Source organism: Lepidochelys olivacea (assembly GCF_965140295.1).
Source record: "Lepidochelys olivacea isolate rLepOli2 genome assembly, chromosome: 2".
In the NCBI taxonomy this organism is placed as follows: domain Eukaryota; kingdom Metazoa; phylum Chordata; order Testudines; family Cheloniidae; genus Lepidochelys; species Lepidochelys olivacea.
In genome coordinates this window covers 137,658,716-137,730,462 of record NC_140412.1, presented here as the reverse complement: position 1 = coordinate 137,730,462, position 71,747 = coordinate 137,658,716, and positions in this window count along the sequence as shown.

Sequence of the window (71,747 nt, the reverse complement as noted above, 5' to 3'; positions counted from 1 at the left end):
AAAATAGGCACCTGAGCCCCAGCAGGAGCCACAGGGGGAGTAAGCCCTGAGCCTGGGCAGCCAGAGCCCTGGCAGGAGAGAATTGGAGGGTGGAAGCCTCAAGCCCGGCACCCAAGTCCCTGCTGCAGCTGCGGAGCAGCAGCCCTGAGCCTGAGTGCCTCAAGTTCTGGCTCCAGCCGCGGGGGCTGAAGCCTCAAGTGGCCACTGCAGCTGCCGGGCAGAAGCCCTGAACCCAGGTGCCCAGATCCCTGGCAGGAGTGTGTGTGTGTAGGGGGAAGGCAGAAGCCCCAAGCCCGGGCACCTGGCTGGAGTTTTCGGGAGCTCAAGACATGAGTCTGGGTGCCCCAAACCCTGGCTGCAGCCTCAGGGGCCAGAAGCCCTGAGCCTGGGCACCCAGAGCCCTGGCCGGAACAGGGGCGGGTGGGGGCAGAATCCCCAAGCCTGGGCAGAAGCTGCCAGGGCCAAAGCCCTGAGCCCAACTCCGGGGCTGCTGCAGCACAGATCTGAGGGTGTACCAACCTCAGTAATGCGCTGCGTCTACAGGTGAGTCTGATAGCCCCACCGAGAGCAATTGTGCAGGGGAAAAGCTTGTCCTGTCCCCAGCCCAGCGGACTAGCGGGATGCTCCAAGCCGGCACGGGAAGATGGGATTTCACAGGGCAGGGCTAATTTCACTGTCCTTTATAATTGGTAGGGGCCTAGCTATAGAAGTAGCTTGAGAGATGACTTTATTTCGGTATAGAACTCCTTTCATGGAGAGAAAATAATGAGTACCAAATTGCTCTTCAGTCTAGCCAAGAAAGGCACAACAAGAAGCAACGGCTGTCAGCTGAAGCCAGAGAAATTCAAATTAGAAGTGAGGCAAGAATTTTTGACAGTGACGGAGACAAACCAATGGAACAAATTACCAAGGGAAGAGGTGGAGTCTCTGTTTCCTGATGGCCTCACATCACAACTGGTTGTCTTTCTGGAGGGTGGGTTTCAGTGAAACACAAGGAATTGAGCTTAATATGGGGTAAGTGTCTGAAATTTCATGACTTTTGAAATAGAGGCTGGATGAGGAGATCTAATGGCCTACAAATCTATGAAAAACTCAGTGCGGGATGAGGTACAGACTCTGCTGTTTTACTGGAAAGCCTGCTTGTTCCCCAGAATCAAGAGTGAGCAAGTGGGGTGATCGGGGGAGCAGCTCAAACATCCAACCTGGCTGTCCAGGGGCAGACATCAGCCCTGCAAAGGAGAGGTGGGTGTGGCAGTGACTTCACAAGGGCCTGTGGCAGGAATTCAGCCTATTGGGCAGAGTTGGTGAGGAGGCTGTGACCTCACAGAGCTCCCTTGACATCAGACATGCAGTACAGGGGTGCAGGTCAGGGGGAACCTCGGAGACCCCTGTAGCCTTGCTGAAGCAATCCTCCTTCTCACGGTCTCTCCTTGAGGACCAAGAGAGGATTTGTGTTCACGCACCTGAGTGCTAAGAAGGAGCTTCTTTGGGAGTTTTCACCTTCCTGTGTTGATTTTGGAGAAAGCAGACATCTCCTGGGTAGAAGGTAAGATTCTCAGTGAGAATTGGAACTTCTTCAGTCTTCTCCATGCATTGCCAGCCGAGCTCTAGGCTCGGAAAACAAAAGGTAAATGGGCAGAAAAATGTCCCGCCTAGGATTCTTCCCCTTAGTAACGGGCTACCTAATAGGTCTCAAAATCTAATTGTAAAGGAGGAATCGTTCTCAGGCAAGTATCTTTCTAGTAGGATCCTGCAGGGATTGGTTCTTGGCGCTAATGCTATTTAACATTTTGATCAGTGATTTGGAAGCAAATATACAATCATCATTGGTAAAATCTTGGTTATGAAGCATTTCTGGAGATTTAATCTAAATCCGCTATGCTATAGTTTGAACCCATTGCCTCTTGTCCTGCCCTCTGTGGCAAGAGAACAATTTTTCTCTATTTTCCTTATGAAACCCTTTCAAGTATTTCAAGATTGCTATCATTTCCCTCTTTTCCAATCTAAACATACCCAATTCATCCAGCCTTTGCTCATATGGCTTACATTCCACAACTTTGATCATTTTTGTCACTCGCCTCTGGATCCTTTCCAGTTTCTCTACATCCTTTTCACACAGCAGTGACCAAAATTGGACACAGTACTCCAGCTGAGCCCTAACCAGCGCTGAGTAGAGCAGTACCATCATCTCCTATGACTTGCATGGTATACCTCTCTTTATGCAACCCATATTGCGTTTGCTTTTTTGCATTTGCTGTGCAGAGAGCCTGAAAATGGTTTTGCACCTCTATCTGCATTGGGGGTACATAGGTTCTCCTCTTTCTTCTTCTGGAGGTCACATGCTGCCAATATTCTCCCCCGTTCTGCACTGCACTCTTCGATTCTTCAGCATATTGTGCTTCAAGAACCAAACAGACTTCTATCTAGAAAATCTTCATGTTCTCTGATGCAGCGCAGGGTTGATACTTGCCTCCCTAGTCTTTTAACCTTCTCTTCCAATAGAGTGAACACACACACACATTGGAAGAGTACAATGCCTACAGGAAAGGGAAACTGATATTTACAGAAGAGAAAAACAACAGGGGCAAAGATAGGGGAAGCAGTAAAACAGGGTTACATTCAACACAAGGCCCTACAGGCCCAGTGGTACCACACTCTGAAAGGGCTGACACCGAGCAATGTGTCTGCACACAGAGTTCAGGAGTCCTGGGCAAAGTTCCTGTCCAGTGGTGAGTCTTGGGTGCTCCTGGTCGTCTTTGGCGCCAGTAAAGTTTCCCCAACAAACCCCTCCAGTGTCGTCTTCTGCTGCTCTCTGCAAAGCCACACAGAGCGACATGCGACAACCTCCCCACTTAACTAGCTAACAGCCTCCCTCCTGATTCCCAATGCAAAGTCACAAGCCCCAGTACTCACGGCCCCATACAGCTCTGGGCAGCACTGATACTTGATCCAGCTCCGATTTGTCCTTCTCATGCGAATCCACCCTAGCGCAGTGCTCCTCCTGGCTCCTGTCCTGGGGTGTCCCTGATCCCCAGCTCTGTCCCTCCCAGGCTTCAGGCAGGTTCTCCGCTACTTCAATCTGTGAGGGCCTGCTTGCTGCAGCCCTTCTGTCTGGACCTCCAGACACACACCCTATCGCTTTCTCCCCCATCTCTCTGCTCCCCTGCCCTCCCAACAGGACTTCCTCCCGATGGAACAATCAGCAAACCCTCCCCCACCCGCATCCCCCGAAAAGATCCACAGAGCTGGATCCAGAGGTTGGGTCCAATTGGTGCAGTCTGATAAGTGTCCACCAGGGGGACTCAGTCTGTGACAATAACCACATATGTTAGAGCCAGCTGGGTAACAAAAAATCCTTCCTCGCTGGGGATGTGGAGCTAAGCGAAATGGAGAAGAAGGAAAAGCATCCAGTAAGATGCTTCCTGAATTTTAGACCAGAGAGGCAAGGAACACAATGGACCAGGGCCTGGTCTGGGAACCAGAACAAATACATTGTTCTCATCCAGGCTTTTCCATTCAATCACTGTGTGACCACAAGCAAGTCACTTCATTTCCCTGTGCCATACAGTCTCCCCAATTTTAAATGAAGATCATCAAGGTGGGTTTCTCATACCAGTTTAGAAGGTGGGAAACTCAGATGCATAGAACTGCAGCCTGTTGACACGCTAGATGTGAAGAGTGTTTGTTAACAGGGGACCCCCATGCGTGGTTCATAACCCCATAGTTGAAACTGCTGCTAAGCGTGTTTTTGAAACCATATGAGAGTAGGGCTGGATGCCCTTTTCCTGTACTACAGGGGGGAGTGGGTGTGTGGTGCCTGGGAGACGGCGGGGGGTGAACAGACTCTCAGCCACTAACTGTCTTCAGCATTTACACCAACCGTCTGGAAGTCAATATCGCATCACAGCCGGTTACGTCTGCAGGGGGCACAAAGATTGGTGTCGTGGTAAATAATGATGAGGACAAGTCAGCGCATTCAAACAACACATCTGAATACAGCAAATGCCCAGTCCTAATCTAGGAGTGAGGGAGATTAATGAGTGGAAGAAATTGCCTAGGGAAGAGGTGGATTCTCTGTTTCCTGATGGCCTCACATCACACTTGGCTGCCTTTTTGGAAGGCGTGTTTTAGTGAAACACAAGCTATTGGGCTTAATATGGGGGTAAGGGTGTGAAATTTCATGGTTTGTGAAATAGAGGCCTCATTAGGAGATCTAATGGCCTAAAAGAAAATCTATGAATCTATGAAAAACTCAGTGTGGGGTGAGGAACAGACTCTGGGTAGCCTATTTGCTGCCCAGAATCAATAATGAGCATGTGGGGTGATGTGGGGAGCAGCTCAAACATCCTACTGGGCTGTCCAGGGGCAGACATCAGCCCTGCAAGGGAGAGGTGGGTGTGGCAGTGACTTCACAAGGGCCTTTGGCAGGAACTCAGCCTATTGGGCAGAGGTGGTGAGGAGGCTGTGACCTCACAGAGCTCCCTTGACATCAGCCAGGCAGGACAGGGATGCAGGGCAGGGGGAACCTGGGAGACCCCTGTAGCCTTGCTGCAGCAAGCCTCCTTCTCGCAGTCTCTCCCAGAGGACTAAGAGAGGATTTGTGTTCACGCACCTGAGTGCTAAGGAGGAGCTTCTTTGGAAGTGTTTCTCCTTTCGGTGTTGATTTTGCAGAAAGCAGATATCCCCTTTGTAGAAGGTAAGATTCTCAGTTAGGTTGGAACCAATTCAGCCTGATCCATATGTTGCCAGCCGAGTTCTAGGTTCGGAAAACACAAGTAAAGTTGTCAGAAAAATGTCCCAACTCGGACTCCGCCCCTTAGTAACGGGCTACCTAATAGGTCTCAAAATGTAATTTTAAATAAGGAATCATTATCGAGCGGGTGTCTTTCTCGTAGGGTCCTGCAGGGATTGGTTCTTGGATGTATACGACTTAAACTTTTGATCAGTGACTTGGAAGCAAATATACAATCATCACTGTAAAATCTGCCGATGACAGAAAGATCGGGGGAGTGGTAAATAATGAAGAGGACATGTCACTCATATGGAGCCATCTTGATTGCTTAGTTACCGGAGCACAAGCAAATAACATATATTTTAATATGTCCAAATGTAAAGTTTCCCTTTAGGAACAAAAAATATAGGCTATATGTACAAGAGGGGGACTCTATCATGGGAAATAGTGACCCTGAAAAAGACTTGGGGTCATGGTGGATGATCAACTGACCATGAGCTCCCACTGAGACACTTTGGCCAAAAGGGCAAATGTGACCCTGGGACCCATCCATAGCGGAATCTCCGGTAGAAGTAGAGAGGTTCTGTATCTCTGTACCGGCCACTGGTGCGACCACTACTGGAATATAGTGTCCAGTTCTGGTGTCCACAATTTGAGACAGATGCTGATTAATTTGAGAGGGTTCAGAGAAGAGCCACAAGAAAGATTAAAGGATTAGAAAACATGCCTTATAAAGATAGGTTCAAGGAGCTCAATCTATTTAGCTTAACAAAGAGAGGGTTAAAAGATGAGCATAAGGGAACAACTATTTGCTAATGGGCTCTTCATTTGAGCAGACAAAGGTATAACAAGATCCAATGGCTGCGCGTTGAAGCTAGACAAATTCAGACTGGAAATAAGGCAAACATTTTTAACAGTCAGGATTCGAAGTCATTCACCCAGGGTTGTAATGGATCCTCCACAACTAGCATTTTTAAAATCAAGACTAGCTGTTTTTCTACAATATGCGCTCTAATTCAAACAGGAATTATTTTGAGGGAAGTTCTATGGTCCATGTTATACAGACTAGATGGTCAGAGTGGATCTTTCTGACCTTGAAATCTATGATTCACTGAGGCGTTTGGAATTTGTCCATTTTTTGCTTCTCTTTTCCTCCCTTCCTCATGTCTTTTCTTTTCTCTTCTCTTGTTCCATTTCTCTCTGCTGCTCTTCTTCCTGAGGCAGGTGGGGCTGTTCTCCAGCTGTCATTGTAGGAGGCCCTCACAAAGAGGTGGGGTGGAAGAGTGCACTGACAGAGATCTCCACCAGAGTGATCTCCTGTCCTGACTAGTGCTGTCTTCTGGCCACCTGTTGAGAATGCTCAGCCTCCAGTCCCTGAGAGTCTCCATGCTGAGTGGGTGAGCTGGGGGTTATTACGGAGTTAAAAGGGAGGAGATTCAAGTCATTGTTGGCTGAGAGCAGTGACGTCTAAAGCACAATTCAATGGCATTTCTTTGTAAGTCTGTAGTGCGGTAATTTTTGAAGACTACGTCGTATTGATTCCAAAATTTCAGGGAATTTCTAGGCATTGGTGGAAAGAACCTTGTTGATTTTATTTCAGAGTAGCAGCCGTGTTAGTCTGTATCCGCAAAAAGAAAAGGAGGACTTGTGACACCTTAGAGACTAACCCATTTATTTGAGCGTGAGCTTTCGTGAGCTAGAGCTCACTTGAAGTCACTTGATTTTCTTTTTGTTGATTTTAGTGACAACTGGAAACCACTGCCACCAGGAAAGCTTGATCTCCACACTGTGCCCATTTAGTTGGTGCTGCAGACAGAGGCACATTGTGACATCAGAGTTAACTTAGCCAGTCAATGCTAATCCTGTGCAGATGATTTGCATCATTAAACCCCATTGGTTAAAAGGAATCAGCAAATGATCCTGCAGGTTTCAATAGGAGAGATGACCAAGGCAGAGGCCGTAGGGTTAGGATTTAAGGTCAGGGTTTTTGGAGTGAGTGAGTGGTGGGTGACTGAATTACCTTGGATGTCACAATGTTACTGCTCAGGCTACTCTGCCTGCAGAGCCCCATGGGCAGTGACTGACTGTCAAGGGGAAGATTTTGTTGATCTGAAACTTATAAACCAAGAAGAGCAGAAGAGGAATGGCTTAGACGATTTGACAATAAAATGTAGGTTTTACAGCATTATCCAGTGCAATTGTTACTGGTTCAGAGGTAGAAACTGGCCCTACATAAACAAACAAGTGTCCAACCCTCTAGTTAGTCTCTTTTAAGACTGAGTCAATAATTCATAACAAATTATTGATATGATGACTTTTGCTGCCTTCTCTCCTTCAATGGCATATGAGCAGTTTATGATTCTCATGAATGTAGTAGTTCTCCTAAAATCAAGATGAATAAAAATCAATGCTTGTTTCAAAACCAAGAAACCCAAAAAGGGATTTTTTAAAAGTTAAATTGGATTATTTTTATTTAAATTAAAAACAGGTTTATTTTTGGAAAAACAAATCTATTGGAGATTAAATTTGAAATTATGACAACCCATGTTAATGCCTAAACTTGCGATAGCTTAGTAAAGTCATTTAAATTAAGTAATAAATATTGACAAGTCCATGGTTGCTGCCAAGTTTTAGTGGTAATCAAACCACTGAACTCATGGCAGTCTTTGGCTGGAACCAGAGTTATTGAAATGGTAAACCAGCTTTTGACAGCAGTAGCTTCTTCTGCAGGCACAGAAAGAATATTTTTTTTAATTTAAGTTGATTCAGCTAGTTCAGTTCAATAACCATTTCATTCAAATTTCAGAAACTGACTGGGAGTGGAAAAAGAAGGAAAGCTTGTTTTCCTCTTCCAGTCTATAAATAAATACTAGACGTGGGGGGGTCAGACCTATTAGTTCTAAAATCTGAGAGACACGATGACCAAATACAATCAGTTCATTTCACTAACTGCAGATACTTCCTTAAATCAGTTAGTTTTAAATGAAAAATATGTTTCGGTAAATTTTTTTGTTCTTATGTATCCAGCACATTTAAGGTAGTTTTGTTCAATTAATAAACCAATTGAAAATGCTGTTTTTGTGCATTTTTAAGTGCATTTGAATTTTCATCGAAATAGTGCGTGGACAAATCATGAGTAAAAAGTCCATCATAGTCTTGGAAATAAATGCATCGTTTGCCATTTTCCAACATAATTAAAATGTAAAAATTAGACACAAGAAATGTAAATTAAGCCACATGACTGCTTATATAAATGTACAAAGATATACTTTACCATCATGGTTAGCAAAAGAAAAAGCACCAAATTTAGTGTAAAGACTATATTTAGTTGCAAATCAACTTTTTTTAAAAAAAGAAAAGGAGTACTTGTGGCACCTTAGAGACTAACCAATTTATTTGAGCATGAGCTTTCATGAGCTACAGCTCACTTCATCGGATGCATACCGTGGAAACTGCAGTAGACATTATATACACACGGAGACCATGAAACAATACCCCCTCCCACCCCACTGTCCTGCTGGTAATAGCTAATCTAAAGTGATCATCAAGTTGGGCCATTTCCAGCACAAATCCAGGTTTTCTCACCCTCCGCCCCCCCCCCGCACACACAAACTCACTCTCCTGCTGGTAATAGCCCATCCAAAGTGACCACTCTCTTCACAATGTGTATGATAATCAAGGTGGGCCATTTCCTGCACAAATCCAGGTTCTCTCATCCCCTCACCCGCCTCCAAAAACCACACACACAAACTCAATCTCCTGCTGGTAATAGCTTATCCAAAGTGACCACTCTCCCTACAATGTGCATGATAATCAAGGTGGGCCATTTCCAGCGTAAATCCAGGTTTTCTCACTGCCCCCCACCCCTATACACACACAAACTCACTCTCCTGCTGGTAATAGCTCATCCAAAGTGACCACTCTCCCTACAATGTGCATGGTAATCAAGGTGGGTCATTTTCAGCACAGATCCAGGCTTTCTCACCCACCCCGCCCCCCGGGAACACACACACACACACACATAAACTCACTCTCCTGCTGGCAATAGCTCATCCAAACTGACCACTCTCCAAGTTTAAATCCAAGTTTAACCAGAACGTCTGGGGGGGGGGAGGTAGGAAAAAGCAAGGGGAAATAGGCTACCTTGCATAATGACTTAGCCACTCCTAGTCTCTATTTAAGCTTAAATTAATAGTATCCAATTTGCAAATGAATTCCAATTCAGCAGTTCCTCGCTGAAGTCTGGATTTGAAGTTTTTTTGTTTTAAGATAGCGACTTTCATGTTGGTGATTGCGTGACCAGAGAGATTGAAGTGTTCTCCGAGTGGTTTATGAAAGTTATAATTCTTGACATCTGATTCGTGTCCATTTATTCTTTTACGTAAAGACTGTCCAGTTTGACCAATGTAAATGGCAGAGGGGCATTGCTGGCACATAATGGCATATATCACATTGGTGGATGTGCAGGTGAACGAGCCTCTGATAGTGTGGCTGATGTTATTAGGCCCTGTGATGGTGTCCCCTGAATAGATATGTGGGCACAGTTGGCAACGGGCTTTGTTGCAAGGATAGGTTCCTGGGCTCGTGGTTCTGTTGTGTGGTATGTGGTTGTTGGTGAGTATTTGCTTCATGTTGCAGGGCTGTCTGTAGGCAAGGACTGGCCTGTCTCCCAAGATTTGTGAGAGTGTTGGGTCATCCTTCAGGATAGGTTGTAGATCCTTAATAATGCTTGGAGGGGTTTCAGTTGGGGGCTGAAGGTGACGGCTAGTGGCGTTCTGTTATTTTCTTTCTTAGGCCTGTCCTGTAGTAGGTGACTTCTGGGAACTCTTCTGGCTCTATCAATCTGTTTCGTCACTTCCGCAGGTGGGTATTGTAGTTGTAAGAAAGCTTGATAGAGATCTTGTAGGTGTTTGTCTCTGTCTGAGGGGTTGGAGCAAATGCGGTTGTATCGCAGAGCTTGGCTGTAGACGATGGATCGTGTGGTGTGGTCAGGGTGAAAGCTGGAGGCATGCAGGTAGGAATAGGGGTCAGTAGGTTTCCGGTATAGGGTGGTGTTTATGTGACCATTGTTTATTAGCACTGTAGTGTCCAGGAAGTGGATCTCTTGCGTGGACTGGACCAGGCTGAGGTTGATGGTGGGATGGAAATTGTTGAAATCATGGTGGAATTCCTCAAGGGCTTCTTTTCCATGGGTCCAAATGATGAAGATGTCATCAATATAGCGCAAGTAGAGTAGGGGCTTTAGGGGATGAGAGCTGAGGAAGTGTTCTAAATCAGCCATAAAAATGTTGGCATACTGTGGGGCCATGCGGGTACCCATAGCAGTGCCGCTGATCTGAAGGTATACATTGTCCCCAAATGTAAAATAGTTATGGGTAAGGACAAAGTCACAAAGTTCAGCCACCAGGTTAGCAGTGACATTATCGGGGATAGTGTTCTTGACGGCTTGTAGTCCATCTTTGTGTGGAATGTTGGTGTAGAGGGCTTCTACATCCATAGTGGCCAGGATGGTGTTATCAGGAAGATCACCGATGGATTGAAGTTTCCTCAGGAAGTCAGTGGTGTCTCGAAGGTAGCTGGGAGTGCTGGTAGTGTAGGGCCTGAGGAGGGAGTCTACATAGCCAGACAATCCTGCTGTCAGGGTGACAATACCTGAGATGATGGGGCGCCCAGGATTTCCAGGTTTATGGATCTTGGGTAGTAGATAGAATATCCCAGGTCGGGGTTCCAGGGGTGTGTCTGTGCGGATTTGATCTTGTGCTTTTTCAGGAAGTTTCTTGAGCAAATGCTGTAGTTTCTTTTGGTAACTCTCAGTGGGATCATAGGGTAATGGCTTGTAGAAAGTGGTGTTGGAGAGCTGCCGAGCAGCCTCTTGTTCATATTCCGATCTATTCATGATGACAACAGCACCTCCTTTGTCAGCCTTTTTGATTTTGATGTCAGAGTTGTTTCTGAGGCTGTGGATGGCATTGTGTTCCGTACGGCTCAGGTTATGGGGTAAGTGATGCTGCTTTTCCACAATTTCAGCCCGTGCACATTGGCGGAAGCACTCTATATAGAAGTCCAGTCTGCTGTTTCGACCTTCAGGAGAGTGGTCACTTTGGATGGGCTATTACCAGCAGGAGAGTGAGTTTGTGTGGGGGGGGGGGCGGAGGGTGAGAAAACCTGGATTTGTGCTGGAAATGGCCCAACTTGATGATCACTTTAGATAAGCTATTATCAGCAGGACAGTGGGGTAGGAGGGGGTATTGTTTCATGATCTCTGTGTGTATATGATGTCTACTGCAGTTTCCACAGTATGCATCCGATGAAGTGAGCTGTAGCTCACGAAAGCTCATGCTCAAATAAATTGGTTAGTCTCTCAGGTGCCACAAGTACTCCTTTTCTTTTTGCAAAGACAGACTAACACGGCTGTTACTCTGAAACCAACATTTTTTAATGATTCTCAACAAATGAGAATCAACCTATCATGAGGAAAATAACTAAAAAGTACAAATGCAAAACATGATTAAAATCAATGATTTAAATCAATCCACCCAGATGTCTACTTCTGGGATTCTGAATTTAGGAGACCAGACTGAGACCCTCATTGACTAGACACAGACAGGAACCCAGTAACAAATTCCAGTCCTGCTAGCGTCCAAGCCTCTAAATCTGAGGAACAACTGAAGGCAGCAGGAGACTGAGGGGTGCTGAGAATTTCAAAACCCAAAGATGTGATATTGGCTCTGGATGGGGGAGAAGCAGGAAATCATCAGGGATTCTTGATAAATCACCCGTTGTCCTTTGGAGCTGAAAAGTGTCTAACACTCATGACCTACTCAAATCGCACTACTGCTAGGAGTTAGAGAAGTGTCTCTATCCCGAACAGACATGGTGAAACTGAGGTAAAGAGCAATGCTGTGGCCGAGCCAGAAAGAGAAGCATAAGAAAAAAACATTCATCAAAAATGTTTTGCATTTAAAACTACCCGATTTCTTAAAGAAAGGAAATATTAGCTGTAGTTAGTGAACTGAATTGATACATTCTGGTCACCATGTTCTTCCAGATTTTTCAATGGGTAGATCTCATGCCCTCACACCTAGTGTTTATTCCTAGATTGAAGGAAGCAAACAAGTTTGCCTTCTTTGTCAACTCCCAGTGTTCTTTTCAAATTCAATTAACTAGTCATTGAACTGAGCTAGATGAATAAACTGAAAGGAAGAAACTATTCCTTCTGCACTTTCACAGGAAGGGCTACTGCTGTCTAAAGCTGTTCTAGCACTTCCACGAACTCTGGTTCCTTGTGCTTCAGTCGTTTGACTCTCCTTAAAACTTGGCAGTAAACGTGTACTACTGAAGATGGATTTCTTTCTATTCTCTTGAAATTATTTTAAGAGATGATAACAAATTTAGGCCTTAACATAGATTGTCAAATTCAAATTGAATTTGAAGCAGGCTTATTTTTAACGAAAAAACCCGTGGTGAATTTAATTTGAAAAACCCGGTTCATATTTTAAAAACCCTCTATTGTTAATCTACCTGGCGAGGGACGGAAAAACCTCCTAGCTCAATTCCCACCCCAAGAAGGGATGATCCTCAATCCAAGGTCTAGGGCTGGGCTCCTCACTCTGTACAGGATTGAACTGAAAGCCCAGATCAACATTTTTTAAAAAAAGAAAAGGAGGACTTGTGGCACCTTAGAGACTAACCAATTTATTTGAGCATGAGCTTTCGTGAGCTACAGCTCACTTCATCGGATGCATACCGTGGAAACTGCAGCAGACTTTATATACACACAGAGAATATGAAACAATACCTCCTCCCACCCCACTGTCCTGCTGGTAATAGCTAATCTAAAGTGATCATCAAGTGGGGCCATTTCCAGCACAAATCCAGGTTTTCTCACCCTCCGCCCCCCCCCGCCCCACAAATTCACTCTCCTGCTGGTGATAGTGATACTCTGAAACCAGTCTAATGAGTGTCCACCAGGGGGACTCAGTCTGTGACTTGAATTTAGAACAAAGAGGCAAGGAATACAAGAGATCAGGGCCCAGTCTGTGAACCAGAAGAAATACATTGTTCTCGTCCAGGCTTTTCCATTGAATCACTGTGTGACCACAAGCAAGTCACTTCACTTCCCTGTGCCATAGAGTCTCCCAAATTTTAAATGGAGATAATCAAGGTGGGTTTCTCATACCAGTTTAGAAGGTGGGAAACTCAGATGCATAGAACTGCAGCCTGTTGACACTCTAGATGTGAAGTGTGTTTGTTAACAGGGGACCCCCATGCGTGGTTCGTAACCCCATAGTTGAAACTGCTGCCAAGCGTGTTTTTGAAACCATATGAAAGGAGGGCTGGATGCCGTTTTCCTGTACTACAGGAGGGAGTGGGTGTGTGGTGCCTGGGGGATGGCGGGGGGTGAACAGACTCTCAGCCACTAACTGTCTTCAGCATTTACACCAACCATCTGGAAGTCAATATCACATCACAGCCGGTAACATCTGCAGGTGGCACAAAGATTGCTGTCACGGTCAATAATGATGAAGATAAGACAGCCCATTCAAACAACACATCTGAATACAGCAAATGCCCAGTCCTAATCTAGGAGTAAGGGAGATTAACCAGTGGAACAAATTATCAAGGGAAGCAGTGGACTCTGTTTTTCTTGACGGCCTCACATCACAGATGGATGTCTTTCTGGAATGTGTGTTCTAGTAAAACACAGTATTGGTTTTGATATGGGGGTAAGAGTGTGGAATTTCATGGTGTGTGAAATAGAGGCCTCATTAGGACATCTAATGGCCTCACAATCTATGAAAAACTCAGTGTGGGGTGAGGAACAGACTCTGCTGTTTTACTGGGAAGCCTATTTGCTCCCCAAAATCAATAGTGAGCAAGTGGGGTGATCTGGGGAGCAGCTCAAACATCCTACCAGGCTGTCCAGGGGCAGACATCAGCCCTGCAAGGGAGAGGTAGGTGTGGCAGTGACTTCACAAGGGCCTTTGGCAGGAACTCAGGCTATTGGGCAAAGGAGAGTGAGGAGGCTGTGACCTCACAGAGCTCCCTTAATATCAGACATGCAGTACAGGGCTTCAGGGCAGGGGAAACTTCGGAGACCCCTGTAGCCTGCTGCAACAAGACTCCTCCTTGCGGTCTCTCCTTGAGGACCAAGAGAGGATTTGTGGACACGCACCTAAGTGTGAAGGAGGAGCTTCTTTGGCCATGTTCTCCTTTCTGTGTTGATATATGTACAAGAGGGGGACTCTGTCCCGGGGGGACTCTATCATGGGAAATAGTAACCCTGAAAAAGACTTGGGGTCATGGTGGATAATCAACTGATCATGAGCTCCCACTGAGACACTTTGGCCAAAAGGGCAAATGTGACCCTGGAACCCAATCTCTCTGCTGGTCTTCGTCCTGAGGCAGGTGGGGCTGTTCTCCAGCTGTCATTGTAGGAGGCCCTCACAAAGACATGGGGCTGGAATCGTGCGCTGATGGAGATCTCCACCAGACTGATTTCCTGTCCTGACTAGTGCTGTCTTTTGGCCACCTGTTGAGAATGCTCAGCCTCCAGTCCCTGAGAGTCTCCATGCTGATTAGGTGAGCTGGGGGTTATTACTGAGTTAAAAGGGAGTTAAAGTCATTGTTGGCTGAGTGCAGTGAGGCCTAATGCTGAATTCGATGGCATTTCTTTGTCTGTCTGTAATGCGATAATTTTTGAAGACTATGTCCAATTGATTCCAAGATTTCAGGAAATTTCTAGGCAGGCATCAGTGGGAAGAACCTTGTTGATTCTGGTGACAACTAGAAAAAGAAACCACCAGCAAAGCTTGGTTTCTGCACTGTGCCCATTTAATTGGTGCTGCCGGTAGAGGTGCACTGTGACATCAGATTTAACTGAGCCAGTCAATGCCAATTCTGTGCAGGTGATTTTCATAATTCAACCCCATTGGTTAAAAGGAGTCAGCAAATGATTCCGCAGGTTTCAATGGGAGAGATGACCAAGACAGGTAGCAGGTTTAGGGTTTATGCTCAGGGTTATTGGAATGAAATGAGTGATGCGTGGCTGAGTTACCCCTGATGTCACAATGTAGCCTGCTCAGGCTACTCTGCCTGCAGCGCCACACGGGCAGTGACTGTCAAGGGGAGGATTTTGTTGATCTGAAACTTAGAAAACAAGAAGAGGAGAAGAGGAATGGCTTACATGATTTGACAATAAAATATAGGTTTTACAGCATTATCCAGTGTAATTGGTACTGGTTCAGCAGTGGGAACTGGGCCTACATAACAAAAAAAGCGTTCAACTCTCTTTTAAGAATGAGTAAATAATTCATAACAAATTGGTGATATGATGAATTTTGCTGCCTTCCGTTCTTTAATGCAATATGAGCAGTTTCTGATTCTCGTGAATGTAGTAGTTCTCCTACAATCTAGGTGATTAAAATGAATGGTTGTTTCAAAACCAAGAACCCCCTGTAGGTGTCTAACTCTCATGACCTACTCAAATCGCACTACTGCTAGGAGTTAGAGAAGTGTCTCTATCCCAAACAGAGGTGGTGAAACTGAGGTAAAGAGCAAGAGGTGTTTACACAGCAATGCTGTGGCCGAGCCAGAAAGAGAAGCATAAGAAAAAAACATTCATCAAAAATGTTTTGAATTTAAAACGACCCGATTTCTTAAAGAAAGGAAATATTAGCTGTAGTTAGTGAACTGAATTGATACATTCTGGTCACCATGTTCTTCCAGATTTTCCAATGGGTAGATCTCATCCCCTCACACCTAGTGTTTATTCCTAGATTGAAGGAAGGAAACAAGTTTGCCTTCTTTGTCAACTCCCAGTGTTCTTTTCAAATTCAATTAACTAGTCATTGAACTGAATTAGATGAATAAACTGAAAGGAAGAAACTATTCCTTCTGCACTTTCACAGGAAGGGCTACTGCTGTCTAAAGCTGTTCTCGCACTTCCATGAACTCTGGTTCCGGATGCTTCAGTCATTTGACTCTCCTTAAAACTTGGCAGTAAACGTGTACTACTGAAGATGGATTTCTTTCTATTCTCTTGAAATTATTTTAAGAGATGATAACAAATTTAGGCCTTAACATAGATTGCCAAATTCAAATTGAATTTGAAGCAGACTTATTTTTAACGAAAAAACCCATGGTGAGTTTAATTTGAAAAACCCGGTTCATATTTTAAAAACCCTCTATTGTTAATCCACCTGGCGAGGGACGCAAAAGCCTCCTTGCTCAATTCCCACCCCAAGAAGGGCTGATCCTCAATCCAAGGTCTAGGGCTGGGCTCTTCACTCCGTACAGGATTGAACTGAAAGCCCAGATCTAAACTCTAGGAATTTGGATCTGACCGATGAGGGTCCAGTGCTGCATAGCACTTACAGAACGACTTTTCCTGGGTAAATCTCAGCACTTTACAATAGTGAGTAAGTATTAGATCCTCATTTTACTGCTGGGGACTGAAACACAGAGAGGGGGAATTGCTTGCCCGAGGTCCCATAAGTCAATAGGAAAATGGCCACTGAAAGCCAGGAGTCCTGACCCCCAATTCCCTGCCTCAGTCTCTCCAGCCGGTCACACTCCCTCTCAGAGCCAGCGAGACTGGGAACAGGGTCCTGCTTGCAATTACCAGCTCTGGAAAAGAACGTTCCTCTAGTGGTTAGTGTAGGGGCCTGACACAGGGCTCCTGGGCTCCATCCCTGGCTCTGTCACTGACTCCCAGTGTGACCCTGAGGCAGTGGCTTCCCCTGCCCAGGCCACAGTTTTCTATCAGTGGGGTTGGAGTCCCTCCCCTACAGCCTTTGGCTTGTCAGGCTTCAGGAATGTGTGTGAGGTGCTAGGAGACCTTGAGATGGGAGGCGTCCTGCCCGCAGTATGTCAGAGTTCTGGACCCCGGCTGCTAGCCTGAGTTTAACCATCCCTTGGCAATAAAACATGATTTTGTTTTCACAGCCACTGTTGGTCTCCCTGCTGGCAGGGCATTGTGCAGCTCCCTTTTTAGCCCACCTTGGTGCAGGAGAGCGAGGAAGAGGGCCGGGAACAGACCAACTCTGAGCATCTGCCACCCAGCACTGCGCCATCTAGATCTAGTGAGTGGCAGGTAGCATTTCCTCAGAGGCTTTCCCGTTCTGCTTGGGGAGAGGCAGAAATGGTGGGAGGAGGAGGGGGGATCTCCTCCCAGTGAGTCTAGATTGGCTAACACAGCCCCCTGCAGCCCTTCGCTCTGGGCCTGGGCAGCGTGTTTCTTGCAGGGTGTTCTCTAGAGCCATCTCCAGCCCAGCAATAGGGCTCCCAGCCCTTCCCTTGTAGGAGTCTCTGGGGGGTCAGACCCCGGCAGCTGCTGAACACCCACTTTCCCACTGAACTCAGTGGGAACTGAGGGGGACTCATACCTCATATGATTGGGACCTTGTGAAGTTTAGCTGGGGACAAGTTCTCAAGGCAAACTCAGACTCCTTCCCGGGTTCTGGTCTTTCTCTAGCCAGAGAGGGCGTGTAGCCTGGGTGGGAGGAGGGAGCTGCTTGTCCAAACAGACTGAAAACTCCACTGCTCTGAACGGATGAGACTCCCCCTGTGTCACAGTGCCTCAGTAGGGAGAGGGAGCTTTGGAAACAGCCTGTGCTGTGAGCTGCTGCCAGCAGGTGTAGATTGCAGTCCCTGTGCCCCGGGGTGGGGCGTGCAGTGAGGGGGAGTTGCCTCAGTGGAGGAGAGGTGGGGGCGGAGCAGACAGGCCCGTTAGTAAGAGGCTGCTTTGACCCCAGACTCACGGCTGCTCCCCACTCGGTTCCAGGATGAAGAGGCTGAAGCAGATGCTGGGAAGAAGGCTCCAGATCCAGTGGGAAGCAGCTACCGGCTTCCCCAAGAGGAGAGTGGCCCCTCTGTCCCCGTTGTCGGGGAAGCAGCTTGTGGCCAGGCCAAGTGGTGGACGTGCCTGGCGTTCTGGAGGAGGAAAACACCAGCTCCCAGAGCAGGCCCTGAGGCACCTTCGGGGCCAAAATGGAGGTGGTCCAGGGTGCGGCTCTGCAGGACGGAGCCAGGACAGGGTGGGAGCCAGGCAAGGCAGCTCTGGGGCTTCCTCTCCAGGAAGCAGAGGAGCCAGGAGCCCAGTGCCAGGGCCCAGCAGGAGCCATGCCCCTGCCTGGCCACTAAAGAGTCCCCACCCTGCCTAGGACAGGAGATGGGGCAACCCCTGCTCTAGCACCAGCAGCTCCACCTACTCCCAAGGGGCCAGCAGCACCTCCGAGGAGTGTGAGAGCCTTGAGGCTGGAGGCTCCCACAGTACTGGTGAGGGGAGACCCAAGGGAAAGGGAGAGTGACTGGGGCGGGGCAAGCTAGTAACACCGTGTGCCCATTGGTTCAGAAAGGCGTCAGGTCTCAGCCACGTGAGCCCTGCTGACACTAGTGGGAGTGGCACAGCCATGCCCGGTGCAGGGCATTCTTGGCGGAGTCGGGGGCACTCCAGCCTCCCGGACCTCTGATGATTTTGTGGGGGTGGCCTGACTGCCATGGGGCCCTGAAGCTGATGGGGCTGAGGGCATCTCTGGGAGGGGCAGGGTGAGGCCCTTTCTGCCCTGGGGTTCCTTACAGAGGAGGGGGGCACATTAAGCCTTCTCTCTCCACTGCACCCCGTCCTTCCCCTCGGCAGCAGCAGCAGTCACCCTCTGTCCTCCTCTGCCTGGTGCAGGGAGCCCCAGTGTCCGGCTGGAGGTTGAGGAGGAAGAGGAGGACGTGTCCCCAGAGGAAGCTGCCATCAGGGTAATCCAGCAGCATCGCCAGGGCAGAGATGAGGTACAATCGAGTCTATCCTGCCCCCGCCAGCCCTTCCGGGGGGGCCCTGTCCCAGAGAAGCCATAACCCCCATTATCTGTGACCCCGAAAAGAGGGTGTTTGTCCCATGCAGGCCAGGGTCTCCTCTCCCCACAGCCATTGTCCCAGTTAGAAGCCCTGCCTTGCAGGAGGACACTGTGATTTTGGGCTTTTCCTGTCCAACCCAAAGGAGGACCTGGGCCCTGGAGCCGGTTTGGGTGGAGTGGGGAGCTCCCTACCTAACAGGCTCTCTCTCTCCCCCAATGCCACTCCTCATCTGTGCAGGAGAGGGCCAAGCAGCTCCGCTTCCTGCACGCTATCCCCACTCTGTGCTTCCCTGCACAAAAGCAGGGGCAGGACACCCTGCAGCCGCACTGCTCCAAAGCGTCCCTTGTGGAGAGCATTGCAGTGAATGAGACCCCATGGGGAGGGAGCTAGACATGAGACTAAGAGAGGCCTCCTCTGGGCCAGTTCTGGGAGATGGTGGGGCTGGAGGGGGCAGCAGAGGACAGGGATTCTTGGGGCTGAGGATTGGGGAGCAGGGGAAGGGGAAATTCTGTCACAGACACAGAGCTGGCAGTGGGGAATTGTAGGGCCGGAGGGGCGGCTGAGGGGAGGAAAGAATTGGGTGGTCCCAGCTGGAGAGGGAGGGAGTAAGTTTGAAAGGTGGAAGGAATGTGGGGGCCCAGCTGGATTGGCTGCTTTTGTCTTCTTTGGGTCTCCCAAGAACTGATTGAAGAAGTACCCCTGGAGTCTGAGCGAAGCTCCATCCTCTCGAGCTCTATGGCTGCAGTTTGCCACCTCAGGTACCAGGACCCTCCAGTCCAGCAGCCCTAACCCAGGAGTCACAGATCCTCCCACTCCCCCTCCAGTTGTGGCTGTTCACATCCTCCGGCCAAGGAGGCGGGAGCGTTCACTCTTTCCAGGCTGGGTGGTTCATTTCACTCCAGTAACGTTACAGTGGCCTTAGGGAGAAGATCATCGGGGCGGGGGACATATAATAGGGGCAGCAGGGTCCAGGGTGAGATCAGGGGAACGGGCCCTGTATCAGCCCTGCCAGTGTCTGGCTCTGTGACTTCAGCCTGGTCACTGGTCTCCTTGGCACCTCCATTTCCGTTTTTGCTGGCCGGTGCCTATTTCCCTCACGTTTCATGTCCATGGTGATGCCACTCTGGTGCTGCAAAGTCGAATCGAGGCTCCTCTTTGCTGCCAGCAAACTGGACCTGGAGCTGGAATCAGGCCTCCTGCGAGCTGTCCTGTGCAGTGTTTTTTACCATGCGCCCAGGGAAGGACACTGTTCCCTTCCGGGTAGGTCACCATCCTACTTCTCTGTTGTAGGAGCGGTCCTGTGGTCCCTACTCCCTTAGTTTGGTGGAGCTGCTGAAAATAGGGGAGGGGTGAGAAGAGCTGGGAACAGGCCCGGGGGTTAACAAAATGGCAGAGAGCACCCCTTCCCTCCAGAGGGGATAGTGTTACCCGCCCTTGGCAGATCCTCTCCCTCCTTCCTCATTCTGTGCTTTGCTGCCGGACTCTGTCCGGGCTCCTCGCTCCCATCCATTGCAGTTTGGCTGTTCCATACCCTGCTAGGTCCCTGGCCCTCTGCAGAGAACTGCTAAGGGCAAGGATTGAAGAGCCAGCTGGCATCCTGCCATGAACTCTTGCAAAGTGTCCCTGGGGTGATTTGAATGGGAGAGGCCAGGATGTGTCTTTGGGGTCTTGCCAGGGCTCCCCAGAGAACCCTTCTAATCATCCCCTGACCAGCGTAGCCCCAGATCCCATAACGGACATGTGTTCCCTCATCTTGCAGGCTCTGCCCAAGGCCTATACAGACAGCATGGATGTCATGCTGAGCAGCCTGCTGACAGAAACCCCCACCATGGACAAGCTGGAGCACCTCTTGGAGGTGAGCACAATGGCAGGGTCTGGGGGGAATTTCCCCTTAACCCCGTGGGAGGGCTGCAAAGGAGAGACTGGAAGAGCCACATTTCCATTGTGTCCTCCCAGCTGGGACCCAGGAGGCCAGACTTTGCCAGAGCTGTCTGTGCAGTGCAATGTTGGGACTCTTCTGCCTTTCGGGGGATAAAGGGAAAGATCTGGGACTGTAAGCCAGAGCTCTGCATAGTTCTGTTAAGCACTAACAGTGGGCACCAGACCTGGCTGAAAGTCCTGTGAGAGACTGAAAGTCCTGTGAGATCCAGGACATGGGCCTCTAAGAAAAGTCACTGGCTCCTTTCTAGGAAGACCCTGAGTACAGGAGGATCCTCAGGGAATCAGCTCTTCTGATATGGACACTGCAGTTCCCAAAGGGATTGTCCTCACGGCCACTCCCTCCATCCCACCAAGGCCTTTGCATCTGGGGAGGGGCCAGGGCATGTGCCTTGATCCTGATGTGCTGTTCATGGATCAGGTACAGAGAGGATGGACCAGCCCCAGGCCTAACATTTTCCCCATCTAGAGAGACAATGACAGCCTGTGCCCAGCAGGACCTGGGCAGCGTCCTGGTTGCAAGAAGTCCCTCTTAAAGTTCTGCGATCAGCCAGTCAGCTCTTCCACCCTGAGCACAAGGTCTCAGCCCCATGGGGAGGACGACAAGCTCATTTGTAGAGCACGTGCACCTGCCTCCTGACCCTCACCTGCCTCCTTCTCCCACAGCATGTCAATTTCTGGATGCACTCCAGAGAGAAGCAAGAGAGAGCCAGGGCCATACGGAGTAGCACTGCCCTGCGGCAATTTACTGCTTGCCTCCCTGGATTTGATGTAAGTGACCTGTGACCCCGGCATCCTGCAGAGGCAGGGCTGACTCTGACAGGCTGTGGGATTTGCAGCTGCAGGGGTTCTAAATTTTGATGGCTCCTGTGTGGAGCCAGAGTCAGAACTGAGATTCAACCATGCTTGAGTCACGTCCCTCATCTCCTGGCTAAGTTTTTCCCCCTGGGTCTGTAAGGGACTGTGCTCCAGAGCCCACTGGCTGGCAGATTCATGCTTGGCCTCAGGGCCCTTGTCATTCTGGAGCAGCTGAGGAGCGAATCCTCATAGAGGGCCCTTTCCCTGGTCCCTTTATTCCAAGCTCCCCTGGGGGAAGAGAGAATGAGATCTCTAGCTGTAGCTCCTCTCCCCCAGCCCCTCCTACAGATGGAGTGGGAGGAGAGAGACTCCTGGCCCAGGGCAGATGGAGAGCTGAAGGTAGAATGTTGATGGATTCCCCTCTCCTCCTCCTTCCATCAGAGCTCATCTGACTTCCCCAAGGTGGGCTACCTTGTGGCACAGCTGGGTCTGTATATCACTGACCCACCAGATGACATCAGCCGGCAAACCAAGGGTGGGATTTGCTGGCTCTACCAGCTACCGCTGCAGAAGAGTGGTAAGAAACCCAACTGGGCAATGGCACCTTATAGAAATGAATCCTCAGAGACTACCTGCAGATGGACATTGGGACTCCTATAGAACTAAGGCCTCTCCTTGTAGACCAACCGGAACTGGGCAGAGGGACCCCAATAGAAACAAGGTCCCTCATTTGGGACTCATTTTGCTGGGCAATGGGAGCCTATAGAAAGAAGCCCCCTCCTCTGAGATGGACCCCAGCGTAGATGCTGATTATTTCTCTCCCTGCTCCCTGAATCAGGGGGATGAGCGTGAAAGTGCCAGGGAAATTGGCTGTTTTATCTCCGAGCCCAGCTCTGTCCCCCACCCCAGGGAAATCAGCCCATCCATGGGGCTGCCAGCTGGTGAGGGGACAGGAATGGAGCTACTGGGACACATGGAGGGAAAGAGCCCATAGGGAAGTCAGGGGCAGGAGCAGGGACGACAGGGGACGCACCCAAAACTCGTAGGATGTCACCAGTTGGTTACCTAGGGCCAGATCTTGACTACAGTGGGAGTGGGGGGTTCTCAGCATCAGATGCCGTCATTTTCAGGCACCCACTCCCAGAACACAATGACCGTAAGGGTCACCTGATTTCTGTGACGAATGGGACAAATCCCCCTCCAGGTACTAAACCACCTGGTGGGGACCCTGCGATTTCATGGGGGCATGGATGCTGCGAAGCCCCAGCCAGTGAGCACCCAGCAATGGGAACAGAAGGAGACAGACACTGAAACCAGAATGGCAAACCTCACAAACCTGCGTGTCTTTCTCCCCAAGGGCTGAACATCAGAGATGCCAAGGAGCTGTGGTGCCGGGAGGGGCTCGAGAACACCAAGCGCCTTGGTTTCAGGAATATGGCCAAGGTGGGGGAGGTAAGGACTCTCAGCTGGTGCATTGCAGCAGCTCAAATGTGGAGCTGTGTCTCCCGGCAGTGGCTGTGTCCTGGATACAGGGCCAGAGTCTACTCCTTATTTCCAGCTGGCAGTGTTCAGCTGCAAGAGGCTGAGGATCCTGGGTTGGAGCTTTGCTACCGGCCATGGTTTGTGTGTGTTACATGGATCCATTGATAGGTGGCATAACAGGAAACCTCTAGGACCTTGAGTTTATGGCGGATGGTGTCTCGAGGGATCCGGCTTCGCTCAGCGACTCCCTGGCTGACACCTGAGTATCCGAGATGGGAGCCACTGGGTCAGTGAGTTGGGAAGGATACACCCAGCTATTGCGTGACCAGATCCTTGTTGGATCCCTGCACCCTGTGGAAGAACAAGAAGGGTGTGGAGTTTGCTTAGCACCATCATGAGTCAGGAAGCAGTATCTGCGCCTGCCCTGGGACTTGGGTCAGAGACACTGAGCTCCTACCCTGGGCTGAATTACTTCACCATACGTAAGGCTCATGGAAATGTCAGTGGGGTGGGGAGTGGGGAACGGAGGCAGTTCTGAAAGGCCCGTACCTCTAGCATGTGAGCTCCAGGAGATATCGCTGCTGGACGCAGTAGAGGGTCCTGTGTGGTCTTTGTGAGCTACGTTCCAGAGCGCGCCAGGCTCATGCACATGGACGCATTCCCAGCAGGTCCTGGCACCTGCGTTGAATCCTGCTCCAGAAAGAGCTATGAGAGGCCTCGGTGCCTGCAACCTCTCACTGAAGGGGGTTCCCTGGGCCATGGGACCCCAAAGGTCCTCGTGGGGTATTAGCTGGCTTGGCTGCAGCAGGACTCCGACTCTCCGCATGAGCCACTAGCTGGATTTGGAGCCTGGTTCTGGGCAATTGCCAATGGCTCTCGTGCTGTTGGTTTTAGGTCTTCGGAGGGATCTTCTCAGAAGGGCAGAGAAGATCCTTCCTGCAGGTGGCTCTGCTGGCCATCCACGACCCCCGGCTACATGTCAGCCAGGCTGGGCTGGTCCTAGCTTTCTCCATCATGGGGGAAGGTGGACAGCTGATAGGGGACGAGGTAACCAGAGCAGGATTAATCTAGCTTTTGGGAGGGACCCAGGGCCTTTCACCTCCAGTCCACAGAAGGTCACTGCCATCCCATCCCCATTTGCTGACCTGGGAGGAAGGAGACGAATGAGTCACGGCAGGTGCCATTGTTAGGCGCCAGCTTGTCCCCTGAGCAGATCAAAGCAGTTCAGACCCAGCTCTCCAGCAAGGCTATTTCATAACAGGCATCACATCAACAGGACAAGCTGCCATTGCTCATGCTAGTGCCCCTTATGACCTCTATGAGCCTTTCTTCCCCTCAGGGTCTCAGGCCAGTTCCTAGTGATCTAATGTCTACGTCATCTGAACCACCATCCAGAGCTGCCCCATCACTGGCAGCCTTGGAGCCCAGGGATTGAAAGTGCCATGAAGACTAACCAGGCTGGGCTGGGGCACATGGGCCGGGGAAAGTTTGCCCTGCTGCTGGCCAGGCTGGATCTCCTCTGGGAGAACTGGAGGATTCAGTCATCAGAAGCCACCCATGTGGCCCTTCACCAGAGCTACCGTCCACGGCTTCACCGTAAGGACCAGGGGTCACTTGGGGAAAGAAGTCAACTTCCTCTCACCCAACTTCCCTGCTGCCAGAAGCCTTCCAAACCCATAGCTGGAGGGGTAGGGGCTGGTTGCGAGGATGCTGGGGAGCTGAGCTCGTTCCCCAGATGGGTTTGGAGGTAGAACAGCTCTAATGCGGGAACTGAGAGGAATGGGGAAGAAGTTCATTCTGCAATTGCGGGAGTGGGATTGGAGGTCACTAGAGAGGAGACAAGACTTCATCTCGGGGGCTGGGTGGGAGAATCCATCCCTCAGATGTGGCGAGGAGCTGGGTGGAAATTTAGCTGGCTCCAGGTGCCGTTATTACCCTTTGTTGCCGGGAGTGTCTGAATCTCTGACTAATCCTTGTTCCCTTGCAGGAGGAGGATATTACAGACAAAGTGATGGCCCACCTATTTTACATCCTGTGTTTGTGCCAGGTGCCCAAGGCACTGCCTGCGCTTTGCCCCATGGGACACCCTTAAAGGGCCCCCACCTCACATGCCCAGCAGCTCACACTCCCTGCTGCAGATACTGGTCTGTCTCACTATACATGGGGAGAGGGGCTAGTGGGAGTGGAGATAGAGGTGACAGCACTGAGTGAAACCCTCTCCCTTCTGGGTGGGGGGGGCTTCCCTCTGCTGCCAAATCCCCTTTGTCTGGGGCATGAGGTTCTCCCCACCCTCTTTTTCTTGGCCTTGGCCTCTCTGCCATCGCCCCTTCTCCCTGCCCAGCCTGATGCAGAAGGGCCTGCATGTTAGGCCCATGTCCGCCAGTGGAGCTCTGAAAGCTCTGCATTAGAGCAGGGGGAATGGCCTAGTGTCACATCTGAAACAATTCCCGACCCGGGGCTGCTGTGGCAGGGCCCCTCAGTCCCTCCTCCATGCCAAGGGGCCACAGGAGGAATCTGCTCTCAGGGAGCCAAACCTAGAACGCCACCTTCCTCTCACCACACGCCCTCCCCGACCCATGCCCAGAAGCCTTTATGAAGCATCAGACTTTCAGCACCATAGGACTGGCCCAGCCCAGGACAACTACAAATGAGAACATCGGTAGAACCATGGTTTATCATCAATAACCACTGCAGTCTGGGAGTGGTGGCCTGATGTGGAACCCCTCCCCTGTGCTCACTGCTCAGAGGTTCCCCTGGCCCGTGTCACCTTTGAGCTCGTGAATGTCCGATCCGTCCTGCACCGGGAGCCCAATCCACCCACATTGTATCTGAACTCTTCCCAGCCAGGAATGAAACTCCCCCCAAGCACCCTGGGAAGTGAAGGATCCTCCCCATCTAAGAGGTGGGAACAAAGACACAGAGGAAGGGCTGTGGTGCCTGGTCTCACAATCCTGGGTGTAGATCTGGGAACTGGACTGGGTCCCAGGCTAGTGCCTTCCCCCGAGGGGCAGCTTCACTTTCTGCCTTTTATTCTTCCCTCCTGCTAGGGCATCTCTGAGTGTGAAATGAACAGGAGCAAGGGATGGTGAGGAGGCTGTGACACCTAGCCTTGGTGGGAGCTCTCCTTGGCCTGGATCCCAGCCCAAGGACAGAGACATATTTGTCATCCTGCTGTCCTTTTATTCCTCGGAAGAGAGTCCCCAGATGAGGATGCGTGGGACTTGAACCCAGGTGTCTAGGGCTCCGGGTGGGCAGTGCCTGGGAGTACCCTCAAGTCATCTGGACAACAAGGCAGAGCTTGCCCTGCTGCTGAGACAGTCCCCATGTTATTCCTGGTTTCTGCCTGCATGCACCACCCTGCCCTACCCTCCAGTTCCCGGCTATTGACTGTCTTGACCCTCGGCTCCAGTCTCTTGCTGCTGACTTCGGCGTGACCCTTGGCTCTCGACGTTGGCTACCAACTCTGGCTCAGCATTATCCTTGTCGTATTCTAGCCTTGCTCCAGCCCCACAACTGACTCACTCCAGCCTTGCCTCCTCCTCTTGATCCTCCCGAAGCCCTCGGACTCTGACTACCCGGCTTCAACCTTCCGCCTGAATCTGGACTCTGGCTTGATATCGACTTGGCTTAACTTTGGACTCTGATCACCCGTCTTCGACCCTTGGCCTGCACTTGGACTCTGGCTCCAGTTCTGATTCTGGTTTGTCTACAGACTCTGATTACATCATCATTTCCGGCGTGTTCCTGGATCTTGATTCTAGCACCACTCTTAGCCTAGGTGCAATCTTATGTTAGCTGTGACCTCAGCTCCAACCACTAGACCTAATTATCAGATGCAACATGTGACATGAGGTGGTGCGACTGTTTGCAGAAAAGCAGGCTTTCCAGAAGTAAGTGGCCTGTACGTAAATGGGGATACCAGATGTGACTCAAGGCCTTGCTACCTGACCTGGCCCTGTGCTGCCCCTGCCGGAATGGCTCAATGGAGGTGACTGAAAATGTAGGGGTTTCCTTAACCAGCCTCTGCCCCTGGACCTACTCCACCATTCTTGGCTCTGACACCCGACATTCCTGATAAATACCAGGATTATGTGGACATCTTCGAAAGAAAGGAGGACACATTACCTCTGCACCAAGACTATGACTGCCCTATTGACCTAAACCTTGCCCGAAAGTTGCCTTTGGCTGTATTTATGCAATGTCCGAACCAGAACTAGTGGCTCTCCCTGCGTGAAATCATGAAAACGGATCCAAAGGGTTTATTTACTATTAAGCATTTCCCACAGAGGCCCTGGCCCTCTTTGGAAAGAAGAAAGGAGGGACTCTATGCCTCTCTGTAGAATACCAGCCCCTGAACAAAGTGAAAGTATCCCCTATCACATGAAACCTGTACGGGCATTCATCAGAGTAGACTTCCAAGGACTTACAATCTAACACTCATTTGGGCGGTGGACAAATGGAAGAGAGATTTCAATACATTTTATAGACGCTGGAGCATTCATCATAGAAGTTGACACATCTAATATATCAATCAGGGCCATGCTCTCTGAGGCATGGCTCCCAGCACCTGCTGCACCCCTGTGCATACCACTCCTGGAGGCTCACCCCACATACAAAAACTACAGGAGTCCCTTGATAATTAGTAGGTTCTGATTAAATCCTTATTTGAAGATTGGTGTGAGAAGCTGAAGGGGCCTCGATACCCAGCACAAGGTTGTACACAAAAGCCTCCAGTATCTGCGCAAAGCCAAAGCACTGAATCAGGGACAATTCAGCTAGACCATATTCTTTTCCGGCTTCAATTTCAAGATTACTTAACTGCCCAACTGGAACTAAGAATGACCTTATCCCCTAATGGAGAATATAACCAAGAAGGGAGAAAGCTAGTCAGGAACAGCCCTTCCTCCTCAAGCCCCGCAACGTGTTTAATGTTGCCATACCTCAATCATGCTTATTAAATCAGCTTCCTAGGATGACCTGCTGCCCAGGGAATGAGAAACAACATTCCATGTGGGACCCAATAACATTTACTGAGGACTGCCTGTATGTTCTGCCAGGATGTCCCCCGTTGAAGGTCCTACATCTGAAACAGGACACCTCCCAACAGGGCACTTTGGGTGCTTCAAAATCTCCTGCCTAACCTCCTGCTTCGTTTGGTGGTGGTGCCGGATGTGGGCTGAAATTCAGACATGTTGACTAGTGACTTCTGAGCTCTTACCAAGGCACCACACACCAAAATTCTTGGCATCTCATGCCTCTGGAGACCCTGCCCCGGCCATGGGCAGCCATTGCCAGGGATTTCATTGTAGAACTCCCTGAATCAAATGGCCACATGGTGGAACTGACTATCATAGAACAACTAACCAAGATGGCACGCTTCATCCCCCTGTGACTGTGTACCTTCAGCTGAAAGGACAGATCAGCTCCAAATTTGCCAAAGACACCTTTTCTTTTTTTTTTTTTTTTGGCTAACTATAGATTTCCCCCTGATTTCATTCTACACAGCAACGGCCTCTCCGAAATTCCTGGCTAGCAATCTGGTTCAATGAATCTATCACATTCAAGAAGAACTAAGGGGGCATTCAAGGACACTAGGAAGGTCTTCAAATAATATGGGGACTGCCGATGACAGGAGGGGCCAGTCTTCTCAGTAGGGAAACCATTTACTGAAAGGAGGTACCAAGGGTCTGGCACTGACCAAATCCATAAGCCCCATCTGTGGCAGCAGTTCCTACCCCATCCCCCTTCCTTGGTCTTCTGATCCCATCTCCTCTCCTGCTTGTAGGGAGCAAAATCTGGGTCTCTCCCCTCACTCTGGCACAATCTGTGCACAGACTGCCTGAGCCCCATGCAGATAATGGGACTGTCCTCCCCTTACCTCCTGTGTGTTTGTGGAAGAAACTATTATCTCTATTTTACAGACAGGGAATGAAGGTGATGGACCTCTCTAAGGTCACACCTACAAACATGGGGTGGATCTGGGAACGGGACTGGGTTCTACTCTAGTGCCCTCCCCACAGGGCAGCTTCACTTTCTGCCCTTCATTCTCCCCTCCCTTCCCTGAACGGTAAATGAGCAGGGGCTTCCTCCCTTCTCTGTCTTCCAGGCTTTGGGATCTGTCCATGCCTCCTACATCAACGCAGCCTGCAGCTGGCCCTGCTTGGGGAGCAATGACCTCATCCTGTCAAACTGAGAGGAGCTGGCTCTCAGTGATGCTTAGACGGAAAACCACACCCCCCTCACAGAGGTAGGAACTACTCACTCATCTGGGTGATTGCAGCTCTTGGGACAAAGATCCAGTTCCTGGTACGCAGCCTAGCTGAGAGCAGCCCTTATCCCTGGATCCCAGCCCTGGAACTTAGACATTGTTCTCATTGTACTGTGTTGATTTTATTCCTAGGAAAAGCATCGCCAAAGGAGGTGTAAGGATCCTGGACTCTATTGCTTGCAAGAAGCTTCAGCCAACTTCACAGGTAGAAGTCATTGTCTTTCATACAATTACACCAGGGCCCTTTATGGTCTCCAACTCTGTTCACTCCAGCAGGACAGAGACAAGCCTTAACTCCCAGAGTCCTGATTTCCTGCCTTTCCAGGGGCTGAGGGCTTGTATTGTCCCCACCCGGTCATCAGATACTTTTCCTATGGGAATCTGATGAGAGCAGAGAAGGAATCTCCTCTTCTCTTAGAACCAGTCTATTCAGTAAATCCACCCACACTGACCTCATTTTAGCTGCTTTGTTTAGCTGAGATTAGCAGTATCTTCTGAAAACCCTTAGTGTGTGGGGTGAGGTGGATCAGGGGAGACTGGAGCTCCAGCAGGTTCCCCTGAAGAACACCACCCTGTCTTTCTGTGGTCAGGCTGGGATGCGCTGTCTATCATGGAGGTGAAGACCGGATGGGAGCTACTGGATTGGCCTTGATATGCTGTGTCCTTGTACAGATGAAGGACCGACATCACAGAGATGGCAAGAAGCAAAAGATGTACCACAGATGGCTGGGAATGGGCTGAACAACCTACAATGATAGGTAAGCAAAACCCTGGCCACATACGGACACCACAGGCATTGGTGTGGATTGAACCAGGGTCCATCAGCACAAGCCCCTCTCACTCAAGCTAAAGGGGTCACTCTAGGAGTGTAGGAGAGGTACCGGGTGAGTCTGATGGAATGAATAGAAAGGGGAGCCTGAGCGGAAGTTGCTGGGCCCTTCCGAGTAGCAGCAGGATGCTGCAGGAAGAAGGGTCTGTAAGGTGGGAGTGGGAGGGGAGGAGCAGATGACTGAGGTAGAGATATTTTTACACAGGGAGATGTTTGCATAGGGAGCTTTGGAGGTAAGAAGGAGAAGTCCAAACTGGACATGGAAAAAGGGCAGCCAGAGCCAGACTTGGGAAAGTGGGGAAGACAGCACCAGGAGAGGAAGATCATCTCAGCAGCTGCAGTTTGGATGGCTGGCAGGTGGGAGGGAAATTCACCAGAACATGATTCACCGGAACGGCCAGGGCGAGGTGCCTGACTAGCGGTGAGTGGAGAGTCCCATTACAGAGCATGCTGCAAAGCCAGCAATCCCGTGCCACTGCAGATGCAGAGTCGTTGTCTTTCTCCCCCTACACTGCCAATGGAGGGAAGCGTCTGACCCTGTGAATTTCTCCCTGGCTACAGATAACCCATCCTTGCTCTCAGTGAAATGCTATGGTGTACTGTACACAGCATGCATGACACTCAACCTCGGAATGCTGTTAGCACTGTTGTGGGGTGATGGCCAAATATCATTGATGAGCATTGCTCTCTTAGGCCCCTTTCACAGTGTATTGAGCCTGTGATGAGCCAACCTTCCCTCCCCCATCCCCGCAGGGCTTGGCTCACAGAAACTCTCAGGGAATGGGTTCCTCCACCACAAGCCGGGGAGTGGAGCTAAGCTGCTCCAGGGTTGTACTGCAGCCTCAGGGCTATAGTGACATGTTCCAGTGAGAGAGGGGCTGTACCAGTGGGGAGGCTGCATCTCCGAAGTGGGGGATAATCTCACGGTTTGGAGACTAGTGACGCAGCTGGGAGGACATTCCTCTAACAGTACAAAGGGAGGGTTCTAAGCTGTCAAATGGGGTTCTAACTCAGGGTGTTGGGAAGATATTGACTAGAGGTGGGAAAGAAATGTGAAGAGAAGAAACTGAATTCTTTATGCACCATTGCTCGGAGACTGGGTAAGAAGCAGGAGGAACTAAACGTTCTCATTGATAACTACATTTGATAGAATTGGTATTATTGAAACCTGGGGGCATGACTTGCGTGACTGGACTGTTAAAGTCACCTGCTGCAGTGGCCGCCTTGTGTCTGGCATTTCCCAACTTTTGAGTGCTTGACTTTGCAACCGGAATGATTTTCGTGTTGCTTCTCTCTGTGAGGGTGATCAATATGCAGAACTTAGAACTTTAGCAAGATTCTGGATTGTTGGCTGTGCTACAAGCACTGCTTATATCAACTGTCCCTATATGCTGAGTCTTCAACCCTGCTGGGTCTGAGAGCAAGTCTCCCCTTCCTTCTTCAGACCCGCAATCGTCCAATCAACACTGAAGAAAGCAACCTTTTCTCATATAAATGGATAGCTACAAGTATTTTCTATTTTTAAAGAAGGCACTACCCCAACTCGACACACGTGTGGTTACGGTCCTTAATGCACTACTGGAAGGTGCTCAGACACTGTGGTGATTAGCATGGTATAAAAACCTACACAGGCTAGCGGCCATCAAGGAAGAAAGCCAAAGTTTCTCTTCTTCCTGGCCCCTTGTTCTTTTTAGGAGGCCATTTCCAGCCCTACCTGGCTGAAGTTTTGTTCCCCTGGTGTATCAAACTCATCTGTAGGAGCCTCTAACTCTCTGCCACCACTTCCTCAGGTGCCTTTCTTTAAGCCCAGTTGGGCAGCAGGTTCAGTCACAGTGGCACTGGGCACAGCTTCTTTTTAAAGGGGCCAGTCACCCCGTGCTTGTCATTATAAGAGCTTAGTCCTGCATATAGCTAAATGTAGGGTAGTGGCCAGATATAGGGCATGTTGCTCCTTGAAGTAAATGAAGCAAATGTGCAGCCTTTTCAATACCAGTAATAGTCTCTCATGCTCAATAAGAAGATCCCTTCCCTCCATTGAAGAACAATGTCTGATTTATTGATCTAATGGCCGCTACCCAAAAGGTGTTTCAGCCAGATGCCCATTTCTGAGTTGAAGTGCTTCTGGCGTGCACTCAGAAGCACCAAGAGAGAGAAAAGGAATATTTGTAAATGTTTAAGAACAGCTCCCAGGTGGGAGCATAAGAGAAATAAGGGACAGACAGTGTCCTCCTGCCTTCATCCACCAATTACCCTGCCCCTCCTGCTTTATATAAACTCATCGTTAGTTCCTTTTCAAGGGGATTTCTAGCCTTTTGGTTGTAGTTCCAGTGGTTCTGGGTTCTTTCTTCTTTGTTATTTTTTGATCTTTAGAGAGAAATTTCTCTCCTGTTTTTGTGGTTGTGTCATTTTAGCGCCCTCGTGGCCAACATAGAGTCTGCTCTGCAGGTAGCTCTGGCCAAGAAAAGGCACGTGCAGGAATGCATCAGGGAAAGCCCCTTCCCCCCCAGAGACACCTGTCCCCAGTGTGAACCAGAAGAGTACAATGAATACAGGAAAGGGAAATATTTATTTACAGAGGGATGAAAGGAGAAAAACAACAGGGGAAAAGCTAGGGGGAACGGTCAAAAACAGGGTTACATTCAACACCAGGCCCCACAGGCCCAGTGGTAGCACAGTCTGAAAGGGCTGACACCGAGTAATGTGTCTACACACAGAGTTCAGGAGTCTTGAGCAAAGGTCCAGTCCAGTGGTGAGTTTTGGGTGCTCCAGGTTGTGTTCAGTGCCAGTAAAGTTTCCCCAACGAACCTCTCTGGTGCCCTCTTCTGTCACTCTCTGCAAAGCCACACAGAGTGACAGCCTCCCCATGTAACAAGCTAACAGCTTCCCTCTTATTTAGTGTGATCATATTTCCCTATGCTGAATACGGGACACCTGGTAAACTTACTCGTATTCAAGCAAGTTCAGCTGCAATCAATCAGAACGATGCAGTACAAATGTTAACATTAACATCAAGTTGACTGAGCCCCTGTTAAAAAGAAACACTGAGTTGTTGGATTCCTTTTATTTCCCTTCTTATCTTTTAGACTTTAGGGTTCACATGGAGAGAGGTGACACACACACAGTCCCGTGCACCTCTCTGACACAGGGCTTGAGAGGTTGACCGAGAGGCTTGACCCTCCCTGCCTGGCGCTCTCCACTCTCCATGCCTGGCTGGGCCCTGGGCTGAACCCGCCTCTCCTGGTACCTGGTACCACATCTTCCAAAGACAACCTGTGTGTGTGTGTGGGGGGTGGCAATCAAGTTCACATGGCCCCCCACCCCAGATTTCTGCCAGGGTTCACACCAGAATGTGGCCAGCAACAGCCTTTCCGCACTGTGCAGGAGGGAAGGGATGGGAGCTGCTTCCAGCCACAGCGGGGCTGGGGGGGTGGGGAGGGGTGACCTGGCCCATGTCTTTGCAGAGCTCATCTCTTCCCCCTCTCCCCCTGCCCGTGGCTGGAAGCACCTTGCTCCTTCCTGCCCACACAGTGTTGAAAGGCAGCTAACACCTCTAGGCTGCTGCTGGCCACGGATAAACCCAGCTTCCTCCTGTCCCCTGGCTACAGCGCAAGCAGGAAGGGGTTAAGCCCTACGGATGCATTGTGCCCAGGGAACCTGACTGCAGGGGCTTGAGTGAACCTGGCCAGTGAGGTGGCTCAGCAGGGGAGGGTGCCTAGGGGACGGACCAAACCCTGTGCTCTGGGGTGGGGGTGGGTGCAGAGGGTGCTAGGCCTCTGTCCAGGAGCCTGCTGTGGAGTCTGCAGAGTCGGGATGCAAACAGGCTGGAAATCGCTTCCCTCCCCCACCGCCGCTCCAGAGCTTAGCTGAGGGGCAGAAAGGCTTCCCTGTGCCACGGCTGCCTGGGGCTTTGGCACATGCAGGGCTTGGCTCCTCCTGGCCAACACCCCAAGCCGAGGGTCTTGAGCTTTCCTGCGGGGCCAGCCCAGCCAGAGGCAGTGGGGGAAAGAAGTAGCCTGCTGGCCCGGCTGTTGGTGAGCTGAGCACTCCGACCAGGGGCTGGTTCTCCGCACAGTGCTGGGAGCGGGACACTCCCCGCTGGTGCAGATATGGAGGAGTAGCGGGGCTGGGGTCAAGGTGAAGGGGCAAAGCAGGGAGAGGACAGCGAGAGGGGGAACACCCTGCCACCAGCTTTGCACACCCACCCCCATTGTCAGCCACTGGGTCCCCCCACTCAACGCTGGTGGGCAGGCGGCTGGCAAGCAGGGATCCAGCCAGCAGCGGGACCCACCAGTACCGACTGGGGGGAGACAGAAAATAAGTGACAATTAGACCGTTTTTAGCAAAAAGTTGCGACACCAGCAGGAGGGCTTAAATACCCTGTCGTGCTCTTCCCCCCTCCCCGCTCCCCTGCCCTCCCAACAGGACTTTCTCCTCATTGAACAATCAACTCCCCATCCCCTGGGAAAAGATTTAAAGGGGCCATGCTCTCTAAACCCCAAAGGGGTAACAGTGGGTGTTTCGGCAGGTTGGGTAGAGAAGTGACTCGCCCTGCCCTTCCTGACACCAGCACCAGCCTTTAGAATGCTAACTCTAAAGAATCATTCCTAAAGTACCTGCTCCGTGGTTTGTCTTCAGGCTATTTGGCTTCCTGGTGGGGTCACTCCAGGTATAAACAGCATTTTATAATTAATTTATTGTTTCTGGATTAATTGCTGTTTTTTGGACTCTGGACATGATTCTGCTCTCGCATCTTATTTACCTTGGGCAGGCAGCAAAAAATCTGATGGCACAAGCTGGTACAAAGAAAACAGAGCTAACATAAAAGACCAACTTCAACCCAGGTGTAAGCAGTGGCCAATCCACTAGCAGGTAACAGGGGTCACCCCTGCTTGTGGCCGGGCTGAACTGGCAGAGTGTGGTAGGGTTTCCACCGACTGGCTGTATGACATACCAAAGGCCGAGTCATGGCAGGTGTTCAGCGCCCCGACTTCCATTGCACCCCATGGGGATTAGCTTGCTCAGCCCTTTGAGCCAAGCACCTGGAGGGGTCAGACCCTGGAGCTAGGTGTCAAAAGTTGTTTTTGAAATCGGGGAGGGGCTGTGGGGCGCTGCAAAGAAGATTTCTGGTGTGTGAATTCAAATCAGGAGGATTTCTGACATCCTGACCTTTGCTGGCCCTGACTGACATCCCATCGCTCCAGCCCAGCTGTGAGTGCCTCACATTATAGGGGGTGCTGCCAGCACTGCCTGTTATTAAGGTTGCCCAGTGCTTCCCACGATACGCCTTTGTTTTCAGTTGCTTATAACGTTGTCGAACTGTAACTGGCTGGGCTGAAATTTCCCATGCTGGGTGTCTGCCTTGAGGCTGAATATTTCCTGAAACATTCAGTCAAAGTCATTCAGCTGTTAGTGAGAATGAGGCTAGGCCAGATGTTATGGGTCTGTTATAGGCGGGAACGAGATGACCACAGTGGTCCCTTCTGGCCTTAGTCTATGTAGACAGTGCTTACCAACGCTAAACACTTCTGATGACATTTTCTTTGAAAAGCTCTAGTGCCCCCAGGCTTTGGAACAGGGACTTGAAATTTCCCAAGGAGGTGGCCTTTGTGCCAGGGGTGCGGCTTTTGCTGTCTCCGAAAATCTACCTAAATTGACCAAATGAGAAGTCTTTGAAAAGTCAGAGTTCACACAGACCCAATAGAGACTTCTTTGAGGTTAGCAGCTCCATTCCCCCTGGCAATTGTGTCTGCAATGGCATGCTCCAGCCTGGGGCTGAGCAGGACTTTCCCTACAATTGCAGCTCTCAGCTGCTGCGGTCTGTGCTGGGTCCAGATACCTGAACTGAGAGCAGAGAGCCTGTCTCTCCTGTGCTCTCAATTACCCACCTCCCCCATCCCACTGGGCCCGGACGAGGAAGTACTAGATTCAAATGCAGAGACTAGGGGACAGGGGTGAGTAGGTTGGGAGAAAAAGCCTAAGGGATGCTGGAAGCTGGCAGGAGGTGAAAGAAACTGGCATTTGGAGTTGAGGGGAGGGCGGAGAGTAGACCTGAGTGAGCAAGGAGACTTGCAACCAGAGAGCAGAGAGGAGTGAGAACCAGTGGGGTGGGTGGAAGAACATAACAACGGCCATAGTGGGTCAGACCAAAGGTTGATCTAGCCCAGTAGCCTATCTTTGGACAATGGCCAGTACCAAGTGCTTCAGAGGGAATAAACAGAACAGCTAATCATCAAGTGATCCATCCTCTGTTGCCCATTTCCAACTTCTGGCAAACAGAGACTAAGGACACCATCCCTGCCAATCCTGGCTAATAGCCATTGGTAGACCAATCCTCCATGAATTTATCTAGTCCTTTTTTGAACCCTGTTATAGTCTTGACCTTCATAACATTCCCTCTGGCAAAGAGTTCCACAGGTTGACTGTGCATGGTGTGAAGAAATACTTCCTTTTGTTTGTTTTAAACCTGCTGCCTTTTAATTTCAGTTGGTGACCACTAGTTCTCGTGTTATGAGAAAGAGTAAATTACACTTCCTTATTTACTTGCTCCACACCAGTCATGATTTTATAGACCTCTATCATAGCCCCCCTTAGTCGTCTATTTTCACAGCTGAAAAGTCCCAGTCTTATTAATTGCTCCTCATATGGAAGCTCTTGCATACCCTTAATCATTTTTATTGCCCTTTTCTGTGCCTTTTCCAATTCCAATATATATTTTTTGAGATGGGGTAACCACATCTGCACGCAGTATTCAAGATGTGAGTGTAACATAGATTTATATAGAGGCAATATGATATTTTCTGTTTTATTATCTAGCCACTTCTTAATGGTTCCCAACATTCTGTTCTCTTTTTTGACTGCCGCTGAACATTGAGTGGATGTTTTCAGAGAACTATCCACAATGACTCCAAGATCTCTCTCTTGAGTGGTAACAGCTAATTTAGACCCCATCATTTTATATGTATAGTTGGGATTATGTTTTCTAAAGTGCATTACTTTGCATTTATCAACACTGAATTTCATCTGCCATTTTTGTAGCCCGGTCACCCAGTTTTGTGAGATCGCTTTGTTGCTCTTCACAGTCTGCTTTGGACTTAACTTTCTTGAGTTGTTTTGTATCATCTGCGAATTTTGCCTCCTCACTGTTTACCCCCTTTTTCCAGTTCATTTATGAATATGTTGAATAGGACTGGTCCCAGAACAGACCCCTGGGGGACACCGCTATTTACCTCTCTCCATTCTGAAAACTGACCATTTATTCCTATCCTTTGTTTCCTATCCTTTTACCAATTACCGATCCATGAAAGGACCTTCCCTCTTATCCCATAACAGCTAATTTTTCTTAAGAGCCTTTGGTGAGGGTCCTTGTCAAAGACTTTTTGAAAATATAAGTACGCTATATCCACTGGATCACCCTTGTCCACATGCTTGTTGACCCCCTCAGAGAATACTAGTAGATTAGTGAGGCATGATTTCCCTTTACAAAAAACATGTTGACTCTTCCCCAACAAATCATGTTCATCTATGTATCTGATAATTCTGTTCTTTACTATAGTTTCAACCAGTTTGCCTGGTACTGAAGTTTGGCTTCCCAACCTGTAATTGCCAGGATCACCTCTGGAGCTTTTTTAAAAATTGGCATCACATTAGCTATCCTCCAGTCATCTGGTACAGCAGCTGATTTAATCTCCCACAGTTAGCAGTTCTGTAATTTCACATTTGAGTTCCTTCAGAACTCTTGGGTGAATAACATCTGGTCCTGGTGACTTATTACAGTATAATTTATCAATTTGTTCCAAAACCTCCTCTAATGACATCTCAATCTGGGAGAGTTCCTCAGATATGTCACCATAAAGAATGGCTCAGGTTTGGGAATCTCCCGCACATCCTTAGCCATGAAGACCAATACAAAGAATTAATTTCATTTCTCTGCAATGGCCTTATGGTCCTTGAGTGCTCCTTTTGCATCTCGATTGTCCATGGCCCCATTAGTGGTTTAGCAGACTTCCTGCTTCTGATGTACTTCAAAAAACAATTGCTGTTACTTTTTGAGTCTTTGGCTAGCTGTTCTTCAAATTCTTTCTTGGCCTTCCTCATTATAGTTTTACACTTAATTTGCCAAAGTTTATGCTCCTTTGGTCCTAAATGTTTTTTAATTTGGGGTATACATTTAAGTTGAGCCTCTATTATGGGGTCTTTAAAAAATTTCCATGCAGCTTGCAGGGATTTCACTTTTGGCACTGTACCTTTTAATTTCTGTTTAACTAACTTCCTCATTTTTGTGTAGTTCCCCTTTTCAAAATTAAGTGCTATTCTATTGGGCTGCTGTGGTGTTTTCCCTGCAATGAGGATGTTAACTCTAATTATATTATGGTCACTATTACCAAGCGGTTCAGCTATATTCACCTCTTGAACCAGATCCTGTGCTCCACTTAGGACTAAATCAAGAATTGCCTCTCTTTTTGTGGGTTCCAAGACTAGCTGCTCCAAGAAGCAGTCATTTAAGGTGTCAAGAAACTCTCTCTGCATCCAGTCCTGAGGTGACACGTATCCCATCAGTATAGTTGAAATGCCCCATTATTACTGAGTTTTTTATTTTTGTAGCCTTTCTAATCTCGCTGAGCATTCCACGGTCACTATCACCATCCTGGTTAGGTGATCTGTAGTATATCCCCACCGCCATAGGCTGTTTAGACTCCACCTTTCCCAGAAGATTCCTCAGTTTCTAATAAATCTAAACTTCTCCTCCCTACATCATTGTCTCACCCATGCATTGAGAACCTGCAGTTCTGCCTGTCTAGCTGGCCCTGCGTGTGGAACTGACAGCATTTCAGAGAAAGCTACCATGGAGGTCCTGGACTTCAATCTCTTCCCCAGCAACCTAACTTTGGCCTCCAAGACCTCTCTCCTATCCTTCCCTATGTCATTGGTACCTCCATATACCATGAGCAGAAAGGAGGTGAGGGGGAATGGCAGATGGATCTGATGAAGAGCTGGGATTCTGGAGAACTGGGACTGGCTGGGCAAAGAGATTGAAAGCAGGACCTGGGGCTGCAGATTGCGAATGGATGAGGAGCCTGGGGAATTAGATTGGTACAGGAGGCCAGGATGCTGGAGAGAGACAGACCAGATGAGGAGATGGGAGGGGGACAACTGGGACTGTCTGTCTTTGAGACTGCAACTAAACCCAGTGCTGGGACATCCCAAGCCTCTCCAGGCACTTTCCACATTTTCCCAGATTCCCCCTTCATCTCTGTTTACTTCTCTTTTCAGTTTAGCCCCTCAGGGACCACAGAGCAGTTAAAGGGAGGAACCACAGGATTTGCAAAGTAACTTCTTAAACATACACACTTTACTCTTAGGGCATGGCTACACTTGCAGATGTAGAGCGCTGTGAGTTAAACCCACCTTCGTAAAGTGCAGTGGGGAAAGCGCTGTTGTCTGTCCACACTGATAGCTGCAAGTGCACTGGCTTGGCCACATTTGCGGCACTTGCAGAGGCATTGAGAATGGTGCATTATGGGCAGCTGTCCTGCAGAGCACCTCTTCCCATTCTGGCGCTGTGGCTTGTGGGAAGGGGGTGGGGAGTGTGGGGCATTCTGGGTCCTGTCCCAACACCTCATGATGCATCGGTTTGCATCCTAGCATTCCCTTTGCTTCCGTCCACGTTGGGCGCCGTCTTTCAGTGTTTTTAGTACTACGCGCTCGGTCTTCCCTTTTGGTCTGCGGGAATGGAGTCCTGTCATAAATATAAAGGGAAGGGTAAACATCTTTAAAATCCCTCCTGGACAGAGGAAAAATCCTTTCACCTGTAAAGGGTTAAGAAGCTAGAATAACCTCGCTGGCACCTGACCAAAATGACCAATGAGGAGACAAGATACTTTCAAAGCTGGAGTGGGGGAGAAACAAAGGTTCTCTCTGTCTGTGTGTTGTTTTGCCAGGAACAGAAAAGGAATGGAGTCTTAGAACTTAGTAAGTAATCTAGCTAGATATGCGTTAGATTCTGTTTTGTTTAAATGGCTGATAAAATAAGCTGTGCTGAATGGAATGTATATTCCTGGTTTTGTGTCTTTTTATAACTTAAGGTTTTGCCTAGAGGGATTCTCTATGTTTTGAATCTGATAACCCTGTAAGGTATTTACCATTCTGATTTTAGAAAGGTGATTCTTTTACTTTTTCTTCAATTAAAATTCTTCTTTTAAGAACCTGATTGCTTTTTCATTGTTCTTAAGAGCCAAGGGTTTGAGTCTGTGTTCACCTATGCAAATTGGTGAGGATTTTTATTGAGCCTTCCCCAGGAAAGAGGGTGTAGGGTTTGGGGAGGATCTGGGGCGGAAAGACATTTCCAAGCGGGCTCTTTCCCTGTTGTGTATTTGTTAGATGCTTGCTGGTGGCAGCAATAAAGTCCAAGGGCAAAAGGTAAAATAGTTTGTACCTTGGGGAAGTTTTAACCTCAGCTGGTAAAAATAAGCATAGGGGGTTTTCATGCAGGTCTCCACATCTGTACCCTAGAGTTCAGAGTGGGGAAGGAAACTTGACAAGCCCGAACTGCTGAGGAGTGTGCTGCCGAGTCTCGCCAGCACGTCATGTTTGGCAGTCCAGTTATTCCTCATGATCCAAAGTGACAGTGAGGGCTCCGACGGTGATATCGACTCAAGGAATGTATATGATATGAGTTTGCTTGTGGCATTCATGGACATGCTCACCACCGTGGAACGCTGCTTTTGGGCTCGGGAAACAAGCACTGAGTGGTGGGATCACATCGTCATGCAAGTCTGGGATGATGAGCAGTGGCTGCAGAACTTTCGGATGAGAAAAGCCACTTCCATGGGACTCTGTGAGGAGCTCACCCCCACCCTGCAGTGCAAGGACCTGAGATTGAGAGCTGCCCTGACGGTGGAGAAGTGGCTGGCTCTTGCAATCTGGAAGCTGGCAACTCCAGATGGCTACTGATCAGTCGCTAAGCAGTTTGGAGTGGGGAAGTCGACCGTTGGAATTGTGTTGATGGAAGTTTGCAGGGCCATTAATCGGATCCTGCTCAGAAGAACCGTGACTCCGGGTAACGTGCATGACATTGTGGCTGGCTTTGAACAAATGGGTTTCCCTAACTGCGGAGAGGCGATAGATGGCACGCATATTCCAATTCCGGCACCAGCCCACCTAGTCTCCGAGTATGTTAATCGGAAGGGATATTTCTCAATGGTTCTCTGGGAGCTTGTGGATCACCATGGGCGTTTCATTGACATTAACGCAGACTGGCCCGGAAAGGTGCCTGACGCACGCATCTGTCGGAACACTGGCCTGTTCAGGAAGCTGCAAGCTGGGACTTTTTTCCCAGACCAGAAGATCACCATAGGGGAAGTTGGTGCCCAGATCCCTTGCAGGAGTGTGTGTGTGTAGGGGAGAGGCAGAAGCCCCAAGCCCGGGCACCTGGCTGGAGTTTTCGGGAGCTCAAGATGTGAGTCTGGGTGCCCCAAACCCTGGCTGCAGCCTCAGGGGCCAGAAGCCATGACCCTGGGCATCCAGAGCCCTGGCCGGAACAGGAGCAGGTCGGGGTGGGGGCAGAATCCCCAAGCCTGGGCAGAAGCTGCCAGGGCCAAAGCCCTGAGCCCAACTCCGGGGCTGCTGCAGCACAGATCTGAGGGTGTACCAACCTCACTAATGCGCTGCGTCTACAGGTGAGTCTGATAGCCCCACCGAGAGCAATTGTGCAGGGGAAAATCTTGTCCTGTCCCCAGCCCAGCGGACTAGCGGGATGCTCCAAGCCGGCACGGGAAGATGAGATTTCACAGGGCAGGGCTAATTTCACTGTCCTTTATAATTGGTAGGGGCCTAGCTATAGAAAATAATGAGTACCAAAATGCTCTTCAATCTAGTCAAGAAAGGCACAACAAGAAGCAACGGCTGTCAGCTGAAGCCAGAGAAATTCAAATTAGAAGTGAGGCAAGAATTTTTGACAGTGACGGAGACAAACCAATGGAACAAATTACCAAGGGAAGAGGTGGAGTCTCTGTTTCCTGATGGCCTCACATCACAACTGGTTGTCTTTCTGGAAGGTGGGTTTCAGTGAAACACAAGGAATTGAGCTTAATATGGGGTAAGTGTCTGAAATTTCATGACTTGTGAAATAGAGGCTGGATTAGGAGATCTAATGGCCTACAAATCTATGAAAAACTCAGTGCGGGATGAGGTACAGACTCTGCTGTTTTACTGGAAAGCCTGCTTGTTCCCCAGAATCAAGAGTGAGCAAGTAGGGTGATCGGGGGAGCAGCTCAAACATCCAACCTGGCTGTCCAGGGGCAGACATCAGCCCTGCAAAGGAGAGGTGGGTGTGGCAGTGACTTCACAAGGGCCTTTGGCAGGAATTCAGCCTATTGGGCAGAGGTGGTGAGGAGGCTGTGACCTCACAGAGCTCCCTTGACATCAGACATGCAGTACAGGGGTGCAGGTCAGGGGGAACCTCGGAGACCCCTGTAGCCTTGCTGAAGCAATCCTCCTTCTCATGGTCTCTCCTTGAGGACCAAGAGCGGATTTGTGTTCACGCACCTGAGGGCTAAGAAGGAGCTTCTTTGGGAGTTTTCACCTTCCTGTGTTGATTTTGGAGAAAGCAGACATCTCCTGTGTAGAAGGTAAGATTCTCAGTGAGAGTTGGAACTTCTTCAGTCTTCTCCATGCATTGCCAGCCGAGCTCTAGGCTCGGAAAACAAAAGGTAAATGGGCAGAAAAATGTCCCGCCTAGGATTCTTCCCCTTAGTAACGGGCTACCTAATAGGTCTCAAAATCTAATTGTAAAGGAGGAATCGTTCTCCGGCAAGTATCTTTCTAGTAGGATCCTGCAGGGATTGGTTCTTGGCGCTAATGCTATTTAACATTTTGATCAGTGATTTGGAAGCAAATATACAATCATCATTGATAAAATCTTAGTTATGAAGTATTTCTGGAGATTTAATCTAAATCTGCTATGCTATAGTTTGAACCCATTGCCTCTTGTCCTGCCCTCTGTGGCAAGTGAACAATTTTTCTCTATCTTCCTTCTGAAAGCCTTTCAAGTATTTCAAGATTGCTATCATTTCCCTATTTTCCAATCTAAACATACCCAATTCATCCAGCCTTTGCTCATATGACTTACATTCTACACCTTTGATCATTTTTGTCACTCGCCTTTTGGATCCTTTCCAGTTTCTCTACATCCTTTTCATACAGCAGTGACCAAAATTGGACACAGTACTCCAGCTGAGCCCTAACCAGCGCTGCGTAGAGCAGTACCATCATCTCCTATGACTTGCATGGTATGCCTCTCTTTATGCAACCCATATTGCGTTTGCTTTTTTGCATTTGCTGTGCAGAGAGCCTGAAAATGGTTTTGTACCTCTATCTGCATTGGGGGTACATAGGTTCTCCTCTTTCTTCTTCTGGAGGTCACATGCTGCCAATATTCTCCCCCGTTCTGCACTGCACTCTTTGATTCTTCAGCATATGGTGCTTCAAGCACCAAACAGACTTCTATCCAGAAAACCTTCATGTTCTCTGATGCAGCGCAGGGTTGATACTTGCCTCCCTAGTCCTTTAACCTTCTCTTCCAATAGAGTGAACACACACACACATTGGAAGAGTACAATGCCTACAGGAAAGGGAAACTGATATTTTCAGAGGAGAAAAACAACAGGGGCAAAGATAGAGGAAGCAGTAAAACAGGGTTACATTCAACACAAGGCCCTACAGGCCCAGTGGTACCACACTCTGAAAGGGCTGACACCGAGCAATGTGTCTGCACACAGAGTTCAGGAGTCCTGGGCAAAGTTCCTGTCCAGTGGGGAGTCTTGGGTGCTCCTGGTCGTCTTTGGCGCCAGTAAAGTTTCCCCAACAAACCCCTCCAGTGTCGTCTTCTGCTGCTCTCTGCAAAGCCACACAGAGCGACATGCGACAACCTCCCCACTTAACTAGCTAACAGCCTCCCTCCTGATTCCCAATGCAAAGTCACAAGCCCCAGTACTCACGGCCCCATACAGCTCTGGGCAGCACTGATACTTGATCCAGCTCCGATTTGTCCTTCTCATGCGAATCCACCCTAGCACAGTGCTCCTCCTGGCTCCTGTCCTGGGGTGTCCCTGATCCCCAGCTCTGTCCCTCCCAGGCTTCAGGCAGGTTCTCCGCTACTTCAATCTGTGAGGGCCTGCTTGCTGCAGCCCTTCTGTCTGGACCTCCAGACGCACACCCTATCGCTTTCTCCCCCATCTCTCTGCTCCCCTGCCCTCCCAACAGGACTTCCTCCCGATGGAACAATCAGCAAACCCTCCCCCACCCCCACCCCCCGAAAAGATCCACAGAGCTGGATCCAGAGGTTGGGTCCGATTGGTGCAGTCTGATAAGTGTCCACCAGGGGGACTCAGTCTGTGACAATGTTAGAGCCAGCTGGGTAACAAAAAATCCTTCCTCGCTGGGGATGTGGAGCTAAGCGAAATGGAGAAGAAGGAAAAGCATCCAGTAAAATGCTTCCTGAATTTTACACCAGAGAGGCAAGGAACACAAGGGACCAGGGCCTGGTCTGGGAACCAGAACAAATACATTGTTCTCATCCAGGCTTTTCCATTCAATCACTGTGTGACCACAAGCAAGTCACTTCATGTCCCTGTGCCATACAGTCTCCCCAATTTTAAATGAAGATCATCAAGGTGGGTTTATCATACCAGTTTAGAAGGTGGGAAACTCAGATGCATAGAACTGCAGCCTGTTGACACGCTAGATGTGAAGTGTGTTTGTTAACAGGGGACCCCCATGCGTGGTTCATAACCCCATAGTTGAAACTGCTGCTAAGCGTGTTTTTGAAAGCATATGAGAGTAGGGCTGGATGCCCTTTTCCTGTACTACAGGGGGGAGTGGGTGTGTGGTGCCTGGGGGACGGCGGGGGGTGAACAGACTCTCAGCCACTAACTGTCTTCAGCATTTACACCAACCATCTGGAAGTCAATATCACATCACAGCCGGTAACGTCTGCAGGGGGCACAAAGATTGGTGTCGTGGTAAATAATGATGAGGACAAGTCAGCCCATTCAAACAACACATCTGAATACAGCAAATGCCCAGTCCTAATCTAGGAGTGAGGGAGATTAATGAGTGGAAGAAATTGCCAAGGGAAGAGGTGGATTCTCTGTTTCCTGATGGCCTCACATCACACTTGGCTGCCTTTTTGGAAGGTGTGTTTTAGTGAAACACAAGCTATTGGGCTTAATATGACAGAAAGATCGGGGGAGTGGTAAATAATGAAGAGGACATGTCACTCATATGGATCCATCTTGATTTCTTAGTTACCGGAGCACAAGCAAATAACATATATTTTAATATGCCCAAATGTAAAGTTTCCCTTTAGGAACAAAAAATATAGGCTATATGTACAAGAGGGGGACTCTATCATGGGAAATAGTGACCCTGAAAAAGACTTGGGGTCATGGTGGATAATCAACTGACCATGAGCTCCCACTGAGACACTTTGGCCAAAAGGGCAAATGCGACCCTGGGACCCATCCATAGCGGAATCTCCGGTAGAAGTAGAGAGGTTCTGTATCTCTGTACTGGGCACTGGTGCGACCACTACTGGAATATTGTGTCCAGTTCTGGTGTCCACAATTTGAGACAGATGGTGATTAATTTGAGAGGGTTCAGAGAAGAGCCACAAGAATGATTAAAGGATTAGAAAACATGCCTTATAAAGATAGGTTCAAGGAGCTCAATCTATTTAGCTTAATAAAGAGAGGGTTAAAAGATGATGAGCATAAGAGAACAACTATTTGCTAATGGGCTCTTCACTTGAGCAGACAAAGGTATAACAAGATCTAATGGCTGCGCGTTGAAGCTAGACAAATTCAGACTGGAAATAAGGCAAACATTTTTAACAGTCAGGGTTTAAAGTAATTAACCCAGGGTTGTGATGGATCCTCCACAACTAGCATTTTTAAGATCAAGATTCGCTGTTTTTCTTAGATGTGCGCTCTAATTCAAACAGGAATTATTTTAAGGGAAGTTCTATGGCCCATGTTATACAGACTAGATGGTCAGAGTGGATCTTTCTGACCTTGAAATCTATGACTCACTGAGGCGTTTGGAATTTGTCCGTTTTTTGCTTCTCTTTTCCGCCCTTCCTCATGTCTTTTCTTTTCTCTTCTCTTGTTCCATTTCTCTCTGCTGCTCTTCTTCCTGAGGCAGGTGGGGCTGTTCTCCAGCTGTCATTGTAGGAGGCCCTCACAAAGAGGTGGGGTGCAATAGTGCACTGACAGAGATCTCCACCAGAGTGATCTCCTGTCCTGACTAGTGCTGTCTTTTGGCCATCTGTTGAGAATGCTCAGCCTCCAGTCCCTGAGAGTCTCCATGCTGATTGGGTGAGCTGGGGGTTATTACAGAGTTAAAAGGGAGGAGATTCAAGTCATTGTTGGCTGAGAGCAGTGAGGTCTAAAGCACAATTCAATGGCATTTCTTTGTCAGTCTGTAATGCGGTAATTTTTGAAGACTACGTCGTATTGATTCCAAAATTTCCGGGAATTTCTAGGCATTGGTGGAAAGAACCTTGTTGATTTTATTTCAGAGTAGCAGCCTTGTTAGTCTGTATCCGCAAAAAGAAAAGGAGGACTTGTGACACCTTAGAGACTAACCCATTTATTTGAGCATGAGCTTTCGTGAGCTAGAGCCCACTTGAAGTCACTTGATTTTCTTTTTGTTGATTTTAGTGACAACTGGAAACCACTGCCACCAGGAAAGCTTGATCTCCACACTGTGCCCATTTAGTTGGTGCTGCAGACAGAGGCACATTGTGACATCAGAGTTAACTTAGCCAGTCAATGCTAATCCTGTGCAGATGATTTGCATCATTAAACCCCATTGGTTAAAAGGAATCAGCAAATGATCCTGCAGGTTTCAATGGGAGAGATGACCAAGGCAGAGGCCATAGGGTTAGGATTTAAGGTCAGGGTTATTGGAGTGAGTGAGTGATGGGTGGCTGAATTACCTTGGATGTCACAATGTTACTGCTCAGGCTACTCTGCCTGCAGAGTCCCATGGGCAGTGACTGACTGTCAAGGGGAAGATTTTGTTGATCTGAAACTTATAAACCAAGAAGAGCAGAAGAGGAATGGCTTAGACGATTTGACAATAAAATGTAGGTTTTACAGCATTATCCAGTGCAATTGTTACTGGTTCAGAGGTAGAAACTGGCCCTACATAAACAAACAAGTGTCCAACCCTCTAGTTAGTCTCTTTTAAGACTGAGTCAATAATTCATAACAAATTATTGATATGATGACTTTTGCTGCCTTCTCTCCTTCAATGGCATATGAGCGGTTTATGATTCTCATGAATGTAGTAGTTCTCCTAAAATCAAGATGAATAAAAATCAATGCTTGTTTCAAAACCAAGAAACCCAAAAAGGGATTTTTTAAAAGTTAAATTGGATTATTTTTATTTAAATTAAAAACAGGTTTATTTTTTGAAAAACAAATCTATTGGAGATTAAATTTGAAATTATGACAACCCATGTTAATGCCTAAACTTGCAATAGCTTAGTAAAGTCATTTAAATTAAGTAATAAATATTGACAAGTCCATGGTTGCTGCCAAGTTTTAATGGTAATCAAACCACTGAACTCATGGCAGTCTTTGGCTGGAACCAGAGTTTATTGAAATGGTAAACCAGCTTTTGACAGCAGTAGCTTCTTCTGCAGGCACAGAAAGAATATATTTTTAATTTAAGTTGATTCAGCTAGTTCAGTTCAATAACAATTTCATTCAAATTTCAGAAACTGACTGGGAGAGGAAAAAGAAGGTAAGCTTGTTTTCCTCTTCCAGTCTATAAATAAATACTAGACGTGGCGGGGGGGGTCAGACCTATTAGTTCTAAAATCTGAGAGACACGATGACCAAATACAATCAGTTCATTTCACTAACTGCAGATACTTCCTTAAATCAGTTAGTTTTAAATGAAAAATATGTTTCGGTAAATTTTTTTGTTCTTATGTATCCAGCACATTTAAGGTAGTTTTGTTCAATTAATAAACCAATTGAAAATGCTGTTTTTGTGCATTTTTAAGTGCATTTGAATTTTCATCGAAATAGTGCGTGGACAAATCATAAGTAAAAAATCCATCATAGTCTTGGAAATAAATGCATCGTTTGCCATTTTCCAACATAATTAAAATGTAAAATTTAGACACAAGAAATGTAAATTAAGACACATAACTGCTTACATAAATGTACATAGATATACTTTACCATCATGGTTAGCAAAAGAAAAAGCACCAAATTTAGTGTAAAGACTATATTTAGTTGCAAATCAACATTTTTTAAAAAAAGAAAAGGAGTACTTGTGGCACCTTAGAGACTAACCAATTTATTTGAGCATGAGCTTTCATGAGCTACAGCTCACTTCATCGGATGCATACCGTGGAAACTGCAGTAGACATTATATACACATGGAGATCATGAAACAATACCCCCTCCCACCCCACTGTCCTGCTTGTAATAGCTTATCTAAAGTGATCATCAAGTTGGGCCATTTCCAGCACAAATCCAGGTTTTCTCACCCTCCGCCCCGCCCCCCCCCCACACAAACTCACTCTCCTGCTGGTAATAGCCCATCCAAAGTGACCACTCTCTTCACAATGTGTATGATAATCAAGGTGGGCCATTTCCTGCACAAATCCAGGTTCTCTCATCCCCTCACCCGCCTCCAAAAACCACACACACAAACTCAATCTCCTGCTGGTAATAGCTTATCCAAAGTGACCACTCTCCCTACAATGTGCATGATAATCAAGGTGGGCCATTTCCAGCGTAAATCCAGGTTTTCTCACCCCCCCCCCCACCCCTATACACACACAAACTCACTCTCCTGCTGGTAATAGCTCATCCAAAGTGACCACTCTCCCTACGATGTGCATGGTAATCAAGGTGGGTCATTTTCAGCACAGACCCAGGCTTTCTCACCCACCCCGCCCCCCGGGAACACACACACACACACATAAACTCACTCTCCTGCTGGCAATAGCTCATCCAAACTGACCACTCTCCAAGTTTAAATCCAAGTTTAACCAGAACGTCTGGGGGGGGGAGGTAGGAAAAAGCAAGGGGAAATAGGCTACCTTGCATAATGACTTAGCCACTCCTAGTCTCTATTTAAGCCTAAATTAATAGTATCCAATTTGCAAATGAATTCCAATTCAGCAGTTTCTCGCTGGAGTCTGGATTTGAAGTTTTTTTGTTTTAAGATAGCGACTTTCATGTTGGTGATTGCGTGACCAGAGAGATTGAAGTGTTCTCCGAGTGGTTTATGAATGTTATAATTCTTGACATCTGATTCGTGTCCATTTATTCTTTAACGTAGAGACTGTCCAGTTTGACCAATGTAAATGGCAGAGGGGCATTGCTGGCACATGATGGCATATATCACATTGGTGGATGTGCAGGTGAACGAGCCTCTGATAGTGTGGCTGATGTTATTAGGCCCTGTGATGGTGTCCCCTGAATAGATATGTGGGCACAGTTGGCAACGGGCTTTGTTGCAAGGATAGGTTCCTGGGCTAGTGGTTCTGTTGTGTGGTATGTGGTTGTTGGTGAGTATTTGCTTCAGGTTGCAGGGCTGTCTGTAGGCAAGGACTGGCCTGTCTCCCAAGATTTGTGAGAGTGTTGGGTCATCCTTCAGGATAGGTTGTAGATCCTTAATGATGCGTTGGAGGGGTTTCAGTTGGGGGCTGAAGGTGACGGCTAGTGGCGTTCTGTTATTTTCTTTCTTAGGCCTGTCCTGTAGTAGGTGACTTCTGGGAACTCTTCTGGCTCTATCAATCTGTTTCTTCACTTCCGCAGGTGGGTATTGTAGTTGTAAGAAAGCTTGATAGAGATCTTGTAGGTGTTTGTCTCTGTCTGAGGGGTTGGAGCAAATGCGGTTGTATCGCAGAGCTTGGCTGTAGACGATGGATCGTGTGGTGTGGTCAGGGTGAAAGCTGGAGGCATGCAGGTAGGAATAGGGGTCAGTAGGTTTCCGGTATAGGGTGGTGTTTATGTGACCATTGTTTATTAGCACTATAGTGTCCAGGAAGTGGATCTCTTGCGTGGACTGGACCAGGCTGAGGTTGATGGTGGGATGGAAATTGTTGAAATCATGGTGGAATTCCTCAAGGGCTTCTTTTCCATGGGTCCAGATGATGAAGATGTCATCAATATAGCGCAAGTAGAGTAGGGACTTTAGGGGACGAGAGCTGAGGAAGCGTTGTTCTAAATCAGCCATAAAAATGTTGGCATACTTTGGGGCCATGCGGGTACCCATAGCAGTGCCGCTGATCTGAAGGTATACATTGTCCCCAAATGTAAAATAGTTTTGGGTAAGGACAAAGTCACAAAGTTCAGCCACCAGGTTAGCCGTGACATTATCGGGGATAGTGTTCTTGACGGCTTGTAGTCCATCTTTGTGTGGAATGTTGGTGTAGAGGGCTTCTACATCTATAGTGGCCAGGATGGTGTTATCAGGAAGATCACCGATGGATTGAAGTTTCCTCAGGAAGTCAGTGGTGTCTCGAAGGTAGCTGGGAGTGCTGGTAGTGTAGGGCCTGAGGAGGGAGTCTACATAGCCAGAGAATCCTGCTGTCAGGGTGACAATACCTGAGATGATGGGGCGCCGAGGATTTCCAGGTTTATGGATCTTGGGTAGTAGATAGAATATCCCAGGTCGGGGTTCCAGGGGTGTGTCTGTGCGGATTTGATCTTGTGCTTTTTCAGGAAGTTTCTTGAGCAAATGCTGTAGTTGCTTTTGGTAACTCTGTGGGATCATAGGGTAATGGCTTGTAGAAAGTGGTGTTGGAGAGCTGCCGAGCAGCCTCTTGTTCATATTCCGATCTATTCATGATGACAACAGCACCTCCTTTGTCAGCCTTTTTGATTTTGATGTCAGAGTTGTTTCTGAGGCTGTGGATTGCATTGTGTTCCGCACGGCTCAGGTTATGGGGCAAGTGATGCTGCTTTTCCACAATTTCAGCCCGTGCATGTCGGCGGAAGCACTCTATATAGAAGTCCAGTCTGCTGTTTCGACCTTCAGGAGAGTGGTCACTTTGGATGGGCTATTACCAGCAGGAGAGTGAGTTTGTGTGAGGGGGGGGCGGAGGGTGAGAAAACCTGGATTTGTGCTGGAAATGGCCCAACTTGATGATCACTTTAGATAAGCTATTACCAGCAGGACAGTGGGGTAGGAGGGGGTATTGTTTCATGATCTCTATGTGTATATGATGTCTACTGCAGGTTCCACAGTATGCATCCGATGAAGTGAGCTGTAGCTCACGAAAGCTCATGCTCAAATAAATTGGTTAGTCTCTCAGGTGCTACAAGTAAAGGTGCACAAGTAAGGTGCCACAAATAAATTGGTTAGTCTCTAAGGTGCCACAAGTACTCCTTTTCTTTTTGCAAAGATGTGATATTGGCTCTGGATGGGGGAGAAGCAGGAAATCATCAGGGATTCTTGATAAATCACCCATTGTCCTTTGGAGCTCAAAGGTGTCTAACACTCATGACCTACTCAAATCGCACTACTGCTAGGAGTTAGAGAAGTGTCTCTATCCCAAACAGACATGGTGAAACTGAGATAAAGAACAATGCTGTGGCCGAGCCAGAAAGAGAAGCATAAGAAAAAAACATTCATCAAAAATGTTTTGCATTTAAAACGACCCGATTTCTTAAAGAAAGGAAATATTAGCTGTAGTTAGTGAACTGAATTGATACATTCTGGTCACCATGTTCTTCCAGATTTTTCAATGGGTAGATCTCATCCCCTCACACCTAGTGTTTATTCCTAGATTGAAGGAAGCAAACAAGTTTGCCTTCTTTGTCAACTCCCAGTGTTCTTTTCAAATTCAATTAACTAGTCATTGAACTGAACTAGATGAATAAAGTGAAAGGAAGAAACTATTCCTTCTGCACTTTCACGGGAAGGGCTACTGCTGTCTAAAGCTGTTCTCGCACTTCCACGAACTCTGGTTCCGGGCGCTTCAGTCATTTGACTCTCCTTAAAACTTGGCAGTAAACATGTACTACTTAAGATGGATTTCTTTCTAGTCTCTTGAAATTATTTTAAGAGATGATAACAAATTTAGGCCTTAACATAGATTGTCAAATTCAAATTGAATTTGAAGCAGGCTTATTTTTAACAAAAAAACCCGTGGTGAGTTTAATTTGAAAAACCCGGCTCATATTTTAAAAACCCTCTATTGTTTATCCACCTGGCGAGGGACGGAAAAGCCTCCTTGCTCAATTCCCACCCCAAGAAGGGCTGATCCTCAATCCAAGGTCTAGGGCTGGGGTCCTCATTCTGTACGGGGTTGAACTGAAAGCCCAGATCTAAACTCTAGGAATTTGGATCTGACCGATGAGGGTCCAGTGCTGCATAGCACTTACAGAACGACTTTTCCTGGGTAAATCTCAGCACTTTACAATAAGTGAGTAAGTATTAGATCCTCGTTTTACTGCTGGGGACTGAAACACAGAGAGGGGGATTGGCTTGCCTGAGGTCCCATAAGTCAATAGGAAAATGGCCACTGAAAGCCAGGAGTCCTGACTCCCAATCCCCTGCCTCGGTCACTCCAGCCGGTCACACTCCCTCTCAGAGCCAGCGAGACTGGGAACAGGGTCCTGCTTGCAACTGCCAGCTCTGGAAAGGAACGTTCCTCTAGTGGTTAGTGTAGGGGCCTGGACACAGGGCTCCTGGGCTCCATCCCTGGCTCTGTCACTGACTCCCAGTGTGACCCTGAGGCAGTGGCTTCCCCTGCCCAGGCCACAGTTTTCTATGAGTGGGGTTGGAGTCCCTCCCCTACAGCCCTTGGCTTGTCAGGCTTCAGGAATGTGTGTGAGGTGCTAGGAGACCTTGAGATGGGAGGCATCCTGCCTACAGTATGTCAGTGTTCTGGACCCCGGCTGCTAGCCTGAGTTTATCCATCGTTTGGCAATAAAACATGATTTTGTTTTCACAGCCACTGTCGGTCTCCCTGCTGGCAGGGCATTGTGCAGCTCCCTTTTCAGCCCACCTTGGTGCGGGAAAACGAGGAAGAGGGCCAGGAACAGACCAAGTCTGAGCATCTGCCACCCAGCACTGCGCCATCTAGACCTAGTGAGTGGCAGGTAGCATTTCCTCAGAGGCTTCCCCGTTCTGCTTGGGGAGAGAGAAATGGTGGGAGGAGGAGGGGGAATCTCCTCCTAGTGAGACTAGATTTGCTAACACAGCCCCCTGCAGCCCTTCACTCTGGGCCTGGGCAGCGTGTTTCTTGCAGGGTGTTCTCCAGAGCCATCTCCAGCACAGGAATAGGGCTCCCGGCTCTTTCCTTGTAGGAGTCTCTGGGGGGTCAGACCCCGTCAGCCGCTGAAAACCCACTACCGCACTGAACTCAGTGGGAACTGAGGGGGACTCATGCCTCATATGATTGGAACCTTGTGAAGTTGAGCTGGGGACAAGTTCCCAGGCCAAACTCAGACTCCTTCCCCGGTTCTGGTCTTTCTCTAGCCAGGGAGGGCATGTAGCCTGGGTGGGAGGAGGGAGCTGCTTGTCCAAACAGACTAAAAACCCCACTGCTCTGAACGGATGAGACTCCCCCTGTGTCACAGTGCCTCAGTAGGGAGAGGGAGCTTTGGAAACAGCCTGTGCTGTGAGCTGCTGTCAGCATGTGTAGATTGCAGTCCCTGTACCCCGTGGTGGGGCGTGCAGTGAGGGGGGAGGAACAGGGGGACAGAGCAGACAGGCCCGTTAGTGAGAGCCTGCCTTGACCCCAGACTCATGGCTTCTCCCCACTCAGGTCCAGGATGGAGAGGCTCAGGCAGATGATGGAGAGGCTCAGGCAAATGCTGCAGAAGAAGGCTGTGCAGCTCGCTCCAGAGCCAGTGGGAAGCAGCTGCCAGCTTCCCCAGGAGGAGAGCAGCCCCTCTGTCCCCACTGGAGGGGAAGTAGCTTGTGGCCAGGCCAAGCGGTGGATGTGCCTGGCGTTCTGGAGGAGGGAGACACCAGCTCCCAGAGGAGGCCCTGAGGCATCTTCTGGGGCAAAATGGAGGTGGCCCAGGGTGCATCTGTGTGGGAGGCAGCGAGGACGGGACAGAAGCCAGGCAAGGCGGCTCTGTGGCTTCCTCTCCAAGAAGCAGAAGATCCAGGAGCCCAGCGCCAGGGCCCAGGAGAAGCCACCCCCCTGCCTGGCCACTGAAGAGGCCCCAGCCTGCCTAGGGGAGGAGATGGGCGACCCCTGCTGTCATAAATATAAAGGGAAGGGTCAACCCCTTTAAAATCCCTCTTGGCCAGAGGAAAAATCCTCTCACGTGTAAAGGGTTAAGAAGCTAAAGGTAACCTCACTGGCACCTGACCAAAATGACCAATGAGGAGACAAGATACTTTCAAAAGCTGGGAGGAGGGAGAAAAACAAAGGGTCTGTGTCTGTCTGTGTGATGCTCTGCCGGGGATAGACCAGGAATGGAGTCTTAGAACTTTAGTAAGTAATCTAGCTAGGTATGTGTTAGATTATGATTTCTTTAAATGGCTGAGAAAAGAACTGTGCTGAATAGAATGACTATTCCTGTCTGTGTGTCTTTTTTGTAACTTAAGGTTTTGCCTAGAGGGATTCTCTATGTTTTGAATCTAATTACCCTGAAAGGTATCTACCATCCTGATTTTACAGAGGTGATTTCTTTACTTCTATTAAAAGTCTTCTTGTAAGAAAACTGAATGCTTTTTCATTGTTCTCAGATCCAAGGGTTTGGGTCTGTGGTCACCTATGCAAATTGGTGAGGATTTTTACCAAACCTCCCCAGGAAGTGGGGTGCAAGGGCTGGGAGGATTTTGGGGGGAAAGACGTGTCCAAACTACATTTCCCAGTAAACCCAGTTCGAGTTTGGTGGTGGCAGTGGAGATCCAGGGACAAAGGATAAAATTAATTTGTACCTTGGGGAAGTTTTAACCTAAGCTGGTGAAAGTAAGCTTAGGAGGTTTTCATGCAGGTCCCCACATCTGTACCCTAGAGTTCAGAGTGGGGGAGGAACCTTGACACCTGCTCTAGCACCAGCAGCTCCACCTACACCCAAGGGACCAGCAGCACCTCCGAGGAGTGAGAGCCCTGAGGCTGGAGGCGCCCACAGTACTGGTGAGGGGAGACCCAAGGGAAAGGGAGAGTGACTGGGGCGGGGGGGCTAGTAACACCCTGTGCCATTGGTTCACTAAGTTGTCAGTCCTCAGCTACGTGAGCCCCATTGACACCAGTGGGTGTGGCACAGCCATGCCTGGTGCAGGGCATTCTAGGTGGAGTTAGGGGAGCTCCAGCCTCCCGGACCCCTGATGATGTTGCGGGGGTGGCCTGACTGCCATGGTGCCCTGAAACTGATGGAGCTGAGGGCATCTCTGGGAGGGGCCGGGTGAGGCCCTTTCTGCCCTGGGGTTCCTTACACAGGAGGGGGGCACATTAAGCCTTCTCTCTCCACTGCACCCCGTCCTTCCCCTTGGCAGCAGCAGAAGTCACCCTCTCTCCTTTTCTGCCTAGCATTTCTCCCATGTTATCTGGGACCCTCAAGAGGGGGTGTTTGTCCCACGCAGGGCAGGGTCTCCGCTCCCCACAGACACTGTCCCAGTTAGAAACCCTGACTGTGGAGGAGGACCCTGTGGTTTTGGGCTTTTCCTATCCAACCCATGGAGGACCTGGACCCTGGAGCCAGTTTGGGTGGGGTGGGGAGGTCCCTACCTAACAGGCTCTCTCTCTCCCGCAACCCCACTCCTAGTAGGTGCAGGAGAGGGCCAAGCAGCTCCGCTTCCTGCACGCTATCCCCACTCTGTGCTTCCCTGCACAAAAGCAGGGGCAGGACACCCTGCGGCCGCACTGCTCCAAAGCGTCCCTTGTGGAGAGCATTGTGAGCGACACCCGTGCCCAGCCCCTTGGGGGAGGGAGCTAGACGTGGGACGAAGAGAGGCCTCCCCTGCACCAGTGTGGGGAGATGGTGGGGCTGGAGGGGGCAGCAGAGGATAGGGATTCCTGGGGCTGAATACTGGGAAGCTGGATGTGTGTGTGCGGGGGGATATGCTGGCTGTGTCTGCAGCGCACTTTGGCCTCCTCTCTGGGAAGTGCCTGTGGGTAATCAGGGCCAGAATCCACCTGCTGTTTTGTCTCCTTTGGGTCTCCCAGGAGCTGATTGAATACCTTCCGCTGGGCTCTGAGTCAAGCTCCATCCTCTCCAGCTCTATGGCCACGGTTTGCCACCTCCAGGTACCAGGACCCTCCCGCCCAGTTTCCCTAACCCTGGTGCTGGTCAGGCTGAGACCTGGGACTCACGGATCCCCCGTTCCTAGGTTATTTGTGCCTGTTCTCATCCTCCGGCCGAGGAGGCGGGAACGTTCACTCTTTCCTGGCTGTGTGGTTGATTTTACTCCAGTGACATTACAGTGGCCTTAGGGAGAGGATCACCGGGGGGCGGGGGCAGAGAAGAGATAACAGGGGCAGCAGGGTCCAGTGGTGAGATCAGGGGAATGGGCCCTATTGCAGCCCTGCCAGTGTCTGGCTCTGTGACTTCACCCTGGTCACTGCGCTCTTTGGCACCTCCATTTCCGTTTTTGCTGGCCGGTGCCTATTTCCCTCATGTTTCATGTCCATGGTGATGCCAGCGCCACTCTGGTGCTGCAAAGTCAAATCGAGGCTCCTCCTTCGTGCCAGCAAACTGGACCTGGAGCTGGAATCAGGCCTCCTGCGAGCTCTCCTGTGCAGTGTTTTTACCATGCGCCCAGGGAAGGACACCGCCCACTTCCGGGTAGGTCACCATCCTACTTCTCTGTTGCAGGAGCAGGAGTGGCCTGTGGTTTCGACCTACTCCCTTAGTTTGGTGGAACTGCTGAGAATAGGGGAGGGCTGAGCAGAGCTAGGAACAGGCCCGGGGGTTAAGAAAATGGCAGGGAGGGCCCCTTCCCTCCAGAGGGGATAGTGTTTCCCGTCCTTGGCAGATCCTCTCCTTTCCTCCTCATTCTGTGCTCTGCTGCCTGGACTCTGTCTGGGCACCTGGCTCCCATTCATTGCAATTTGGCTGTTCCATAGCCTGTTGGGTACCAGGCCCTGTAGGAAGAATTGCTAAGGGCAAGGATTAAAGAGCCAGGACAGAGACATCTTTGTCATCCTGCTGTCCTCCTTTTATTCCTCGGAAGAGAGACAAGGGGATGTGTGGGATTTGAACCCAGGTCTCTAGGGCTCCAGGTGGGCAGTGCCTGGGGGTACCTGTAAGTCATCTGGGCAACAAGGCAGACCCCCTGCCCTGATGCTGACACAGTGCCCACTTTGTTCCTGGTTCCTGCCTGCGTGCATGGCTCTACCCTCCGGTTCCCAGCTATTGACTCAAGCTTGACCCTCAGCTCCGGTCTCTTGCTGATGACCTTGGCGTGACCCTTGGCTCTAGATGTTGTCTAACAACTCTGGCTTAGCATTGTGCTTGCCCTATTCTTTCCTCGCTCCAGCCCCACCACTGACCCACTCCAGCCTTGTCTCCTCCTCCTGATCCTCCCCAGTCCTTGGATTCTGACTACCCAGCTTTGACCTTCCACCTGTATCTGGACTCTGGCCTGATATCAACTTGGCTTATCTTTGGACTCTGTCTACCCGGCTTTCACCTCTGGCCTGCACCTGGACTCTGGCTCCAGTTCTCATTCTGGTTTGTCTATGGAGTCTGATCTCGGTGTTGACCCAGGCATGTCCCTGGAGCTTGATTTTAGCATCACTCTTAGCCTAGGCGTAATCCTATGCCTAGCTGTGACCTACGCTCCAAGCACTAGACCTAAATATCGGATGCAGCATGTGAGATCAGGTGGTGCAACTTTTTGCAGAAATTTAATTCCGGAAGTAAGTGACCTGTATACAAAAGGGGACATATCACACCAGGTGTGAACCGTAGTCTTGTTACTTGTGCCTGGCCCTATGGTGCCCCTACCAGAGTGGTTGAATGGAGATGACTGAAAATGTGAGGGTTTCCTACAACCTAGCCTGAAAGTTCCCTTTGGCCATATTTACCCAATGTCCAAAGACCTAGTGGCTCTCCCTGTGTAAAACCATGAAAACTGGTAGAAAGGGTTTATTTGCTACTAAGCATTTCCCACAGGTTTCCCACAGGTGCCCTGGCCCTTTTTGGGAAGAAGAAAGGTGGGACTCTATGCCTCCGTGTAGACTACCAGCCACTGAACAAAGTGACAGTTTGGAACCAATACCCCCTGCTCTCAGGGGCGGCCCTAGACTAGCTGCCAGCAACTGGTGCCCCAGGCGAAGATGCAATCAGTGCCTGTCAAGGTTCCTTCCCCACTCTGAACTCTAGGGTACAGATGTGGGGACCTGCATGAAAACCTCCTAAAGCTTACTTTTACCAGCTTAGGTTAAAACTTCCCCAAGGTACAAACTATTTTACCCTTGGACTTCTACTGCCACCACCAAATTTTATCTGGCTTCCTGAAAAAACGTAGTTTGGACACGTCTTTCCCCCCAAAATCCTCCCAACCCTTGCACCCCACTTCCTGGGGAAGGCTTAGTAAAAATCCTCACCAATTTGCATAGGTGACCACAGACCCAAACCCTTGGATCTGAGAACAATGAAAAAGCATTCAGTTTTCTTACAAGAAGACTTTTAATAGACGTAAAGGAATCACTTCTGTAAAATCAGGATGATAGATACCTTACAGGGTAATTAGATTCAAAACATAGAGAATCCCTCTAGGCAAAATCTTAAGTTACAAAAAAGACACACAGATAGGAATATTCAGTCTATTCAGCACAGTTCTTTTCTCAGCCACTTAAAGAAATCATAATCTAACACATACCTAGCTAGATTACTTACTAAATTCTAAGACTCCATTCCTGTTCTGTCTCCGGCAAAAGCATCACACAGACAGACACAGACCCTTTGTTTTTCTCCCTCCTCCCAGCTTTTGAAAGTATCTTGTCTCCTCGTTGGTCATTTTGGTCAGGTGCCAGCAAGGTTACCTTTAGCATCTTAACCCTTTACAGGTGAGAGGATTTTTCCTCTGGCCAGGAGGGATTTTAAAGGGGTTTACCCTTCCCTTTATATTTATGACAGTGCCCCAGGCCCAAACCGAAAGGGAAGGTCGAGGCTGAGGTTTTTGGTAAACTGGGAAACATTTTGCCCCTTTTTTACTTTTCATGTTTTTTAAGCGTTTTTTTTAAAACAGAGGCTTAATTATTCGGTTTGTCCATCCATCCGTCTGTCCAACCAATGTTTCTGAGAGCAAATAAAATAGAGACACGACTTTTCAGAATAGATCTGTACACGACAGTGAGGTGATATTTCAGTTGATTTCAAATAAAAATGCATTTAAAATGTTAATTATAATTTTTATTATTACAAATCCAAAATCATCCATTACACTATCCTGCTTTAACTGCCATTACCACCACATCCAATATAGAAAGAAATAAGAAAACTCTTCAATGAACTTCAACTTGTATTTACAAAACACTCTGAATAAAAAACACTCTGTGCTCTTAAAACATGACTTTTTTTTGATTTAAGTTTTGAAAATTCAGTCACTCGTTCTCTTAGATCGAGTTTTCCAGCTAGTTCATGCTCTGTTGACATTGTGGCAAGTCCAACAAGTCTCTCTTGCACCATTGTTGAACGCAGATATGTTTTTATCAATTTTAACTTTGACAAGCTACGTTTCCCACTAGCTACGGAAACTGGCAAAGTTGAAAGAATGCGTAGAGCTATAAAAATGTTTGGAAAACTGGCTGAGAGTTTGTTTTCACAAACAAACTTCAGTACTTCTTCAGGAGGGGAATGTTTCTTAAGTCGTCTTGAAAAAGTCTCAGGCTCACTGCACAAATCTGTAGCATCAATGTCTTTAGAATTTTCAGGAGTCAATGCCGACTCCAGTTTTATACCAAAGTCTCTTACCTGTTTTGCTGTTTTCTTTTGCAAGCTGTGGATATCATCTAGAAAGCCAAATATTGACTCTAGCTGCTGCATCTGTTGACATCTTTCACCAACCGAGTGAATAGCAGTATCAAGGACTGCGAAGAGAAATGCACTTTGAACCTTTGTTTTGGGTTCTGAATAGGTGTGTCTTGTCATTCATATGAAAACTGCTGTTTCTTTTGCCGAATGCAAACTGGCTCTGGTTCAAAGTCTGTCGGAAAGTCTATTTCTTCAGCAAGCTTGAGAGAATCTACCAGTGTTCTTTCGTGCCCTTCATCACTTCTGAATTCCTCCAGAATATTTTGAGTTTGCTGCAGTTTTTGAAGAGCAGAATGTATGTTCAAGTTCTTTTCCTGAAGCTGCTTACGAGTGAGGTTAATCTCGAAAGGGATATTATACCACAAAATGAGTGAAGTCACAAATTTTGACTTTGGAAAGGCCATTTGCAAGAGCTTCTGCATCTGAACGTGCCATATTGCCAGATGATCCAGTAAAGGTAGTATCATCAGAAATTTCAATTCGGGCATCATAAATGTTTCCAAGTTCATAGTGAAGAGGCTTCAAAGCATCGATGCAACTCTCCCATCTTGTCTGACTAAGTGGTTTCACAGTTAGAGAATTCACATGGCGAGTCAGAATCTCCCAACGGCGTGTTGAGCCTGAGAAAAACACATAAACACGTTGCACCAGGTCAAAGAAACTGCTTGACTCCAAACAGCATCTAGCAGCATCATTGACAAACAAATTCAGAGAATGCGCGCTGCAAAGAACGAAAAATGCCCTAGGATTGATTTCCATCATTCTCCTTTGCACACCATTGTCTTTATCCTTCATATTACTCCCATTATCATAGCCTTGACCACGTAAATTTTCAACAGATAATGACTTTGTTTCAAGCTCTTGTAGAATAGTTTGTCATAAATGCTCCAGTCATCTCCTTCAGTGATACGAACCCCAAGAAATGTTCCTTTATGAGCACTTCAATATTATCTTCATCTGCAGACTTTTCCATATCCACAAAACGAATAATCATCGTCATTTGTTCAACATGACTCACATCTGGAGTACAGTCCAGTATTATTGAAAAGTATTTTGCAGAATGGGCAGCTTCTGTAATTTTCTTTTTAACGGCATTTGCTAGGATTTGAATCAGTTCATCCTGCGTATTTTTTCCTAAGTAACGAACCTGTGTTTCATGATCAGTTATTGTACGTAGATGCTCCTTCATGACTGGATCAAAGAAAGCGCCTGGTGGGGTCAGACCCCCGAGCTAGGTGTCAAAAGTTGTTTTTGAAGTAGGGGAGGGGCTGCGGGACACTGCAAAGATGATTTCTGGCATGTGAATTCAAATCAGGACGATTTCTGACATCCTGACCTTTGCTGGCCCTGACTGACATCCCATCGCTCCAGCCAGCTGTGAGTGCCTCACATTATAGGGGGCGCTGCCAACACTGCCTGTTATTAAGGTTGCCCAGTGCTTCCCACAATAAGCCTTTGTTTTCAGTTGCTTATAACATTGTCAAACTGTAACTGGCTAGGCTGAAATTTCCCATGCTGGGTGTCTGCCCTGATGCTGAATATTTCCTGAAACATTCAGTCAAAATAATTCAGTTGTTTTTGAGAACGAGGCTAGGCCACATCTTATGGGTCTGTTACAGGAGGGTGACTGGAAGATCACGATGGTCCTTTCTGGCCTTAAAGTCTATGAGTTTATGAAAACCGTGCTTAGCCAATGCTCAACATTTCAGGTGCCGTTGTCTTTTAAAAGCTCTAGCGCCCCCAGGTTTTGGAACAGGGACTTGAAATTTCCCAAGGAGGTGGCCTTTGTACCAGGGATGCACCTTTTGCTGTCTCTGAAAATCTACCTAAATTGACCAAACGAGAAGTCTTTGAAAAGTCAGGGAGAATGGAGCTGCTAACCTCAAAGAAGTCAAAATAGAGACTTCTTTGACGTTAGCAGCTCCGTTCGCCCTGACAATTGTGTCTGCACTGGCATGCTCTGGCCTGGGGCTGAGCAGGACTTTCCCTGTAATTGCAGCTCTCAGCTGCTTCGGTCTGTGCTCAGTCCAGATACCTGAACTGAGAGCAGAGAGCCTGTCTCTCCTGTGCTCTCAATGCCCCCCTCCCTGCTGGGCCCAGAGGAGGAAGCGCTAGATTCAAATGCAGAGACTAGGGGACAGGGGTGAGTAAATTGGGAGAAAGAGCCTAAGGGATGCTGGAAGCTGGCAGGAGGTGAAAGAAACTGGCATTTGGAGGTGAGGGGAGGGCAGAGAATATGTCTGAGTGAGCAAGGAGACTTGCAGCCAGAGAGGAGATGGGGAGTGAGAACCAGTGGGGTGGGTGGAAGGAAGTGAAGGGGAATGGGAGATGGATCTGATGAAGAGCTGGGGTTCAGGAGAACTGGGACTGGCTTGGCAAAGAGATTGAAAGCAGGAGCTGGGGCTGGAAATTCATGACTATTGTGATTGGATGAGGAGCCTAGGCAGTGAGATTGGCACAGGAGGCCAGGATTGGGGGGAGAGACAGATCAGATGAGGAGATGGGAGGGGGACAACTGGAACTGTCTGTCTAGGAGATGGGCCCTGAACCAGTGCTGAGATGTCCCACACCTCTCCATCCACTTTCCACATTTTTCCAGATTCCCCCTTCACCTCTGCTCACTTCCCTTTCCGGTTTAGCCCCTGGGGACCACAGAGCAGTTAAAGGGAGGAACCCCAGGCTCTCAAAGTAACTTCTTAAACACACACACACTTTACTCTTAGACAGCACAAGAGAGTCACATATCTGTGCAAAAAATAGATACCTGACCTCAGTCCCCTCTCTGAATTCTCAACACTTCTGAGAGCCATTGGGTTTTGCTCTGTGTCCTGGGGCTCCTGGCATAGCATTGGCTTTCTCATCTTAGAGAGCACATCACTTTAAAAAACAGCCTGTGAAACCTTTCCCCTGGGGCCGAGAACATCTGGACTGCAAAGTCCGACATCACCAGGAAGGGAGCCAGAGAAGAAGTGTGTGTCTGGGACAGGGCCTTAGGAGCCCAACAGCTTGAAGCAGTGGCTGGACATTACCTGACCCACATGGCTTGGTTGTAAGTTGGATCCAGAGGTTGGGTCTGATTGAGGCAGTCTAATGAGTGTCCACCAGGGGGACTCAGTCTGTGACTTGAATTTAGAACAAAGAGGCAAGGAATACACGAGATCAGGGCCCAGTCTGTGAACCAGAACAAATACATTGTTCTCGTCCAGGCTTTTCCATTGAATCACTGTGTGACCACAAGCAAGTCACTTCACTTCCCTGTGCCATAGAGTCTCCCAAATTTTAAATGGAGATAATCAAGGTGGGTTTCTCATACCAGTTTAGAAGGTGGGAAACTCAGATGCATAGAACTGCAGCCTGTTGACACTCTAGATGTGAAGTGTGTTTGTTAACAGGGGACCCCCATGCGTGGTTCATAACCCCATAGTTGAAACTGCTGCCAAGCGTGTTTTTGAAACCATATGAGAGTAGGGCTGGATGCCGTTTTCCTGTACTACAGGAGGGAGTGGGTGTGTGGTGCCTGGGGGCTGAACAGGCTCTCAGCGACTAACTGTCTTCAGCATTTACACCAACCGTCTGGAAGTCAATATCACATCACAGCTGGTAACATCTGCAGGTGGCACAAAGATTGGTGTTGCGGTAAATAATGATGAAGATAAGTCAGCCCATTCAAACAACACATCTGAATACAGCAAATGCCCAGTCCTAATCTAGGAGTGAGGGAGATTAACCAGTGGAACAAATTATCAAGGGAAGCGGTGGACTCTGTTTTTCTTGATGGCCTCACATCACAAATGGATGTCTTTCTGGAATGTGTGTTTTAGTAAAACACAGTATTGGTTTTGATATGGAGGTAAGAGTGTGGAATTTCATGGCGTGTGAAATAGAGGCCTCATTAGGACACCTAATGGCCTCACAATCTATGAAAAACTCAGTGTGGGGTGAGGAACAGACTCTGCTGTTTTACTGGGAAGCCTATTTGCTCCCCAAAATCAATAGTGAGCAAGTGGGGTGATCTGGGGAGCAGCTCAAACATCCTACCAGGCTGTCCAGGGGCAGACATCAGCCCTGCAAAGGAGAGGTGGGCGTGGCAGTGACTTCACAAGGGCCTTTGGCAGGAACTCAGGCTATTGGGCAAAGGCAGTGAGGAGGCTGTGACCTCACAGAGCTCCCTTGACATCAGCCAGGCAGGACAGTGGTTCAGGGCAGGGGAAACTTCGGAGACCCCTGTAGCCTGCTCCAGCAAGACTCCTCCTTGCGGTCTCTCCTTGGGGACCAAGAGAGGATTTGTGGTCACGCATCTAAGTGTGAAGGAGGAGCTTCTTTGGCCATGTTCTCCTTTCTGTGTTGATATTGCAGAAAGCAGACATCCCCTGTGTAGAAGGTAAGATTCTCAGTGAAGGTTGGTAACTGTTCAGCCTGATCCATACGTTACCAGCCGAGCTCTAGGCTTGGAAAACACAAGTAAAGTTGTCAGAAAAATGTCCCAACTCGGACTCCGCCCCTTAGTAACGGGCTACCTAATAGGTCTCAAAATGTAATTTTAAATAAGGAATCATTATCGAGCGGGTGTCTTTCTAGTAGGGCCCTGCAGGGTTTGGTCCTTGGATGTACGCTACCTAAAATTTTGATCAGTGACTTGGAAGCAAATATACAATCATCACTGTAAAATCTGCCAATGACAGAAAGATCGGGGGAGTGGTAAATAATGAAGAGGACAAGTCACTCATATGGAGCCATCTCGATTGCTTAGTTACCTGAGCACAAGCAAATAACGTACATTTTAGTCTGTCCAAATGTGAAGTTTCCCTTTAGGAACAAAAAATATAGGTTATATGTACAAGAGGGGGACTCTGTCCCGGGGGAACTCTATCATGGGAAATAGTGACCCTGAAAAAGACTTGGGGTCATGGTGGATAATCAACTGACCCTGAGCTCCCACTGAGACACTTTGGCCAAAAGGGCAAATGCGACCCTGGGACCCATCCATAGCGGAATCTCTGGTAGAAGTAGAGAGGTTCTGTATCTCTGTACTGGGCACTGCTGTGACCACTACTGGAATATTTTGTCCAGTTCTGGTGTCCACAATTTGAGACAGATGCTGATTAATTTGAGAGAGTTCAGAGAAGAACCACAAGAAAGATAAAAGGATTAGAAAACATGCCTTATAAAGATAGGTTCAAGGAGCTCAATCTATTTAGCTTCACAAAGAGAAGGTTAAAAGATGAGCATAAGAGAACAACTATTTGCTAATGGGCTCTTCACTGGAGCAGACAAAGGTATAACAAGATCCAATGGCTGTGAGTTGAAGCTAGACAAATTCAGACTGGAAATAAGGCGAACATTTTTAACAGTCAGGAATTGAAGTAATTCACCCAGGGTAGTGATGGATCCTCCACAACTAGCATTTTTAAAATCAAGATTCGCTCTTTTTCTAAAATATGCACTCTAATTCAAACAGGAATTAATTTAAGGGAAGTTCTATATAGACTAGATGGTCAGAGTTGATTTTTCTGAGCTTGGAATCTTTGACTCACTGAGGAGTTTGAAATTTGTCCATTTTTGTTTCTCTTTTCCTCCCTTGCTCTTGTCTTGTCTTTTCTTTTCTCTTCTCTTGTTCCTTTTCTCTCTGCTGCTCTTCTTCCTGAGGCAGGTGGGGCTGTTCTCCAGCTGTCATTGTAGGAGGCCCTCACAAAGACGTGGGGCTGGAATCGTGCGCTGACGGAGATCTCCACCAGAGTGATCTCCTGTCCTGTCTAGTGCTGTCTTTTGGCCACCTGTTGAGAATGCTCAGCCTCCAGTTCCTGAGAGTCTCCATGCTGATTGGGTGAGCTGGGGGTTATTACTGAGTTAAAAGGGAGTTAAAGTCATTGTTGGCTGAGTGCAGTGAGGCCTAATGCTCAATTCGATGGCATTTCTTTGTCTGTTTGTAATGCGATAATTTTTGAAGACTATGTCCAATTGATTCCAAAATTTCAGGGAATTTCTAGGCAGGCATCAGTGGGAAGAACCTTGTTGATTCTGGTGACAACTAGAAAAAGAAACCACCAGCAAAGCTTGGTTTCTGCACTGTGCCCATTTAATTGGTGCTGCCGGTAGAGGTGCACTGTGACATCAGATTTAACTGAGCCAGTCAATGCTAATTCTGTGCAGGTGATTTTCATAATTCAACCCCATTGGTTAAAAGGAGTCAGCAAATGATTCCGCAGGTTTCAATGGGAGAGATGACCAAGACAGGTAGCAGGTTGAGGGTTTATGCTCAGGTTTATTGGAGTGAAATCAGTGATGCGTGGCTGAGTTACCCCTGATGTCACAATGTAGCCTGCTCAGGCTACTCTGCCTGCAGCGCCACATGGGCAGTGACTGTCAAGGGGGGGATTTTGTTGATCTGAAACTTATAAAACAAGAAGAGGAGAAGAAGAATGGATTACATGATTTGACAAAAAAATTTCGGTTTTACAGCATTATCCAGTGTAATTGGTACTGGTTCAGCAGTGGGAACTGGGCCTACAACACAAAAAAAAAAGCGTCCCACTCTCTTTTAAGAATGAGTAAATAATTCATAACAAATTGGTGATATGATGAATTTTGCTGCCTTCCGTTCTTTAATGGAATATGAGCAGTTTCTGATTCTCGTGAATGTAGTACTTCTCCTACAATCAAGGTGATTAAAATGAATGGTTGTTTCAAAACCAAGAACCCCCTGTAGGTGTCTAACTCTCATGACCTACTCAAATCGCACTACTGCTAGGAGTGAGAGAAGTGTCTCTATCCCAAACAGAGGTGGTGAAACTGAGGTAAAGAGCAATAAACTGAAAGGGAGAAACTATTCCTTCTGCACTTTCACAGGAAGGGCTACTGCTGTCTAAAGCTGTTCTCGCACTTCCACGAACTCTGGTACAGGTGCTTCAGTCGTTTGACTCTCCTTAAAACTTGGCAGTAAACATGTACTACTTAAGATGGATTTCTTTCTATTCTCTTGAAATTATTTTAAGAGATGATAACAAATTTAGGCCTCAACATAGATTGTCAAATTCAAATTGAATTTGAAGCAGGCTTATTTTTAACAAAAAACCCGTGGTGAGTTTAATTTGAAAAACCCGGTTCATATTTTAAAAACCCTCTATTGTTAATCCACCTGGCGAGGGACGGAAAAGCCTCCTAGCTCAATTCCCACCCCAAGAAGGGCTGATCCTCAATCCAAGGTCTAGGGCTGGGCTCCTCACTTTGTACAGGATTGAACTGAAAGCCCAGATCTAAACTCTAGGAATTTGGATCTCACCGATGAGGGTCCAGTGCTGCATAGCACTTACAGAACGACTTTTCCTGGGTAAATCTCAGCACTTTACAATAAGTGACTAAGTATTAGATCCTCATTTTGCTGCTGGGGACTGAAACACAGAGAGGGGGAATGGTTTGCCCGAGGTCCCATAAGTCAATAGGAAAATGGCTACTGAAAGCCAGGAGTCCTGACCCCCAATCCTCTGCCTCAGTCTCTCCAGCCGGTCACACTCCCTCTCAGAGCCAGCGAGACTGGGAACAGGGTCCTGCTTGCAATTGCCAGCTCTGGAAAAGAACGTTCCTCTAGTGGTTAGTGTAGGGGCCTGGACACAGGGCTCCTGGGCTCCATCCCTGGCTCTGTCACTGACTCCCAGTGTGACCCTGAGGCAGTGGCTTCCCCTGCCCAGGCCACAGTTTTCTATCAGTGCGGTTGGAGTCCCTCCCCTACAGCCCTTGGCTTGTCAGGCTTCAGGAATGTGTGTGAGGTGCTAGGAGACCTTGAGATGGGAGGCGTCCTGCCCGCAGTATGTCAGAGTTCTGGACCCCGGCTGCTAGCCTGAGTTTAACCATCCCTTGGCAATAAAACATGATTTTGTTTTTACAGCCACTGTTGGTCTCCCTGCTGGCAGGGCATTGTGCAGCTCCCTTTTCAGCCCACCTTGGTGCGGGAGAGCGAGGAAGAGGGCCAGGAACAGACCAAGTCTGAGCATCTGCCACCCAGCACTGCGCCATCTAGACCTAGTGAGTGGCAGGTAGTATTTCCTCAGAAGCTTCTCTGTTCTGCTTGGGGAGAGGCAGAAATGGTGGGAGGAGGAGGGGGGATCTCCTCCGGGTGAGACTAGATTTGCTAACACAGCCCCCTGCAGCCATTTGCTCTGGGCCTGAGCAGCATGTTTCTTTCAGGGTGTTCTCCAGAGCCATCTCCAGCATGGTGGAAATAGCCCAGCAATAGGGCTCCCAGCCCTTCCCTTGTAGGAGTCTCTGGCGGGTCAGACCCTGCCAGCTGCTGAACACCCACTTTCCCACTGAACTCAGTGGAAATTGAGGGGGACTCATGCCTCATATGATTGGAACCTTGTGAAGTTTAGCTGGGGACGAGTTCCCAGGGCAAACTCAGACTCCTTCCCGGATTCTGGTCTTTCTCTAGCCAGGGAGGGCGTGTGGCCTGGGCAGGAGGAGGGAGCTGCTTGTCCAAACAGACTGAAAACCCCACTGCTCTGAAAGGATGAGACTCCCCCTGTGTCACAGTGCCTCAGTGGGGAGGGGAAGCTTTGGGAGCAGCCTGTGCTGTGAGCTGCTGCCAGTGTGTGTAGATTGCAGTCCCTGTGCCCCGTGGTGGGGCGTGCAGTCAGGGGGAGTTGCCTCAGTGGAGGAGAGGTGGGGGCGGAGCAGACAGGCCCGTTAGTGAGAGGCTGCCTTGACCCCAGAATCACGGCTGCTCCCCATTCGGTTCCAGGATGAAGAGGCTGAAGCAGATGGTGGGAAGAAGGCTCCAGAGCCAGTGGGAAGCAGCTACCAGCTTTCCCAAGAGGAGAGCGGCCCCTCTGTCCCTGCTGTCGGGGAAGCAGCTTGTGGCCAGTCCAAGTGGTGGACGTGCCTGGCGTTCTGGAGGAGGAAAACACCAGCTTCCAGGACAGGCCCTGAGGCACCTTCGGGGCCAAAATGGAGGTGGCCCAGGGTGCGGCTCTGCAGGAGGGAGCCAGGACAGGGTGGAAGCCAGGCAAGGCAGCTCTGGGGCTTCCTCTCCAGGAAGCAGAGGAGCCAGGAGCCCAGTGCCAGGGCCCAGCAGGAGCCATGCCCCTGCCTGGCCACTAAAGAGTCCCCACCCTGCCTAGGACAGGAGATGGGACAACCCCTGCTCTAGCACCAGCAGCTCCACCTACTCCCAAGGGGCCAGCAGCACCTCCGAGGAGTGTGAGAGCCTTGAGGCTGGAGGCTCCCACAGTACTGGTGAGGGGAGACCCAAGGGAAAGGGAGAGTGACTGGGGCGGGGGGTTGGAGGGGGCTAGTAACACCGTGTGCCCATTGGTTCAGAAAGGCGTCAGGTCTCAGCCACGTGAGCCCTGCTGACACTAGTGGGAGTGGCACAGCCATGCCCGGTGCAGGGCATTCTTGGCGGAGTCGGGGGCACTCCAGCCTCCCGGACCTCTGATGATTTTGCTGGGGTGGCCTGACTGCCATGGGGCCCTCAAGCTGATGGGGCTGAGGGCATCTCTGGGAGGGGCAGGGTGAGGCCCTTTCTGCCCTGGGGTTCCTTACAGAGGAGGGGGGCACATTAAGCCTTCTCTCTCCACTGCACCCCGTCCTTCCCCTCGGCAGCAGCAGCAGTCATCCTCTGTTCTCCTCTGCCTGGTGCAGGGAGCCCCAGTGTCCGGCTGGAGGTTGAGGAGGAAGAGGAGGACGTGTCCCCAGAGGAAGCTGCCATCAGGGTCATCCAGCAGCATCGCCAGGGCCGAGATGAGGTACAATCGAGTCTATCCATAACCCCCATTATCTGTGACCCCGAAGAGAGGGTGTTTGTCCCACGCAGGCCAGGGTCTCCTCTCCCCACATCCATTGTCCCAGTTAGAAGCCCTGCCTTGCAGGAGGACACTGTGATTCTGGGCTTTTCCTGTCCAACCCAAAGGAGGACCTGGGCCCTGGAGCCGGTTTGGGTGGAGTGGGGAGGTCCCTACCTAACAGGCTCTCTCTCTCCCCCAATGCCACTCCTCATCTGTGCAGGAGAGGGCCAAGCAGCTCTGCTTCCTGCACGCTATCCCCACTCTGTGCTTCCCTGCACAAAAGCAGGGGCAGGACACCCTGCAGCCGCACTGCTCCAAAGCGTCCCTTTTGGAGAGCATTGCGGTGAATGAGACCCCATGGGGAGGGAGCTAGACATGAGACTAAGAGAGGCCTCCCCTGGGCCAGTTCTGGGAGATGGTGGGGCTGGAGGGGGCAGCAGAGGACAGGGATTCTTGGGGCTGAGGATTGGGGAGCAGGGGAAGGGGAAATTCTGTCACAGACACAGAGCTGGCAGTGGGGAATTGTAGGGCCGGAGGGGCGGCTGAGGGGAGGAAAGAATTGGGTGGTCCCAGCTGGAGAGGGAGGGAGTAAGTTTGAAAGGTGGAAGGAATGTGGGGACCCAGCTGGATTGGCTGGGCGGGGCGCAGGGTTATACTGGCAGCCTCCTCTCTGGGAAGTGCCTGTGGGTCAGCGGGGCCAGGATCTCATCCTTTGCTTTTGTCTTCTTTGGGTCTCCCAAGAGCTGATTGAAGACGTTCCCCTGCAGTCTGAGCTAAGCTCCATCCTCTCGAGCTCTATGGCTGCAGTTTGCCACCTCAGCTACCAGGACCCTCCTGTCCAGCAGCCCTAACCCAGTAGTCACAGATCCTCCCACTCCCCCTCCAGTTGTGGCTGTTCACATCCTCCGGCCAAGGAGGCGGGAACGTTCACTCTTTCCAGGCTGGGTGGTTCATTTCACTCCAGTAACGTTACAGTGGCCTTAGGGAGAAGATCATTGGGGCGGGGGACATATAATAGGGGCAGCAGGGTCCAGGGTGAGATCAGGGGAACGGGCCCTGTTTCAGCCCTGCCAGTGTCTGGCTCTGTGACTTCAGCCTGGTCACTAGTCTCCTTGGCACGTCCATTTCCGTTTTTGCTGCCGGTGCCTATTTTCCTCATGTTTCATGTCCATGGTGATCCCACTCTGGTGCTGCAAAGTCGAATCGAGGCTCCTCTTTCCTGCCAGCAAACTGGACCTGGAGCTGGACTCAGCCCTCCTGCGAGCTGTCCTGTGCAGTCTTTTTACCATGCGCCCAGGGAAGGACACTGTTCCCTTCCGGGTAGGTCACTATCCTACTTCTCTGTTGTAGGAGCGGTCCTGTGGTCCCTACTCCCTTAGTTTGGTGGAGCTGCTGAAAATAGGGGAGGGGTGAGCAGAGCTGGGAACAGGCCCGGGGGTTAAGAAAATGGCAGAGAGCGCCCTTTCCCTCCAGAGGGGATAGTATTACCCGCCCTTGGCAGATCCTCTCCCTCCTTCCTCATTCTGTGCTTTGCTGCCTGGACTCTGTCCGGGCGCCTCGCTCCCATCCATTGTAGTTTGGCTGTTCCATACCCTGCTAGGTCCCTGGCCCTCTGCAGAGAACTGCTAAGGGCAAGGATTGAAGAGCCAGCTGGCATCCGGCCATGAACTCTTGCTAAGTGTCCCTGGGGTGATTTGAATGGGAGAGGCCAGGATGTGTCTTTGGGGTCTTGCCAGGGCTCCCCAGAAAACCCTTCTAATCATCCCCTGACTAGCGTAGCCCCAGATCCCATAACGGACGGGTGCTCCCTCCTCTTGCAGACTCTGCCCAAGGGCTATACAGACAGCATGGATGTCATGCTGAGGAGCCTGCTGACAGAAACCCCCACCATGGACAAGCTGGAGCACCTCTTGGAGGTGAGCACAATGGCAGGGTCTGGGGGAATGAGAGACTGAAAGTCCTGTGAGATCCAGGACATGGGCCTCTAAGAAAAGTCACTGGCTCCTTTCTAGGAAGCCCCTGAGTACAGGAGGATCCTCAGGGAATCAGCTCTTCTGATATGGACACTGCAGTTCCCAAAGGGATTGTCCTCACGGCC